This window comes from Zosterops lateralis, assembly GCF_965231275.1.
Source record: "Zosterops lateralis genome assembly, chromosome: Z".
Taxonomy (NCBI): domain Eukaryota; kingdom Metazoa; phylum Chordata; class Aves; order Passeriformes; family Zosteropidae; genus Zosterops; species Zosterops lateralis.
In genome coordinates, this window is record NC_139800.1 from 50,701,018 (window position 1) to 50,765,312 (window position 64,295).

The window sequence follows — 64,295 nt, forward strand, 5'->3', positions numbered from 1 at the left end:
GCGTTGCCAGCAGGAGGTTGCCCTGGTGCACGCGAGGCCTCAGTGTCCAGAGCAGCTCTTGGCGCGCTCGTTGCGGGAGGATCCTGTGTTGAGGAGCTCTCCAGCCACAGTCTCTGCCCTGAAAAGGGATTCTGTTGTTTGGTTTTTTTGCCTGCTGTTGCGTGAGTCTGAGGACTCGTGTAGGCATCCTTTTGTTTTCCCTGCAGTTGTAGGGTGTGCAGACACGCACAGGTGTCCTTTTGTTTTTTCACTTTTCCTTGCACAGTCGGGGGACTTGTGCAAGTGGTGGTTTTTTTTCCATTTTTGTTTTCCGGCCCACGGACTCGAGCGGCCCTGCTGAAACGATGGAGCGAGTCCGTAGAGCGGTCAGCAGGGCTTTTTCAGCGGTGTCATCCCGCAGAATTTTTAATGGCCTGAGACGTAAGTTGAAGGTTTTTCCTTGGGGCAGCACATTGAAACAAAAGTGCCAGAAAGATGCCGTGGGTTTGGTAAAGCTCCTGCCAACAGCTTCAGCAAAGAAGGGGGTGTCTCTTGATAAGCAGGGTTTGGACAACTTCCAAAATGCAGACTGGGAGAACTTTGGAGGAGCCCTGGTAAAAACTGTGCAGTTCTCTCCAGATCTGAGGGAAAGCAGCTTTTTTCTGCATTCCGTCCTTAAAGGATGTGCCCGTCTAACTGGACCCCCTTGGTGCGCTACAAGAGCGATTGGCTTTGCACTGAGGGGCAAACTGCCGAGCAGTTGGTGTGTGCTCCTGAAGGCTGGAGCTGGGCCTGTGCTGTGTCTGAAGAGAACTGCGAGCACTGAGAGGGATTTGGGGAAAGTTTTTGTGGGGAATTGTTTACAGCAACCACGTGGGACACGCTGCTTGCAATTTACGAAAAGAAAAAGGAAGTCCAGGAAAGAGAGGCGAAAAAAGCTGCTTTAGCTGCAGGGGGGACAGTGAGCTACAATGTAGGCACTGACTGCTGAAGAACGATTTGCATTTTCTCGGCCAGGTTTCTAGTTCCTTAGTGGCAAGGCCAAGCAAAAGGTAGGCACAGCCTAGGGTATTGGCCTGCAGTCTTGCTTGCTCTGCTAAAGAACTGTTTGCTGTGGGAGGGATGTTGTGAAAAGAAAATGCGCTCTGTTTGGGCAGCCTTGTTCCCTGGGATTCCTCAGCTCACACAGATTTATTTCTAACAGCACCTGGTTAATTTTCCCTTGCGCTTGGCAGGTCGTCTCAGAGGCAGAGGGAGTCAAGTCCACGATTCGGTGAGTGGGACGGGCCCCCTTGACACTGCTGGTGTTGGAGAATTGTGGAGCGAGCTGTGGCCTTGGCCCCTTGTAGTTGAGTGCCAGCCTGGCAGGCTGAAAGGAAGTGCACGTCAATGTCTGCACGAGCACTACCAAGAGGATTCCATCAGTTTCCTCCTTTTCCACTGAAGAGGTTTTAACTAATGAAAGTCAAGTTTTGCAGACAGGAGGCTGCATGCTGATTGTAGCCAGGCTGAAATACCTCCTTCAGAAGCAGTCGTATCCAAACATTAGTCTCATCAGTCCACTTGAATTGAATTTTAACGACTGAGGATCCCACTTGTCTCCAAATTTGTGACTTCCCCTTAGGACAGCTGGGGATAGAGCTCAGCAGAAATCAGGTTCTAAATGCCCTGTCCCTCACACTTCTGGTCTGTGTGCAGAGCACCATGCCAGCAGCAGAACCTTCTCCGGCTCGCTCTCTTCCTCCAGAGGCTAAAGGGGAGGCAAAGGACAACAAACCTCCACGTGTCGCCAGTGCAGGGCCTGAGCGTCCTGGAGCAGTAAGTGGCAGCTTTGCTTGGGTCAGTGCAAAGCTTTGCTGCGGTGCAGAGCTGCAAGTTTCTGATCAGGCAGCACTTGCCCTTTGTGGCTGAAGATGCTGAGGGCAGGAGTCCTGCCACGACCTGGCTCTTCAGCCCGTCCACATGCACTGGATTTTCCCATCCACTGGTGGGAAATGGGATCTGAACTTTCACAGGCAGGCATCATTTTGGTGCCATTCTGGCAGGCGCTGTGAACTTCCCTTGGTGTCAGATAAGCGGTAGCATGATGTCCTTTAGTGCTGCCGGTGTGCAAGTGAGCCCCTTTGTGCACAGTGTCTGTGCAGGCTGCCTGTTGTCAGGGCAGAGAGGCGGTCGGTCCCAAGGCGCAGTTCCCAGCCTCGTGGGCTACGGAGGAGCCACCGTTGCTTGCGGGGACCTGCCCCTCTCCACGCCCCATCTGGGTAGCTACAGTCACTGCTTCCACTAGAGCCTTAACCTTGACACATGGCCCCAGTTTGCTGAGAAGAACGCTGGGCAGCTCTGCGTGGCAGAGACAAGGTCTGTCTCTGAAGGTCTGGAATGCAGTTCCTATTGGCTGCTCTCTAAGGCCTGAAATCCTGAAGGGAAGCTAGTTGACCACAGCTAAGCAGGGAAATGTTCCCTGCTTCTGATCAGACACTTACAGGGCAAGCCAAGGGTTAGTTGGTTACTCGCATCAACACCCCCACACACCAGCTTTTGCCTTCAGGTGAGCTGTCTCCGCTTGCTGCTTCTTGCAGCTGTCAGGAGCCAACTTCCCTGCTGCTTACTGCTCGTTTGTGCTTTTTGCCTGCCCGTTCCCTGCAGGCCCCAGCGGGAGGGCTTCTTGCCAGTCAGGACTCCTCGGCCCAGGGAGGAGATGCAGAGCAGCAGCTGAGCATGGATAGAGAGTGCAGAGCCCGGGAGTTCAGGTGTGTGCTAAGCTTTCTCGCTTTCTCTGGGCAGGGGCAGGCATTGCTGGGCTTTAGGAGCTGCCCGTCCAGATGCCGTAGCTGACTCCAAATTCTTGGAGCCGAGGACTGGGCTTTCCTGGGGTCCCTGCCAGCCTAAACCGTGTTTGATTATTGGATTGGAAATCTGTACCCATCTGCTCCCCAAGCGATAGCTTGCAGGCTCTTGTTTCACTAGGGAATGCAAGAGTAGTTGTGAGACTGCTCATCTGGACTTTCCAAGCCCATCATAGCCAAAGACAAGTTTTGCAAGTCCGCTGTCCGCTCTATCAGAGAGGAGCAGAAGACCTGGCAGGCAGGAAGCTGTTAAGCTTTCTGGAAGTACCTGAGCTTTCTGGAAATGTTTTGTGGCTTCTGGAAGCTTGTTTTGCTTTCTCACTGGTATAGAGTATGGACTCTTCCACCTGCACGAATGACAGAGACGGGCTGGTCTAGGGAGGGAATTCCGGCATTCTCTTGAAGTGCAACTAGAGGGCTGTTGGAAGCCCCTGAGACTGCCCGATGTGGGACATTGCGTCCTGGTTTTGCAAGGAGACTGTTGCTATTAAAGGCTTGTTTGTCTGTCGTAGATGGAAGCAGTCGGCTGCGCTTGGGAGAAGGAGCCACTCCTCGCTAGAAACAGCGTTGCAAATGTCAACAGAGAGAGGAGAGGAATCGCAGCCTCCGAGGGCTCTGCTGAAGGAAGAGGTTCCTCTGGCAGTGCCAAAGGTACGCTCACCTTATTCCCAGGCAGCACCTGTGGGAGAGGGAAGTGCCCCTAGCAAGACCTGCCTGAACGCTGGTTCTGGCAGCAAGCTAAGACCGAGACTGTGCTGCTGCTGCTGTTGTTGTTGTTTTTGTTCCTCTTGAAAAATGGTGTCCCGCTTGCTTCCAGGTTTGCCGCCTGCAGCGGCCAGCCCGCAGGGGTCTGGAGAGGCTGCTCCAGGAGTTCTCTCGCCAAGGGCACACGCTGTCCCGGGTGTGCAGAGAGAAGGCGGCGCTGGCACAAGAGAAGGCTGCCCTGGCAGCCCAACTGGCAGCCGCGGAGGAGGACCTACGAGGCCTTTCAAAGCAGCTGGTAGAGGCCAGGTAAAGGCAGGGAGGAGACCCTGGGCGGGACATTATTGAAGGTCTGTAATTACAAAGGTGGTAAGCGTTACGTCAGGATTTATTGCCTCCTGTGTGTGCTCTCCAGATGTCTCTTAGGCAGAGAAGTGAAGAGACATGAGAAAAAAGGATGCTGTCACCTGAATGTTATGTTTCTGACAGCTGAAGCTCTCAAAGCTATTTTGGGCATCTGCTTGGGACCCTCTGCACACTCCTGTGACAAGTGCAACTTGGCACTGAATTGAGTATCAGGGAAACCGTGCAGACGTTTGCTGTAACCAGATATTTCCATCTGGTTTTAGTTTCTCCTTCAGTGCGCCTGAACATCAGTCTTTCCTTTCCAAGACGTTTGACACAGTATTTTCAGAAGTCAAGGCTTTTACGTGTGAATGTTGTGAGTAGGGCAGTGACGCTTTGGGTGAAAGCCGGAGGGTCGTGATGAAAATCCTGAGACCCTTCTGAGCTAACTCTGGTGAAGCGTGGTGCAGGACCTTGAGTTGCTTACAGACAGCAGCAGCAGCAGAAGCAGCGGCAGAAGGGAAAGGTCTCAACAGTGTCTGAGGATTCTTGCTGAGCACTGATGCTTGCTCACTTCTCCACTCACCTCTGTAACCTGTCAAAGTCCCTTTATCTGGTCCCTTTTCAAAGAGTGCCATAACACTTGGGCACTGCTGTTTGCCAAAATTAAAGGTAGCAAACTTTCTTGTTCAAGAACTTCCAGTAACTTAAATGGCAGGATACCTGTCCCTCCTCCAAGATAGTTCTCATTCAGATCAAAACCTGGTTCTGGTTTCCTACTCATGCTGCTAGCAGCCGGAGCTTTCATCTATCGTTCGGTGCCTTCCCTCAGTCCCTTGTACTTCCAGAGAGCGTCTGGAAAACAAAGTGCCTCTAGGGTACACTGCAGATGGCATTAAACATTGACAAGTCAGCCAGAAGAACACTGTGTTGTTGTGTCGCCCTGCAGAGTGACTTGGAAGGGCTGATGAGCTCAGGGCCGTGAGCAGAGGCTGGGCTTTTGCTCATTGGCAGAGACTTTGTGGGCACAGCCACCCGTGTGGGGTACGTCAGGGAACAGCAATTTGAGCTTTGGCTGCAGAGATCAAACTCAGCTGGGCCTTTCTGTGCCGGGCTAGGTCATGAGGAGAGGCTCCCCAGTCACCTGGAGGGTCTAGCTTTGCTATTTTCAGTGGTCAAACTAGTCTTGCTTTATCTGAGTTTCCACGCAAGCCATTTTTCTTACTCAGGTGTAGGGATCTGAAGGCACATCTTCCTGGAAAAAGTGCCCGTGGGTGCCAGGAACAATTTCTCTTCATCTTCACAACTTGTAGGTCAGAGAAGGAGAGCTTGCAAGGCAGCCTGCAGGAGGCTCAGCAGCGCGTGTCCGAGCTGGAGATCACCAGGAGCCGTCTGGAAGGCCAAGTTCGCACAGCCACGCAGGCCAAGGAAGTGATGCTCGGTGAGAGCCTCGTGTGCTTTGTTTCTGGCGATCGCCCTGCCTAGTGCAGTTGTGCTCTAAAGCCAGCTCTGTCTGCAGGGCTTTGGGGGCATGAAGGAGCTGGGGGCAGGTCCATCCTTGCCTGAAACTGAAAGGGTTTAAGGTCAGTAGAGTGCTCTGCCTGTGTAGTGTCTGACTGTTGCCGCTTGTCATGTTTGCAGAGCATGTGAGGGGCCTTCGTCGTGAGCTGCTGGCTGTAAGATCTCTCAGCACACAGCAGCGTGAAGAAATGGCCCAACAGCTCCGCCAGACAGAAGAGCAGTACATCAAGGCTCTCAGACTCTGGCAGTGTGCTCAGGAAGAGGAAAAAAGGAAGCTCCAGGAAAAATTTGTAAGAAACAATACGCGCCTGAAGTTTTTAGGCAAGCTTGGTGGGCTGGCTTAGCAGAACAGCAGCCTGAGTATGTGACACGGCTGCAAGCATCTGCTGTAGGCTACACGTTGCTGGGCCAGGCAGCAGAGGGCTTCAAGGGTTTGTACTTGAAGGCCTGCAAAGAGCCAGAGCACGGTGCTGGGACAGTACATGCAGCCACAGATTCAGGATGGGCATAAACCAAGTTCCCCGGGACGCTGGGTGGTTGCCACCCAAAGCGTGGCAGCAGAGGGGCAGGACCTTCCCCACTGGTGCCTGGTGCCATGCAGCAAGCAGACTGCTGCTGACCTTGCTGCCAACTGCAGTCCCAGCCAACGGGGTTCCTTGCATTCTGTGCTGCCACAGTGGACAGAGGTCTTCCCTTTGGGCTTGAAGCACCTGCCACAGGCCCCGTGTTGCTGGTATTTCAGCTGGTAGCCTGTCTTGTGACGAGGGCATTGGGGCGCTTGCCTCCTCCTCGTCGTGCAGCTCCCACCTGCAGCTTTTCCTTGATCAAAAGGCAGAGGAACTTTGAGAGGAGAGCCTCTGAGAACAGGCAGAAATCCTGAGGAGAGAGGGGCCAGGACACAGGCAGCCATCAGGAAGGAAGGTGGTATCTCCTTTCCTTCCACCTCCTGAGCCTCCTCCTAAGTTTCTGGTTAGGACAGGAGTGCTGGAGGGCACAAAGCCACTGCTGTGCACTCTTCAGGTGGGGGATTTTTGGAGGGATAAAGCTTCCAACTTTTTTTTCTTTGGAGAGCATAGCTGGGATTTTATGTGGATGTGTCTCTTCCCCTGATCAGGAGAGAGAGCTGGAACAACAGCATCTGGGTGCACAGGAGCAGCTGGAGCAGCAGGCAATCTTCCTGGCACAGGTACACAGGGAGCAGGAGAAAAGGCTGCTGGAGATGAAGCAGGAAGTTGCATCACCACAAGCATGCCGGCTGAATGGGACCAGATAGGAAGCAGAGGCCGTCAAGAGGCAAAGAGCGTTTGTGAAAAGAGAGTCTGTGTGTTGCAATGGATTCCTTTTCTGGGCACTGTCTGTCTGGGTGGGATTGTGTCTCAGCTGGTCCTTGGCAAACACGAGAACGAGAACAAAAGGCTTCTGGAAAGTGTGAGCACGTCAATCTTGGTTGTCACACAAGTGGTGTGTGGGAAGTTTGAAGCTGTCTTCTCTTCATCCGTGTGCAGCTCGAGCGTCAGAAGGCTGCTGTCCTAGGCAAGGTGCGCCGGCTGCAGGGAAAGCTAATCCAAAGCCGGCGGCAGATACAGCAGCTGAGGCAGGAGCTGAATGAGGAGCGGGAGAATGGGCAGGTGAGCCTGACGAGCCAGGAAGCAGAGGGAAGGGCAGGAAGGAGGACGTGCACTGTCAGTCTCAGGAAAGGGAAAGCAAAGGCTACTGCAGGCCGTGGAAGCACAGAGGCGGATGCTGGTAAGATTTTTCTTAACAAAATATCTAGGACAAGCTGCAGGAAGCTCAGAGGAAGATGAAGGCAATGGAGGAGAGGCACAAAGAAGAAATGGAAAGGATGCACCAGATGCAGCTGCAGTACAGGCTGGCTGAACAAAAGCAGGTGAGTGAAAGAGCAGTAGGCGCTGCAGTTGTGCAACAAGTGGTCTCCCCTCTTCTCACCTTTCCCCTGCAGAGCAGCAGGTGGATGGGGGCAATGCCTCTGACTGCCGTGCTCTGTGGTCTCCACGGCAGCTGGTCACAAGGGCACTTACTGGGCCGCTGAATCTGAGCTGCCGGCCTGGGCAGCAGGGCCAGTGCCTTGGCCGGCAGGCCGGCATTCCTCTGAATGTACTTCTGCTGGCCACAAAGTGCTCGCTTTGTTTTTTGAGGGGTTTGTTCAGGTGAACGTGGTGACCCACGCAGATTCTGAACAAGTTGTCCCTGTGCATGGTGAATGCAGTCCCCAGAAGAGGGTGAAATTTAAAGTTGCTCGTTCCCTTTCACAGTCTAATACGGCTGGCTGTGACAAGCTCTTGTCTCTGACTGCTTGTTTGGGTTTGACTTGAGGTGGAAGAGTTGACAGCTCAGCTTGCAGCCTAAGACAAGTGTTGTTCCTAAGGGCTTGCCTTTGAAACGGGCCATCGCTGCCAGCCACCTTTCTGACACAAACAAATTTCTTGTCCCAGATGGACGCAGGCTCTGCCGCCGCCGCCGCTGCAGCAGCATCAGCATCAGCATCCTCCAAAGAAGCCTCCACTCCGCAGCCGGAAAACCGGAGCACAAGCAGCTCGTCCTGCTCAAGACAGGAGACCGAGAACGTGTGCCTGGAGCTCCTGAGTACGTCCTGTGGATTTCCTGTGTGATGGGGCAGTGTGTTATAGTGTGTGTGCCTCAGCACGAGCTGTACCACATCTTCCTCCTCACTTTGGTGTCAGACAGACATTCTGGACTCCCTATAGAAGCCATTGTTGTGCTTGGAAGCAGCCAGGGAGCTCTTGGGGCATTCTGTTTGCCTATGAGGGCAGCTGGGAGTGGGTGGGCTTTGTCTCAGTTTCCTTGTGCAGTAAAGGCAAAAAGCGGGAATTGTTTCCCGAGCAGCAGCAGGCTGCCGCCTAGCAAATGACCCGGTGAACGTGTGTGTGCGCTAGTCTGGCCAAAGCGATCAGAACAGCTGGCCTCCTGGATTCCCTTTAGAGTCTACACATTTGGTTAGCCCAACACCCTTGAAAAGAACATCAGACACGTCTTGAAAAGACACATCTCTGTGGCACGGTCAGATAAAACTGCCCTGCAGGCAGTTCTCAGGAGGAAGCCTGCAGCCCCTCTGCTGCGTGTTCCTGCGGTACGGGGCACTTTGTCACGGCTGACGGCCAGCCAGTAAATGCTCTTGGAATCCTAAGCATTGGCCTCCATCCCTGCACGGATCATACTCGAGGAAAGCACACCAAGGCCTTGGTGACTCTGCAATACAACGAACTGAGTTGCTTCTTGCAAGGGCTGGCAATAGCCGGCGGTGCAATGCCGTCAGAGAACAACCAGCCAGGTACAGAACAGAGCCCAGCTTCTTCAGTGTCTGCCCTCAAGTGCTGGCACAACGGGTGGATTGACCTACTCCTCCGTGGGTCTGAACTCAAGGACAACCATGTTCCGTCTTGAGTGGTTCCAACAGCCTGTAATGGGGCCCGCTCTGGCTCTGGCCTCTTCACAGTGGTTTTCAGTGGCCATTTCTGGGCTTTGCCAAGCCTTTTTGTCATACCTGCCCTGCTGCTGATGGCTGCTGTGACTGCAGAGGCTGGAGCTTTCCTCAGCTGGGAGGTTTCAGCTGCCGCCCCGTTGCTGCAGCTTTGCCTGGACTCGTGAAAGGATCAGCATCTCATTTGGGCAGCTGAGTCTGTGTCACGGCAGCGCCTGAGGAGCGGCGCTGTCCTTGTTACCCGTCTCGGCCGTGCCCATTTGGGAAGACGGGGCGTGTGGGCGCTGTTCAAGAGGCCGAGTCCAGCGTTGGTGACTGCTGCACGCCAGGCTGAAGTCAAGGAGTTGTGGCTCTTCCCTAAACGGGAAACGGGCAAAGCCGTCTTCAGAACTTAGCCTGCTCGTGAAGGAAGAGGGCCCTAATTCTTACAGCCATTGCTTTTGGTGATAGCATCAGCTGCTGTTCTCTAAAAATGGCAAGGCACTCTTTAGGCAAACTGCTGAGAGATAGGTAAGGTGCCTTCCTCCCCTGGAATGCACTTTGCAATATTCTCTCCGCTCTGCATAAAGCGGCTGTGGATAAAACTTCACCCCAGATCCCAGGGTGCATTTCAACTTTGGAAGTAGGAAACCTTGTGTTGAATCTCACACGGGAGTGTTTATTCCCAAGAAAATGAACGGTGATGATTTTTCAGCCCTCCTTCCCCTTTTGTAGATGACAACCGCTCGCCTTGGTGCCTGTTCCTTTCTGATCTCTGTCTGCTCCGATTCTGTTTCTCCCCGGGTTTAGTTTCCTCTCAAGGTAACCCGGCAAAGGAGTGCGAAGAAGCAGACTCTGTGCAGGCCACGTGTGCTACAGAGCTGCCTGTCTTGCTGGGGCTGTTGTTGTTGTTGTTGTTGTTGTTGATGTTTACTGTTAGCCAAGCAACTGTAAATTGCTCAGAGCCCCAGAGAGTGGAGCTGAGATTCAGAGCTGCTGGGAGTCAGTATCTCTGTTTTGAAGTTTGCTTCTTGCATTTTGTTTCTTTCAAGGGAGAGTTGTGACCGTGGGACATCCAGAGCAGAAATACACTGGATGGAAAGCTATTGGCTGTGGGTGAGTGCAGCCACACTTACTTCTGCGGAACTACGGGCCAGGTATTTTGGTGGTGCAATATCAAGTGGGAAGTCAGGCAAGCTGCAAGCATCCTCAGACCCTGGCTTTAGATTGTCCCTGTCTCAGCACTGATCACAAGGCATCATCAAAGATGAGTGGATGCTGACAATGTCCGGCCAGCCTCAAGGAGCAGCACCTGGAAGCCCTCCTGTCCCTCAAACATGAGGCACCAGTTTGCTTCTTTTCCTAGAAGACATGGTTTTGTATGGGTCAAAGTAATACGACCACACTAATGAAGGAAGAAGAACCTGAAAGAGCAGCTTCCCACCTGATAGCTGTCAGATAACAGCTGTTTTCTTTCCAATATCTTGCTGAAAGCAATAGTCAGTGGTCTGGACCATAAGAAAGGCTGTGTGGTGTTCCCTGAGTTTGGCAGATAGAATCAAGAGAGCGGTGAGAAGGCCCAACACCACTGTGTGCTTCAATGCCTGGAAGGGCCTGCACACAGACACAGAAAGGAAAAGGTGAAGGAAACTCCCACATCCATCATCTAGTGTGTACATCTGAGATTTGTACCAGCCCTTTTTCTTTCTGTTGGGCACAGTTTTTCTCTTGGACGCGCTGCACGGCAGAGGGCCGCTGGGCTGCCGTGCCGTTGGCTGAAGAGTAGATGAACCCTGGTGTTTGAGAGATGCTTCAGGCAGCAGAGAGCTCCTGCCTGGGCTGCCTTTTGCTTCTCAGCACTTCTCAGAGCTTCTCTGTTCTCGCCGCTGTTCTGTTTCTAGGGGTTACGGAGCCGTTTATAAGGCCTTCGATGCTGCCACAGGACGAGCGGTAAGTGCCAACAGCCCATGCAGATTTTGCAGCTCTTGAGCGCTTTCCCTTGTGATGTGCTCCGCAGCCAGAGCTTTGGGATCTGCGCCTGTCTTTGCTGCAAAGGTTGTCCCACAGAAGCAGCCTGCCTAGAGGGAGGCAGCAAAATGCATCTTGGACAGACTTTGTCCTTCCTACGTAGCTGAATGAATGCAAGGATGGCAGTGGTGTCTTTCTGAGAAGGACACACTTGCCTTGAACCTTCAGGCTGAACATGCATAGATCAGCTGATGGCAACAGCCCTCATTCCTCTTAAGCCCCGGTTCAGACACAGATGGGTATTCCCATTGTTTACCATGACCTGGTTCGCTTTGATAATATAATGGCTCTTGGGGGCTGAAAGTTCAGAGTCCCGAATTCTCGTTTCTGGCTCTCAGCAAATACTACTCCGTCTTCCTGGGAGTTCCTTATCCACCTGCAGTGCCGTGCTCAGGAACTGCACTCGGATGGAGGTCTACGAGGTGTCCGAAAGCCCTAAACCCCACTTATAACCTGGGGTGTGTATCCCTAGTGCACCACAGAAAGGATTCTTCGTTTTCAAACCCACTCCAAGTGGTATAATTGCAAGTCTAAACCATGTTCAAGAACTTTCTGCAGAGAGGCAAAATCCAAGCGGAAGAAGCTGGGATGCACTAGGATTGTAACTTTGCTTGGAGTCGCCTTGGAGTTCTTTTTTTGGACAGCATTTTCTCCGTAATGTATGTGTGTATTTACCTTGGCGCACAATCAAGAATGGCAGCAGTTTCTGGAATGCTGGTCCAAGCCCCTAGAAATGCAAATGTATTTTCTGCAGTTTCAATCTCTTTTCACACAGCATTGCTTTTGGCTTGCAAAACGTGCGTAAATGATAATAATAGTGATGAACAAAGTCTATTTGAGAAGTCTGCGGATGCAGAGAGTGTTGTTAGTGCTTTGTGCCTGATGGTTTACAGTCCCTTCTTACCGAGGCATCCAGGCCCACGAGCGCACGAAGTAAGAGGCTCTTGTAATGGCTGCTCCTAACAGCTTTCAATGTCATTGCAGGTGGCAATAAAGCACCTTGATCTCCAGCAACAGGGCTGCAAGCAAGTCTTAAAAGAAGTGGTGGTCATGAGGAACTTTAAGAACACCAATATTGTCACCTACCTAGAAAGGTAAGTAGTTCTGGTATTTTTCTGGGCATGTTTGTTCGCATACTTGCAAGGCCAAGGTTTAAAAGCTCTTTCTTCGCTGGCAGGAAACTGATCTTTCTATTGACATCAACCCACTCCTCTACGATGCATGGGAGGAGATAGCATGTTGTCCCCATGAATGCTTTCTGGCATAAAGAGCTTGAAGATTGTTCTCAGAAACCTGGCTCTCTTACTAAGCCAGCAGCCTGTATGTTCACTCGCTGCATGTTCTTCTGCTGTTTTGGGGCATGGATTTTTGCGAGTGTCGGGGGAGGAGTGCTGAGAAAGCATCACAGCAATGATTTCCCTTGCGCTGTTCCCACCGTTTTCCATTGCTTTGCATGCCAAAAGACTAGGCTAGGAGACATGTCATTTGCCGGGTTTGAAATCGGTTTTCCTGTTTGGGACTGTCCTTTCTGCAAGGTTTTCCAAAGGGTGGCTGCCGCTCTGCACATCCACCTGCCCTGGGTAATCTGTTAAAACTGCGTCTCCTTGTTGCTGGAGTTAATGGTGCCATTTGTGTATGAAGATGATGAAGCAGCTGCTGGGATGTGTCTGCTTCCAGATTTGTCTTTGCCCTCATAAAACTGCCTTTTTCCCCTGCTTGCCACGTGAGCGATGTGCCTTCCCCATTCAGACGGCGCAGATTGCAAGCCCTGGATAGCCTAGGCGGAGCGTGTCTTCCTTTTCTTCCGTCTTCGTTTACCAGTGCCCTGGAAGCAAGACTCAGCTGTAGGCTTTTCTCCTGTGGGGCAATTTAGCTGTGCACGTTCAGCTCCACGCTCTTGTTTTCCTCTTCCAGCTACCTTGTCCGTGAGGCTGTCCTGCTGGTGTTGGAATACATGGACGGGGGCTCTTTAACTCATGTTTTCAAAAAGAAAAGGATGGCTGTAGGACAGATGGCAACCGTCTGTCGCGAGGTAAGGGATCCTGCTTGTGCTTGGGATGGTTTGGACAGGCTTGTCCTTTGAAAGCACGGCTAAGCGAGAGCTTCCATGTTCACAGCTTTCTTTCTGTGCTGCTCTTATGCTTCAGAGAAGAAAAGGCATCTGCACTGAAATGCCTACCAGTGGTCCCTGCCCTTACTCTAGTCTGTTCTCTACTCTCATCTGCTGCTGCCAAACCCTGTCTTTTTTTCATTTTTATTTTCTCTTCTGTGCTTTGCCTCTCCAAGCCTTTGCCTGGAACCTTTCTGCATTGCCTTCTCTGCCCGTAAGCACAAAGGTCACGGTGTCCAAGTTTGTTTTAAACCGACGGCAAAGCCAAAGAGAGACTCATGTCTCACAGGTCTCAGCTTCAAGGGATGGCATGGCGCCCACCACGGTGCTTGCTGCTGAAAACTGACAAATGAGCTACTTCCAAGTCTGCTGTCCAGGCAGCCATAGAGCCCTTGTCCTCCAGCCTCCTGCCCGACAGCGATCCCCTTGGTACCTGAGGGAGGGACTTCTCCTCTTTTGGAAAGCCCTGGTTTGTCCTTGGGATGGGGAGAGCGCATCTGCTGCAGCAGTGGTCATTCTGACTGGCTTTGCAGGGGACAGTCTCCTGCAACGACTGATGTTTCCCCCTCAGAAACAAATACGCCTGCCCTTGGAAGGATCCTGCTCTCCTGGGGTTGCAGCAGCAGCTGGTCCCCTTGCCAGCACTCACTGTTTCTGTACGAACTGTGAATATTCATGAGCGGTTTCCTTTTGCGCGTGATGAAATCCGATCGGGGTAACTTTTGGCCTCCTGTTTCTTTCTTCTTCTCTCAGTGTCTGCAAGGCCTGGCTTTCCTTCATGCCAACCAGGTGGTCCACAGAGACATCAAAAGTGACAACATCCTTCTGGGCCGGGATGGTGCCGTCAAGCTGGGTGAGTGTTCTTGGTCAGGCGCAGCGCCCCGGGGAGCCGGGCCGGGGCTGCTTTTGGGTGGCTGCCAGGTGCCCAGCAGTGGTGCTGGCGAGAGCGCACGGAGCGCTCCTGCAGGCTCAGAGCCCAGCGGTAAGGTGCTGAGTGGTCTAGGAGGGAACACGGTGTCAAGAGTAACTTTGGTTTGTGTGTGCTCCTTCCAAAGGGAGAGAGTTCACATGTAAACCTTCATGTGAATGAGGAAAAGCCAAGGTGTGGATTGTGGCAGGTTTGTTTAGTGGACAATTCCCAGTTTTCTTGGCGGCAGCCCTGAGGAAAGAGAGCACAGCTACTTTTCCAGCGAGGTTCAGCCCTGCATTCTGAGACTTCGAGTGAGGAACTCTTTTCCTTGGTTTCCTACTTGAGGCGGTGTTTGTTTTCTTCCTCAGCTGATTTTGGCCTCTGTGGTTGGCTCGGCCCTAAGGAGGGGAGACGGAGGTCGATGGTCGGGACCACTTGGTGGATGGCACCCGAGGTCGTGCGAAGACATCCGTACGGCCCCAAAGTGGACACCTGGTCCCTTGGCATTGTGGGAATAGAAATGGCCAAAGGAGAGCCTCCTTACTTTTGTGAAACAGAAGACACGGTAAGGTGCAAATATGCTCTGATACCAGAGTCCTTCTGATCCATCTCCATTGGACAAAATCCCATTCCCACAGATCAAATGAGTTCCCAGAAAGCCCACTCCTAAGAATGTCCCTGGGGCTCACATAAGGTGTCAAGGCAAGGCCTCTTGCAGGTTGGAATAGCTGGGGCTGCACTGGGGCCTTTTTTCTTTTGGGAGAGCAGGCTCATCTCTAACCATCTGCGAGGCAAGAAACGGCTACTGCAGACGGGAGCTTAAAATATGGGGTCTAGGCGAGCACTTAAGGAAATGGAAGAACCAGGAAGGGCCTCATGTTTCCTTTTCCTTCAGGCCATGTATCTGATAGCCACGCAAGGGGCACCAGATCTGTACAAGCTCGGGCTACCCTCCGGCTTGTGTGACTTTCTGGACTGGTGCCTGCAGATGGATGTGGACAGGCGAGGCTCTGCCAAGGAACTTCTGCAGGTACGATGCAAAGTGGCCGCAGGCCCAACAGCCCTTCCCTGTCAGGGTTTGCTCCTCGCCCAGACTCCAGGGCATCGGACGGACTCCCCTGTAGTAATCTCCCCGCCCTGGGTGCTTTCCCAATGAAAACCAAGTCGGATCCAAGACTGGTTGAGGTTAGAAAGGACCGGTGAAGGTCACCTAGTCCAAACCCCCTGCCACTGACAAGGCCGTCTTCAAGTAGATCAGGTTCCTCAGAGCCCCATCCAACCTGACCTTGAATGTTGCCAGGGGTGGGGCACCTCCCAGCTCTCTGGGCAGCCTGTGCCAGTGTTTCAGCAGTCCCCTGGAAAAGGGTTTCTGCCTTAGAGCCCGTCTGAATCAACTCTCTTTTAGCTTAAAACCGTTCCCGCTTGTCCTCTTGCAACTGGCCCTGCTAACAGACGTGTCCCCGTCTTTCTTCTAAGCCCCTTCAGATATTGAAAGGTGTCCTTGGGGCTTGCCCTTCTCCAGGCTAAACAAGCCCAAATCTCACAGCCAGTCCTCAGAGGAGAGCTCCCAACTTCAGGTCACTTCTGAGGTGCCCTTTTGCCCTCGGCTGGTGTATTCAGGTTTCCCTGGTAGCCGTGGAGCTGAAGTATTGCAGTGCTGGGGACGGAGGCCTGCAGCGCGGCTTGAAGAACAGTGAAAGCAGTCCCTGCCAAGCGGTTCTAGACTGGTCTGTGGGAAGGCCGGGGCTGTGGGGTGCTAACTGTGGGCCTCACAGGGGACCCAGCTTGTCCCTCCTGCCCCACACTTAGAGGTTTCTGCCAGCCAAACAGGGACAGCTGAGCAGGATTTGTGCCAGCCCCACGTGCTGCCTGGCCCGGTCAAGTAGATGAGAACCGCTGTGGCTTTGCTGCCAGGTTTTGTGGCAGACAGGCAGCTGGTGCCCAGGCCACTTCCTTGGCCGTCCCTGCTGCGAAGGAATAGGGCAGGCAGCACAGGAAGGACAGGGCATGCCAAGGAAGACACTGCTCCCACTGCAAGCCGGAGCTGAGCTCATCTGCGCTCTGCTGCTTGTGTCTGTGTGTTTCTGGGCACTAGAGGAATCCGGCTTGACCCTGTTAGAAGCACGATTTGGAAAAGAGCGGTTTCCTTTCTCCTTTGTCGCTTTACATTTGGTTTCTTTCTCCTCCCTTTGAACAGCATCCCTTTCTCAAGTTAGCGGAGCCCCTCGTCAGCCTCTTCTGACAGCCGGATTGCTGTCATCCCTGCACCAAAGTAATGCAGGCAACAGAGGAGGTGACAAGGACCACTGCAGCCCTTTGAGAAAAGAGCCTCTGAGAACAGGCAGAAATCCTGAGGAGAGAGAGGGCGAAACAGGCAGCCATCAGAGTGGGAAAGGAAGGCGGCATCTCCTTTTCTCCCACCTGCTGATCCTCCTCCTAAATTTGTGCTTAGGACAGCCTTGCTGGAGGGCGCAAAGTTGCTACAAATGCACACTTTTCAGGTGGGCCGTTGTTCAAGGCACAAAGCTTCTACTGTTTATTCCACTGTGGGAAGCCCAGAGGAGTGTCTCGGAAGGAGGGAGGCCCCACAGGAAGCCACCCGCAGAGCCAGGCTAGAGCTGTGGGCGAGGGCTGGCCGTCAGGCTGCTAAGGAGGTGCCTGAAGCTGCTGAGTGCATCCTGTGCATTCTTTGTCCGCTCGAGCAGTGTATTATAGTGTGTGCGCCTCAGCATGAGCTGTACCACGCCTTCCTCCTCACTTTGCTGTCAGACAGACATTTTCTGGACTCCCCGCAGAAGCCATTGTTGTGCTTGGAAGCTTGGAAGCAGCCAGGGAGCACTCTGGGGCTTTCTTTTTGCCTATGAGGGCACTGGGAGTGGGTGGGCTGGGAGTGGGTGAAGTCTCAGCTTCCCTGTGCGGTAAAGGCAAAAGCGGGAGCTGTTTCCCGAGCAGCAGCAGGCTGCCGCCTAGCAAATGACCCGGTGAACGTGTGTGTGCGCTAGTCTGGCCAAAGTGATCAGAACAGTTGGCTTCCTGGATTCCCTTTGGACTCCTGACTTGTCACCAGTCATGGGAGACAAAATGCTTCAGGGAAATCGACTGGCTGTGGGGCTGCTTTCATGCTGGTGTTGTCTTCAGTTTTACTTCTGCTATTCCTTTGACAGATCACATGGGCCCCCTCCATGACAATCTCCGCTCTAGCTGCTTTTCAAAGGAAAAGAAAGGAAACTTGCAGTGAAGCAATCGAGGAAGCAGAGGGGATGACCAGGAGCACTTCAGGATTTCTTTCTCCTTTGGCAGCTCAGAGCTGGACTCAGAATAAAAATCCTAGAAACCATAAGCCTCTTGGAAGATTCCCTTCCTTGTCACCCAGGGAATACGGCTCTGTGTTTATTTCTGAATTGTCCCATCTTTCTTTAAAGATGGAAAGTCTTTCCTGTGGGCCTTGGCATGGTTTGGAATCGGGAACCGTCTCCTTCCTTTATCAACTCCAACCTACAGTGCCTTTGGAATACCTCCCACTGGCCCTGTTTTGCCCGGCCGTGGACTTCTGGATGAGGAAGAAAGTGCAAATGCATTCCCAGGCAAAAGGCAATGAAGAGCAGCGCGGCCAAAACGTCCTGTGGAGATAGGGGCTTTCGGCCGTGCACACAGAGGCTTTTGGTTCCGTAGTGGTTTTGCTCCGCTAATTCAAGTCATTGCACCATTTATGTGGAGGTTTCATGCTTGCTGAATTTTGTTTGCCAGCTGGGAGATAGGATTTTTGTAGAAAAAGGCAAAGCAGGTTTTAACTTAAGTTAAACAGATAGATTTTATTAGCACACACTAAGAGAAGTAAGGGCAAAGGGAAAAAAAACAACCACAATTTAATTTTGAAACACACCCTTTGTCCCACTACAAACTCTTTATCTTCTACAAACAGTGTAAGGAGGCAAAACTCAGAACTCCAGGTCAGTACTACTTGTAAAATAGTCATTCATTTAGTCTTTGAGTGAGAGAAGTCTTTCCTGTCGTTTGGCAATTCTGTACAAGAGACAGAGTCTGAATGTGGCTTCTAACTTACACAAAAGCACCCTGCCCAGGAAACTCTGTACTTGTGGAACCCTTCATATTTATGTAGCTTTTTCCATGACCACGCATGTGGGTCGTAGATTCCCAGATTGGGGTGTTACCTTGTAAAAATGAGCAGTTTCAAAGGCAAAGGATTTTTCAACTCAGGGAACAGAGACGTTTTCTCACTTTGTCACTGGCAGAGGGCTTCTTCTCATTTTTCTCTGTTCAAATCTTCCCCGGGATCACCCAAATTACAACTTCTAATTCAATATTCACTCCCAGTAAATTACAGATACTTTTGCTCAAAGACTCTACAAATCATCTCCCCAATTCATATTGTCTACGATTTAAAGGAATGCTTTGGCATATTTATATTACAGTCTGTCCCTAAAAACTCCCAGGAGATTTTAGCTTAGGAGTCAGGCAACTTGTTGTTTTTCTTTCTTAAGAAGGCACTTTTGGTTTACTGACCTAGCTGTCTTTATATTGTCCTTTCACTGATCTTTAATTTGGCTTTTTTTTTTTTTTTTTTTTTTTTTTTCATCTCTGAGAAGGGTTAGAGTTTAAAAACGTCTCAATTTGTGTCAGGAAAAAGTTAAAGCTTGCCCAGGCCTGCGGTGGTCCCATGATCTTTGCCGGGCAGCAGCTGGAATTTTCAAAAGCCGCGGGAATAGAAGAAGAAACTCAGGCCGGCAGATCTCAGAGCAGCCCGGCTGATGGAAGGCTCGTGCCCGCACCCTTCGGTGTCATTCAGGGTGGGCCCAGCTTGGAGCTGGGAGCTCCCCTTCCTCTGCTGAGAAAAAGGCCCAGGCCCACGGCCAGGCCTCGGGCCAGCTCCTGTCCCCCACAGGGGGAGCGACAGAGTGTTTTACAGCTGCTAAAAAACCGGGCCGGGCCGGGCCCGGCTATATCCTCATCCCTTCCCCCGGCGCGGGAGTCCCCGGGCCAGGCGGGCCTCCTGTGAAACCCCAGGCCCGAGCAGCCCGGGCCGTCCCAGCCCCCCCAATGGAGAGAGCCGGGACCACCTTACCTCCTGTCAAGGCGAAGAGAAAAAGAGTGATCCCAGGCTTCCTTCTAGCTTTTTAAGGCTGTGTGACCCAGAAGTGTATACCTGCATGCAACTGGCTATTTTACTTGTCAATTCGCAAGAAATCACCAATTGCTCCTCGCCATCCGTGCTAAACCAACACAAGTTGTTACCCGGTTCAGCCGGCACGTCTCCTCTGTGACTGCTCCCGCTTTCCCAGGTGGCCACGGCTAATAGGTACGAGGCTCTGCAAGTGGAATCAAAGAAGGTAGGCACGTCTGCTGGCAGAACGGGAGAGCAGAGAGCAGAGAGCCTGCGAGGTCCCTGGCCAACGGGGCGAGGCCCCTGCTGGACCTGCTCGTTGTCAACAGACAAGGACTGGTGGGTGACACCACCCTTGGGGGCCTTCTGGGGCTCAGCAATCATGAAAAGTCCCTGTGCTTGACTGGCTTTGTCCCTCTTTCTGTGCCTTGTGTTGTCCCTTTGCTCTTCCCAGTGTCTACCCAGGGCTGCGTAGCTGGCACATCTCAAGTGCAGCAGAGCCTCATTTATCTGCCTTTGGAGGTGGCTGCCGAAGGCAGCCTTTTCCACCTGGAAGCTGCGTGTGGAGAGCAAGTTCCCCTCTGTGTTTGGTCCAGGAGGCCAGGGCCTGCCATCTGCACTCTCAGGTGGCATTGAGGCCTGCCACAGGCTGGTGTGACCCTACCGCAAGCAGCAGCAGACAGCGGCAGCTGGTTGTTTCCAAAGTCACACCCCTTCAGGGGCGGTGTGCCACGCGTGTCCTTTGTTCAGCCCTGGCCTAGACCAAGGGATCAGATGCAGGCACTGCTGCTGCCGCCGCCGCCGCTGAAGTCAGCGAGGATTTCATGGTTGGCTTCCATCCCAGCGGAACTGGCCTCTTACAAAGCCGAGTGCTGATGGTGCCCTGCCGATCTCTGGGCTGCATGGGTGTGAGGGAGTGGTCCCTCGCTGTTATTCTCCCTCAAGGAAAGCTGTACTGCCACGAGTGCTTCAACACAGCATACAGGGAATGCAATGCACGAGCCCCTTCCATGTCTGTCTGCTGAGAGTTTGGACCTTGGCAATTAAGTGGCACAAAATCAATTGCTTTTGGTCCCTCTGTGTCTCACTATGTTAAGTAATGCTGCTAAATCAGCCTGTAGCACAACAGTAGCGGGAAAAGACTCTCTGCTCTGCAGCTGTGGTAAGTTGCCATTGGTCTTGAGTGACGCCTTTTTACAAAGAAGGCAAAAACTTCTTAAAAATTGAGACAATAGGGAATTTTGGTTCCATGTGTTGGAACAGTTTGTGTTTCCTTCTTTTGCTAAGCTCACCATCCTGTAGCCTGTCCACCTGGTCTCTTCCTTGTAGCTCCCATTTCTGACGGGGCTTGTCCCTTTTGAATAAATGGTTTCCTAGCACCGCCATATTTTAAGTTCTCAGTTCCACATTCTCTTTAAACTATTTTTCTTGCTTTCTTTACATCCATTACAGCAAGTTCCTTGCAGCTCGCAGATGTGTCCAGAGAAGAAAAGTAGAAAATTGTTATGTGCTACATAATAAAAGAATATAAGAAGAATATTTTTAAGGAGACTTAATTGTCCTTCAGGTAAATTTACATTTAGACTTAAGCACTTGAAGTGCAGACAGTATTAAGAGCTATTGAGTTGATGAATGACTCTCTGATGCTTTAATTGTGTCATAATGGTCCAGGTAAAAATTTGCTACATAAGGACAGATGTACATCAAGTAGCAGAATAGTCATTTGTGTGTGCCTGTTAGAAATATATGAGAAAAGAACCTCTTTGTACCTTTGAAAAATTCTGTACAGAAAATGGAGCAGTTCCAGCAGATGTTGTTAGCCAGCTTTCCTTGGGTCTAGAAAACACCCTTGGAGGTACATTCTTATTTACTTCACTGACTGGTAAGAATGTAGTTCAACTGTAAATTGCAATGCCCATGCTTCAGAAACCACTGACCAAATAGTCTCTTTTGAAAAATGTGGTGGAATTTAGGTTTTTTGTTTGGTTGGTTTGCTTTGGGTTTTTTTAGCTGTCCTTTGTTCTAGTGAATCTGTGTGCTCTTTGTAGATGTGAAAGAAGAATTCAGACCCTAGGTTTTAAGGCAGAGTTGGTTTATTTCAGTTTCAGCTGAGTGCCACCAGAGTGGGACCCTGACCAAAAAAATGCCTGGGCCTTTATACCCTTACAGTCTGTGCACCCTTCGTCCTGTGCCCTGCATGAGCCTCTTAGTCCTATGGAGATTTATGGTCCAGGGTCTTCTAACACCTCATTGGATTATACATGTTCATGTGCCATTATCTTCCAGCTTGGGGCAGTCTTGGGGCCCTCTGGGGTCTCATCCCTTACCTGAAGATAATGAGTCTTTCTCTGTTTTCACCCCTGCTTAACCATTGTGGTAACAGAGTTAACTTAAAGTTTACCTATGCTAAGTTTCAGGCAGGGCCCTCCCATGTTAAAGTGAAAGCAAGTTACAATTAAACTTAAACCTACACAGATAATTTCTAATATTCTATGAGTAAACTTATTTTAATCCCCAACAAAAAACTCCTAGTTTACATCTAGCACCTGGTTTACAGTGCAAGTTCTGCCTATCTCAAGGCCACACAAGTAATCTCGGCACCCTTGTTTGTTGACTTGTTCCCTTTTAATAGGGCTCTTGGTGCTTCTATTTGGGTTAGTCTAGTGTATGTCATTAACGGTGCTCTATATTCTGCTGTAATACTCCCACCTTGTAACCAATCACATACCCATCCACAAAGTAAGAATCAGAAGGGGAAATCTTGCACTCTCTCAAGCATCTTTCTCCAAGCCTTAGGAGATGACCTGTTGCATCCAACTGGGAAGTCGTTGTGGTCTGATGGACAGTTATGAGCTGGTAAGTCAAGGGCAAGAGGGGAATGTATGGGCAAAATATGAAGTTGGCTAATATGTGAAATTTGGATAGGGTAAATCCACCAAATCCCTTGTACTTGGCTTGACACCAGGAGTTCAAGCCAATCCTGTCTCTATTTGTCTTACCTAAAGACTAGAGACCTCTCTGGCAGGTCAAATATCACTGTTTTGAAGCATTTGAGTATGATATTTTTAAGAGGCCATACACACTACAGACAGAATGAGAGGGTAAAATAAACAAAAGTAAGTAAGCCCTGCTTGTATATAGTAGGTAGTAATTTATAATTATGCAGTGAAATTATTAAATGAAATGCAAATTGAAAAAATGTCATGTATATCCAGGTGAGTTGTAAAAATGTGGTTTACAGTGTGTTGTATGCTCCTCAACACTACGCTTCATGAATCTTGCTGTATGGCTGACTCTGATGGCATTAAACACTTCAAAATACATGTATATTTTGCATATGGGCAAAAACTGACAGTCACACTAGGCAATAAAAGAGCAATAGCATGTGTTATATCTTATGAGTGTCAACAGAACTTTTGACTAGATTCTTTCTACTAGCTGACTTTTGCATTCAAACGGGAGTCTGTCTCAATTATCCTTGTTGAGCACACTGGGTTACAACTTCCATTGTTGCGCAGCAACTGCCCAGCTTTTTTTTTTTTCAAACACAATGAAATGTATATGGAATACTGCAGTAAGTTACCACTTTGATACGAGTAACTCTTGGAAAATATAAAAGAAACCTCTAAGATGGCAATACCTAATGCATTACAATATATATGTAGACATGGTATCTACATGACTAGGAAAAAAAGAAAACCCTGCTTATGAAAAAACAGATTTCATGACTTCAGTCTATACCTGCTTTGAACAGTATATACACTTCTATAGCCTGTGAAGGCAGAGGTTACTGTGTGATGTACACACACATAACTGTGGTAAAATAGTACTGCTGTATTATATATAGATGAGCTATATACAGTCCTACACAGCATATCACATTTTGGGCTCCAGCAGATTGAATTTTGGTTTTCTGTAATATATCATTGATGAATGAAGATTTGTCCTGTCCTAAGCAGCTTCTTCAGCGGAGCAATCAATTCCTGCATATGTAAATTTCTCGTATAGTGTAGTATTCACGTAGGTCTGGAAAGAAAATAAACAGAGAAGGTGTGATGCAAGGTGCATTACCTCAAGAGTCCTAAATAATATTGAAATTATGCATGGCCTAATAATTTATATAATTATAAGTATAAATACATATATATATTATAATATATATAGAAAATAAAGTTTTATTTTTACCTTCCTGTCTTCTAACATCCTGTTCAGTGACACCAGTATCTGAGCAAATGATGGTCTTTCATATGGTTTCTCTTTCCAGCACTGTCTCATTAGGTCATACCTTCAAAAATCCAACACCACCATTTGATAGTTTAGATATATTGGTTAAAATTAAAAATTTTTGATAATTTAAAAATTGTGCACATTCCACTTTTCTGAGGGAAGTGGATTTCTAGATAGATGAAGTTACATTTTCCGTAGTTGGTTGCTGTCTGAAAAGAACTTTCTTTTACTCTGCAATAATCAAAAAAGCTCTCTTTGAGCTAAAACATTTGCATGTTGTGTAAAGAACAGGATAACTGGCTGCAACAGAGAGCCTGGGAAAGTATTAATGACAAATTAACAGTGTATGCTGTGTACAAAAGGACTTGTGCACTTTTAATTTTTTAATGTAGTTTTTATATTTTGCAGACCTTTTTAATTTTTAATGTTTTTATATTTTCCAGTTAAACAATTTTGTTTGTTAGCTTTTTGTAGAAATCATCTATTTTCTATAGCTGAGGTTGTGTTATTCTGTTTCTTTTTGGGTTTTTTCTGAGGCAATACTCACACTTCATCATCACAGTTGAGAGGCTTTTCCAGTCGGTACCCTTGAGGGAGTTTTTCATATAGTTCTGCGCATGTCATTCCACAATATGGTGTTCCGCCTAAAGTTTAACCATTGTCATGAACAGAAGCAGGTTTTAATAAAAGAAATTTTAATTTCATAGTAGAAATGGAAAGGTATGACTGACATGGTAATGGCTAAATTAATCCAAAATTAGGGGATATTTTGCTACATTTTTATAGTTAATGCTTCCTTACTGCTTGATGCACAATATGGAGGAGAAAAATAAAACAAAGTGTCAATTTTCTGGTCTGTGGGGCTGGTCCAATTTTCTCTACAAGTCTTAGGGCTGGGATCTGATAGTATTCAAAGTGTTTTTTCAATAGCATTGATGTCAATGAGCAAGTCATTCCTTCATTAGCATCATAATAGTAATATCTGGTATGGAGGTGTTACTGTCAGCTGGTTTTGCCCATTTCTGCAGGTATTTGGTTGCTTAGACTCTTGATTTTCCACACTGCATCCATATCTAGTGCAAACCCATTTAGTAAGGAAAGCCAGGAACAAGTCAGAAATCCAGAGTCTGGTTGGCAATGTGCACCTCAGTCAAGTAGCATCTCTTGGCCAGCAGACCATGGGCACATCTCCAGGGCGAATCACAAGAGAGGTGTAAGACAATGATTTTGAGTGGTGCAAGGCTGTATCACAATCATGATGAGTAGACGTGTTTGCAGAAATGAACTCTAAATTTTATTTAAAGGTGAATGTTCAAAAATTTTCTTCATTAATATTTAGAGTAGGAGGTGATTACTCCCCCACTCTGCAATATCATTAAAATATAAGTCTCAATTTAAAATGCAAGAAAGCTGAGGAAAAGCTACCCACCAAACTCAAAGCATGCTGTATTAAGGCTATATATCATATAATATCCTGGAATTTATATTTAGGTATGGCATGGGGTTTACAGTGTAATGAAAACATGGTCATTATGGTCCTATCTCATTTAAAATGGTACCTGAATTGAAAATTTGACAATTGCATTTCCAAGCATAATGAACCTAAATAAAGTGTAGTAGAATGAAATATAAAGAAAATTGAAATCTACTGTGAAACAATATTTTTTTAAAAGACTGAGTGAACAGAACTGCCTTGGTGCATATTTTTTATTTGTGCAGTACAAAATTCAGATACTTACCTAAACTAACAATTTCCCATAAGAGGACACCATATGACCATCTGCAACAGAAGGATATTATGAAGTGCAAAAAGAAAAATGTAACAAGAATTAATATTTTTAAATGGTAGGTAGTTTTGCTAGTATTCAGTGAATACAGGGAAGTGTGATTTGTTTATCTGTATTTTTTACATAATTTTTGTATAATGATGGGGCTTGTAGAATCAGAAAGCAGGAAAATTAGCAAAATTAATTTTCTCTGAGTCAACCAAAGACCTTTATCAGATTGTGATCTTTCAGCAAATATTGTAATAACAGAATTGCTTTTCCAAATACAGTTTCTAGTTTCCTAAATAAAATACAAGTTTCCTCTGAGTTTCCCAAATATTCCTCAGGTGTCCAATTTTGGATAAGAAGTACAGCTAAAGTAGTGGGGCACATCCAAGTAGGTTGTGAACACAGGACTTGATCAGACCTGATGAAGAAATAAAAGTAACTTTTTTGTTAGGGTTTTATTTTTTGTTTCCATTGCTCACTCATGCTGACATGACTATTGAGTATTTTGAGTTGAGTGGATGTTGCATTCTAGCTGTCAAACTTTTCTTGATATGGAAAAATACTTGTTTGTTTTAAAAAATACCACTTGAACACATACTTACACGTCACTATTTGTGGTGTAAACACTGTAATTCAAAGATTCAATTGCCATCCATCGCACTGGAAGCCGTCCCTGGAAATTATTTAATGAAAGTTTATTTTTCGGTTCTTGGTATAGCAATATTGCAGTTTGTATGCTAACAATCATTCTGTGTTACCTTAATGAAAACTGACTTAATGCAAGTAAACTTTTTCAAGTAAATAAACTGACTAAACATGTGCAATTAAAAAAAAATCTTTATTTTGAGAGTGGTGAGATGCTGGAACAGATTGCCCAGAGAAATTGTGGATGTGGGAGTGTTCAAGGCCAAGTTGGATGGGGTTCTGAACAACCTGCTGTTGTGAAAGGTAGGTTTGGAACAAGATGGTCTTTAAGGTACCTTTCCAAATAAATCATTCCATGATCCTATGATTATATGATTTGCTTCCCAAAGGAACAGTTCACACGAAAGCTAATAAAAAAAATTTCCAAAGAATAATTTCAGCATCAAGGTGGAATGTAAATAATACTTCAGATGATGCCTGTGACCATCCTATTGCCTTGACAACACAGTACTATTGACAACACAGGTCTGTAGCTACATGATGTTTATTACATATCTGCCTCTTTCAGAGCTTCCAAAACATTAGCTCTGGACACATCCTGATGTACATCTGGTTACCTTCCTGCTAACTTTGGCCTTGTTCAATAGAATTACACCAACTTGACTCATCTATTTTACTGTCATCCACATTCATATAAATAATTTAAAAATACATTTTCTAATATAGACATTCGTATAGAATTTATTTACAACTAGATATATTTATGTATATATTAATAAACATGCATATTTTACATGGCAATTAATAAGATTTAAAGAATCAGTTTGCATTTTTGTTCATATGAAAACACAGATTAAGAAATAAGACAGCAAAAATAAGAAACAGACTGTATCAATTTGTTTTGGTCCTTACCATGGTCTTCTTAACATAAACTTCTTGACCTCTTGATAAGCCAAAGTCAGCTATTTTTGCAACATAATTTTCTCCAACCAAGATGTTTCTTGCTGCCAAATCTCGATGAATAAACTAAAATCATAATTATAGTCATAATCATCATGTAATAAAATAAGGAAATCACTATAATTTAGTTTTAAATGTATTACTTTACTGCTATATTGAAATTGCAAACATTTGGAATAAGAACATAAACCAAAGAATTTGGTAAAAGTACCAATGTCACTACCAAGAACATTTAAACTTTATCTGAAAATGAAAGTAGTTAACTACTATGTTGTTTTAAGTTTTAATGCCTCTTCTATGATTCCCCATGACATAGTGTTTCACAGGCTTAAATGGAGACAACAAAATAAATCTCATTCAGTGTGTCCTATAGAAGTTAAAGTTAAAAATTAATTTAATTAAAGGGCATATTCCCTGAAAAGTATTTGCCATTCTTTCAGTGGGTAGAGAGTTGAAGACTGACCTGTTTCTGGCTCAAGTAGTCCATCCCTCTGGCAACATCTGCTGCAAAATGCAGAAGTTGTTGAGATGAAAGTGTAGATGCAGTACTATTGGCAATAGCAAATGCTGGGTCTGTCTCTAGTACTCTGCTTTTCCGAAGGAAGTCCAGTAAATTTCCATGGGGGGCGTATTCAATAGCAAGATAAAGGTATCCTAACAGAATATCAGACAGTAGTGGTCAGTAATAGTCTTTGGAAATTTACACTACCTTGAGTGAAGAAAGGAAATAAACATAAAATAGACTGGAGGGAAATGTCAAAAAGGCTAATTTCTAGGAGTAGAGGGGAATTTAGAGCTAGCGTCAAACATCATTTCTGGAGTATTAATGTGGGCTTGTAGATTGAAACACAAGTTTATCTGACATTTTAACAAATGTTGTACACAGACCTGCTATCGTTTCTCTGGACAGTGTGGGCTATATTGTGAGAGGGGTTTTTTAAACTAGTTTTTAAAGTACATGGATTCAATAGTATCTTACCCCTATGTTCACATGCTCCCAAAAGATTTATGATGTTGGGATGATGACCAAGTTTACAAAGAACTTCAAGTTCTCCAGCAAAATCTCTGTGATCATCTTTTGAGGCATACTCTAAAAACCAAAAAAGTACACATTTATGTTTTACTTTGAACTGAATTTATAACTTTTTTTTTTTTTTTTTTTTTTTTCATTATGAAGACTCTAAGTTGTTTGGGCCACTACTGTTTCAACCTCAGTAGAAATAGAAAAACTGTAAGGTTGGTATTTACAGAAAAAGGTAGGAATTTTCAATCAGAGGAAAAAAAGTGAGAAACTAGTGTCTGTAAAAGCTATCTGCAGAGAAGGGAAGTATTTTAAAACACCCTGTCACTCTTCTTCTTACCTGAGAATGTAAAATGTTGTAACAGATCCTATGAAAAGTAGCTGCTTAAAAAATCCTCTATATGTGTATACTGTTGATTATTTCTGCCTGTATGCCGACCTTGGCTATCTTTAAATTAATCGTCACATTTAAATGTGTTTTTCAATTTGTCTAAATAATGATCTAGTGAATTGCAATAAAACATGTACATTCTTGCAGTATTGTACATATTGTAGCTCTCTCTGGAAGGTAGATGTCATACTCAATGAATAAAAAGAAATTAGTGATCTCCATGGTATGTGTATCTATAGATGCATAGATGCAGTTGTCCCTGAATAGCTAAAGTGAACAAGGTGAACAAATGCTGTGCCCCAAGACTAGCTCTCTGCTCCTATTTATCCAGTGCATCTTGCCTTGCAGATGAACCCACGTGAGACCCATACTGATCTATGAATTGTAAAATACACAACAGTTAATCGTATCAACCACTAAGGTGAAATGGAAACCAACTTTACCCAGCAGAAATACAGTCGTTAACAAATCTTGGCCTAGTGACACCTGATACAATTTAATTAGCAATTTTGAATATTTATTTTAGCTTTAGAAGAGAACTACTAAGCATTTTATATGACAGAGAAACCTTTGAAATATGCAATCAAAAAAATTCTTCAGTCACAGAATCCCTGGTCTTTACTACCTTTCATCCTTTTTATTGCAGCATCCATGCGTAAGCCATCTTTCTTGATGCGTGCTTTCAGGACTTGCCCAAAGTTACCTTCCCCAATCACATCTTGAAATTTTATGTCATTCCATTCAAGAACTGGATAAATAGTAGAATCCTGACTGTTTTTTGTTTTCCTGCTCAGTGTGAGAGTACCTGAGTTAAACTGCAGAGCTGGCTCTTCCCTCTGCAACAGAGTTAAGCAAATGACATTGTGATTTCTACTTCACTGAGCCATGCTCTGATTACATTTCCCAAATACCTATGCTCGCTCATCTACATACACACACACACATACACACACACAAAAACACACACACACAGAAACCGAGCTCAATCTATCTCTTACATACACAAGAGGGTGTACATTAGACAGTTACAGCTACTTCAACTGCAACAAGCAGTTCTGCCTAGATCCACAAAATTAATCAGGCTTCTAATTTGTGTGTAAGTACCTTTTAGACCTGGGCCTTCTGAACAGTTTTATAAACATTTTGAAGATGAAGTGCAAAAATAATGTGATGAAACTGATCTCAAAACCAGTTATAAGTCTCAGGCATGAGATTTATCTCATATTAGGGTTAGTTGAATCTTACGTTGGTCAGGCTCAGCAGGAAAGGTGAGACAAGAAGAAGCAGGGAATTAAAAAGTGAGAGAAAATTATCTTCCTCCATACTTAAGGAGACATCTCCTCAATTACACATTCTCCTGAAATAATGCCGTGGGAGAAGTTTTAGGACTAGAAGACAAAGCTATTCTGTGTGGTCTGCAGATCATATCATCGGGTGAGCCCACCACCTCTTGTTTATGAAACAACCCATTTAGATACATATGAAGGAGCTCTTTGGGCCAACTCCATTCTGCTCCACAGGTTCCCCACTGAAAGCTGAGAAAAGCAACAGAAAGCAGAATGATTAAGAGACTGCAGCAGGATACACATACATACATGTCTGTAGAGAGATATCTCCATGTGATGTTAAAATCTTCAGCAATTTCCTCACAGCCAAAACTATGATGTTGCTGTATATAGATCCCTGGTGTACTGTCCGCAGGTCGAAAATGGATGAGCATGTATCAGCAACAGATGCTCAAAAGCAACATTAAATATTTGGTAGTTTTCAAAATCAGGCATGACTTCATAGAGGCAAAATAAGCTCCTCTCTTCTGTCTGGCTTGGCACTTGTCATACACAAGTGTGACAAGGCAGAAGAGGGAGCACAGCAAATGGTCTGCAAAATTTTTTTAAGTCAAGTTTTCTACCTCCTAGCCTGTAAATGTGATGGCTTTAGCTTTGGGGTCAATACTAGAGGAGCTTTACAACAGTACTAATTGCACACACAAAGAGAAGACAGGGTTTGGGAAATCCAGGAAAAAGAAATTGGAAGAAAGAACAGGAAAAGATGAGCTGAAGTTAATAATCAAACTGACATAGGAAAGCTGGAAACTCACCACCACATTTTGGAAAGCCTGAGCCATTCGACGCTGGAAGTTGGCTCGCTTTAACTGCAGCATTATGAGAAAGGCCAGGAGAATTGTTACACAGGTCATCCCTGCAGAGCCAAGGATGGCAATAAGCAGCATTTTGCCTCCTTTTGATTCATATGGAGCTGTTAAGAAAGGACATAAAATTCATAATAATTTTCAGCTTATTCTGAATTTAGCAATACATCAGCAATGTGTAACTGAATACTACTGTCTTGCAAACTGTTTAAAGATCTAAGGATGCATCCCTTTGTTTTCCAAAAATGTCAGAAATGTTGCATGCACTGAATTTCATGAGGTATGAGCACCTGCATATTCTGTTGAATTCAGTCAGAGCAGAGATGAGGCTGCTCTGATGAGGCTTTCAGTGATATAATGGTCTTGCTATATGCAGCTCCTTTAATTTTTGAGTCACTGGGCCCTTTTTAGTGGATATACACAAATGGTGCATGTTTGTCACTTCATCAATACCATGCAGTGAACTAAGAATTAAATTTTGATGGTGCTGTGTGTCAAAATAAAGAGCAAAAGAAAACTCAGATTAAAAATATTAGTATTATGACAGTGTCTTAGCTAACTAGTTTTTGTAAACAGTCCTGGTTTGTGCAAATCCAGTGTGGTGGATTAACTAACCTTTAGTTTCTGGAAGAGTCTTCAGTTCAAACGATGTATTCGGGTTGCTCAAGCCAATGTTGTTCTGAGCATTAATCTGAACCTGGTACACAGTGTCTGGCTCGAGGCCCTTGAGATGATATTGAGTAATGCTGGTGTTCTTTATGATAATATCAATGTGGTTGTACTCAGCCTTGCCATAAATTTTGTAGCTGATGATGATGGAGGAGATGGAATGACCCTCAGCAGCTGTCCAAGAGATGACTGAGGATGTGTCTGTGGTGTTAGAAAACTTAATGTTGTTTGGTGCAGGAGGGATTCCTGAGGACAAACAGAAACACACAAGACATTGGCATCCACCTCTTTCTCCTTTCCACAGAGAACACATTTTCCTTGATGCTTTTACTGTGCTAAACAGAATTTGTTGATGAGCTATGATAACTGGATGCAAAAATTTTACGATCTTGGTGTCCTGTCATCCTTGTAGCAGTATTCCATGCTTCCAGCAGAGGTTGGAGTGACATTCAATATACTGTCTTGGATGAAGATAAACATCCTCTGAGATGTATGCAAGCACACCGTATTTGCTTTCAAATTAATGCAAAAAGGATTAATTTCCTTCTATACTGAATCATTATTCCCTTGTAATTCCCATGTCCTATACTTTCACTGCTTCAGAGAGCAATTACCTATCAGGCTGTTAGAGAAAGGAAATTGATAACAGCACTTCCAAAAATGTAATCAGAAAACCACCAGCAGGGGTGAGCGCTACACCTGTGGATGCAACTATGAATACTGAGTACCTTCTCCAGGAAAACAGTACCCTTATATGTTTCTCAGTGCAATTTGGTGTCGGAGCTCAGGAAAGTGGAGACAGCCATTCATACTTCCACTAACACATGTAGGATTTCAGTGAAGGCCTCCTTACATGACCTATAAGGAGGAAAAAGCCCACCTTTCCAGTGTGTGATAAGGGCAATGTCTCCCATCAGCCATTCAGATGGACAGCTGTTCAGATGGTACTTCATTCAGACACGGCATTTGTTGTGGTATTGTGAATGCACACTGCTTACACTCAGGGAATTCAAGGGTGGTCTTCAGTGTAGCACACTTAACTACTCTTTGCTCACAGGACTTTTACTTTGCATTGTATCTTCTCTTCTTTAAATGCTTACTATTTCTGTATTGTCATAGCTGAATTGAGTAACAAAAGAGCTTGGAGGAGTGAACTCTGATGGCTCATTCTCATTCTCATTCTGAGGAGGAAAAAAATGCTACTTGTGTCAGAAGCATGAGTCGCACTGAAATGAAGATGTGGATTTGCAAGCTTGTTTTTCTCCATTAAAAAAACCCCACATTAATAGCTCCTGACAATTTCCAGTAGAATTCCTTTGGATGTTGAGCTTTCCAAATAATAGCAATAACAACCACAAGTGATCGTCAGGAACTAAGCGTTACCAAAATAAAGGATTACATTTAATGTAGTCACCAAGTGACAATTAGTCTGATCACTGGGGATAACACGAAGAATTAAACAGAAGGATGTGAATCAGCACTTACTGTCACTGAAAGTCCATGCATACAGATAGTTGCTCCATTCTCCTTGGGACTTGGTGTTCACCCGTACCCTGCACATGTATTGCTGTCTAGGCTCAAGATCTTTAATGATCAAGGTGGAAATATTTCCTGGCACTTGAGTAATAACACTGCTCTCGTCACCGTTGTCATTCACGCTCTTCCTTTCCACTTCAACACGAATATCATCCTCTGTCCTCAGTGTTAAAGGATGCCATGACAAATTCAGTGATGTCATACTTTTTGGAAAGAGGGTGATACCTTCTGGTGGAGGAAGACCTTGGAAAAGCCACAGTGAAAGAGGGAACAACATTTCATGTCTGGTATCTAAGCTAATATAGGGTTTCCTTATTCCCAACCACTTGTCCCAGTTTGGGGTGACATAGAGTATTTCTCTCAGCCATCCCACATAATTTGGCAGAGGTTACATCTAAGAGGTGTTGATAGTCCCACAGTATCTTATCAACAGATGATGTGCCAATAAAATGGTGTCTTCAATGAGTTGGTGTTGCAGATGTACTTATTAGATGTGAGAAGCCAACAGTTGTTGTCTTGCTAGATTGGTCCTGGTGCAATCCTCGTTTATTCTGTATGTTTGTATTCAGTTTGTGATCTATCCTAAATGGACTAAAAGCTTTCCAGCTTGTTAAAATATCTTCATTTTTAAAGTAAATTGATCAAATTCTAAGAGGAAGGACTTCAAAAAAATGGTTCTTATCTCCAACTCTGTTGCATAGCCAGCCAAATATATATAAATAAAGTATATTAATTTTCCTTTCCCAGATCTTTCATCTCTAAATCATGGAAAATATTTTTTTTTAATATCCCTTTGCCTGAGATTCTTTTGAAAGAGTCTACAAAGTTTTCAAATGCAACCTTCTTTTCTCAAGTGAAAGCGTTATGGCAGAGATCAGGGAACAGACTGCAAAGAAAAAGAGTTGAAATACCCCATTTGTGAAAAGCCATGGTGATGCCTTACCAAGTGCAGCTGTTGTGAAGCTGGCCTGTGGTCCAGGGTGGCCTTCCCCACCTTCCCCTTGCCGACTCAGCTGAACACAGAACTGATACTCAGTTTTCGGTTCCAGATTGTCCAGTCTTTTAGTTGCACCTTTTACTGACAACAAAAGTTGAAATAAAGCAAAGCCATGGCTCATGTTGAAATATGTTATGGAAGAAAATGTTTGGAAAATACAAGGTAAGATACTCAGGCTCCTTTTTTTCTTGTTCTTGATTCAGTAGGATAAACTAATTAGAAATATAAAATAATTATTTTTAAGTTGAGCTCCAACCTAGTCCAAAGGTTGCTTCATCTGCCCTTCTTTCAGGAAAAAACAATACTGGTTGCTTAGTCAGTATTCTTTCTGTATACAGATTTTTGGATTATACTGATTTGGTAACAGCTGTTGTTAAAATTCCTGTAATTTTCCTGTAGTATTTTAGGCCACGCATAACATTTGAAAGCATATATGGAGGAGGCCATCGAACCCATAAGCAAGTTTCAGTTTGCCTATAGCATTACTGATAAATACTTTGGTAAGTTATTTATCTCACTAGGGCCACAATGAACACAAGACAAGATGGTAGATGCCCCAGCATGTCTCCATACTGTCCACTGCTTTTGAAAACCTTCTGTTTACATGGGAGTTTGAAACAGCTGGGCCCAATACTGAGTGCACTTAATCCTAAGGAAGGAGGGGAAAACCTTTTGTTCCTGACCTTTTTTTTTTTGACAACTGTTGGTGTAACACATCCACATGAACATTATGTGTAGTGATAAGCAGTCACACATCCAGTCACAAAAGGTTTAATTTCTATGCCTATGCATTGTAGAGTCTTTTAAGGCTAATCAAGAACAGAAACACATGACATTTCAATTGGTAGGTAAAGTTTGTCTTTAAGGGAATTAAAGAACATCCTCTTACCTTCCACAGACATCCAGGACTGATAACGTTTTGCTGGCTTGTACAAAAGTTTTGTTGACACAACAGGTCCATCTCCATTGTGTAACTCGGCATTGATGTCAATTATGAGAAAATTATGTCCTCTGTCTGTCAGCCTTGGGGCATACTGCGGCACAGGAGGAACTGAACAAGAATGCAAGTATTAAACTAACCTTTTAGCTCCTTATATCAGTAAGACTCTGGTTATTCCTAGATCTGTAGGAAAATGGAAGATGCTCTTCAAAACTCTCATAAAATAGATGGGGCTTTAAGCGCTAAACCTGACAGTCAAGATAATAAAAAAAACCCCTTGGGTGTTCTTCTAAACCTTATCATCACTCTTATTCCTTCAATATACATAACTAGTATGTTACTTATAATTGGTTTCTGCTCATATTCCAACTGTAAATATTTATTTAGGCATTTTCTGGCAGTGCAGAGAACAGAAAGTTCAGCCATGCTAGAGTATAAAGCTGTGCTTAAAATTAGAGAGACAAAGACACTTGAAGAAATGAATACTTTTACCTTTGACCGTAACTTGAAATGGTTTCTCTGCCATTCCTGCTACTGTCTGAACACTGCAAACCCAGGTTCCTGTATCACTGGGCAGGATTCGATTAACTCTAAACATGGCTTCAGAACGATTACTGGTAGAAATTTCATCAGGCTGAAATGACAAAAGATGTATAGGACCTGAAAAATTTGGAGTATCCCAATGATGCCTTCAGTTTAGTGATATCTATAAAAACCATCTATGATTGTCAACTCCATATTTTCATATGTGCTGAGAAGTTAATGGAGTATCCCAAAATACCAAAATTTCATATTATTATTAAAAGCCATAGTATGCATTAACTACAGATAAAGTCAATATAAACATTAGAAATAGCAGAAAGAAATTCATCAGGAGCCTACCCTTAGGACAGTTCCATCTTGCTTCAAGAGTTTGAATTCTTCAGATTTAGGAAGTGGCATCCCTGTTGCTATACAAAATGGCTTGAACTCGACACCAGAATTGAGTTCCACAGGATCTAGTAAGTTTACTATCTGAGGTGAAAGATCTGCTGAACCTACAGAAGATATATAGTATTGTGTCACCCTTTCAACAGACATTTAAAAAGACAAGATTAGGTGTGCAGGCAGTAGGTGTCTGATTCTGCCTTCTCTCATGTGGGCATATGCAAGAATCATGCTTTGAAACGTCAACATTTTTATATAATTTTACATATAACGTGAGAAAAAACAACCTCTGTGTTCACTCTTCTTTCTTTTTCTGATCCCTCTCCTCTCTTTCTTGTTGACATTTTAAGCAATAACAGTCTAGCCATGGGAAAATCATGCACACATTTTGTTCTGAAAGTACAGTACCTACTTGCTCTCTATTTTGTCTGTTTGTAAGACCTGACAGATCACAATGGTATAATTGAGCTGGTTGGATCATAGTCTTATTTCTCTATTTGTTTTTGTTCTTGAAAAGTTTCACAAATCAGCAGTGGATTTGTCACTTTATTTATCCAGGTAAAATAATAAATGCTGAGTACATCTTACAGAATACCTTGCCTGAATCCAATGAGATAAGGTATGTTCAGCTTTGTAAACTTAACTTTCTCTCAGAGAGACAGAGCAGTTTTAAACTCAGGTGTTGTCTTAGTGTCTCAGTCATCTCTTTCAGGTCATGAAGCTCACGGTATAGGAATGTATGCAGCCAACTATGAGTTAGGTAATGGTAAAATACCATGAGTTTATACAAAAAAATGGATGTGCAGCTTCTGTCAGGGATTGATGTTAAGATCAGTCAAGCCCTAGGGAGTAAATCTTGAAAATCTAATTATATCATCCTGATAAATGCAACATATAAGTCAGAGGCTTAAAAATACTGTATTGCAATGAGGCTGTACAGAAGTGACTGTGCCCCTAGAAAGTAGTGGTTGGAGCAAGAATACCACCCTGGAGTGGTAATACTGTACCGGCATTAAGATTGATTTTAGTTACACTGGGAACAATCATTTTACTACCTTACTTTACCTTTTTTTTCACATTGCAGACCATGCCATCCGAAGGAGCAGATGCAGCCCTTAAATCTGTCACATGTCCCTTGATTGTGGCAATTACATTTGAGTTTGCAATCTGAGCCATAAAACCCAGGTTTGCATTCTGCAAGTAGATACGTTGCAGTTAGTGCAAAGGTAGTAGAAAATGTCTTCCATTATTTTTCAGTCTCATTACAGAAAAAAAATTTGTAGATGACTGTAAAATATATAATCTATTACTCTCTGTTGGTTCCCTTCTGTATTTCCTGTGTGCAGAACATTAAGAATCCCCCCTTTTTTTTTTTTTTTTTTTTTTTTTTTTTTTTTTTTTTTTTAATATACCTTTATTGCATTCCAGTCCCATCCATCCTGTGGCACAAGAACAACCATATGGATCTGGTAGACAGAACATAAAGTTTCTGCAGCCATAATTTTCTTTACAGGTCTCTTCACATGTTTTGCCAAATGTGTTGGCTCCGCAAGCTGTTGAAGGGAGAGAGGGAAAGAATAACCCAACTGCATTGTCCATGAAAGAGCTAGCGCTTCTAATAATACTGCATTAGACAAGAGAAAACATGAATTTAAGTTAAAAATAGCACTTTGATCATTTAAATACTAGACATATTAACAAACACAGCAACTGAAGCCACAGCTGTTCTAATAGTCAAGTTCAGATAGCAGAAACAAACAATTTTCTCACTGTGAGGATCTGTCAGCTAAGCACCCTTGCCTCAGATCTGTGTGGGCACAGATTCAGCAATAAATTGTATTTATAAGCCTTTCTAATGTGAAATGGACAAGCAGTGCCATGAAACTCAAGTATTTTTCTTAGCAGTGAATGCATGCAAAACTGCTGATGTCAAGGTTTTGCTTCTATGATAAGAGCAGTGCTGGCGTGGTTCAGATGTCAACTATTCCAAAAGCTTAGCTCAAATAAAGGATACATATTTAGCAATGAACCCAAAAGATGCTTGGAGAAGTCAAAGCAATGTGATGCCAGCTCTAATTTTTCCAGAATCCAAACTACTTGCCACAGACACAGGTTTGAACAGACATACACTGTTGATGTCCCTACAGAGACAAAGCACCCTGTAAGCACATTATCAGCTTCTTCAGAAGCAGACAGAGAATCTCTAATGTATTTCCTAGTGCCAATATATCCTAAAGATGTCATGTACTACCATGCATTTAAGTTAGTGAGCAGCACTGAACCTACTCATTTCAAGGGAATCATAGGACAGTCCAGACTGGAAGTGACCTCAAAAGATCATCTAGTCCAACCTTTTGTGAGAAAAAGGAGCCTAGAAGATACTAGATACTATCTAAGTGCATATTGATCAGGAAGTGTTGGAAATATTCATCTTCCCTAGCAACATAATCTGTACTAGGAGAAGAGAGAGAGACATTGAATCACAACTGCAAGAACAGCCAGAACAGAATTCAGGGTTCATCTCACCCAACTCTGTCCTGTCTCTACCATCAGCTGTAAATGCTGTAGCTTTCAAGAGTAAAACCAGGTACTCCATATGATGCTTCCCTCAATAATATGCCAATTTCTTTTATTGAGAACAAATTAGGAAGCAATCACTAAAATATTATTTTCTTACCTTTCTCACATGTTTTTCCCATAAAACCTGGAGGACAGATGCATTCCCCAGTATCTTCATGACAAATGCCATTGTTTGTGCAGGAAGGGCAGTGGAAGCTACAGGAAGGACCCCATTTCTCAGCTTCACATCCTTTAACAGAGAAATATAATGACATATTTGTTGTCTTCTTATTCAGTAACCCTTCAAGTTATAATATTCCTTTTAGAGCAAACAGTAAAATGCATAAAAGTACAATTTATATGGAACCCCCATGCTCCAGCCAACTGGACCACTATAATCAGTAAGGTAGAAGTAGCTTCAAAATCCAAATTTGGGGCATTACATTTATTAATTCACAACTCCTGGAAGTATTGTGAGGATATTCATGAATGAAGTGTAAGTTACCATCATAAATATTTTCTTACAATGCTAGATATTTGAACAGCTATCTATTTTTTCACACTGATTTTATATTTCTGTCTAAATTAACAGAATATAATTTTCTTTCTATCTGATGGACACAGCAGCATGGGCAGCAAAGTACCTTTTGGAAAATATCTCAACTCATTATTTCATCCAGTAGGAAATGAACCTTAAGAGCTAACTAAAACTAAAGTAGTTTCTGAAGTTATAATAATGCATGCTAAAGATGATGAACCTTAGGATAAATGAGGTTTGGATATAACCCACCATAGAGAACAGGGAGACCCAGTGAAGAATTACCTCCTTCATTCATTCTTAATGTTTGAAAAGCTGAGATACTGACAAAAGAGCTAGCTGTCCTGGCTATAGCTAAGATGAGCTGAACTTAAATGCGGTGGGATGTTTTTTTTTTTTTTCTCTCAGCTGTTGACATCAATATCAGCTTGTACCAAAGACCCTTGAGTAAAACTTTATTCTGACATAATCTGATGGCAGCATATGTCCAGAAAGATTTTTGCCCTTATTTGGGCACAATACATTTAATTTCAGATTCATTTTGACTTTTAATTGTTTATCATCACCACACATTAATAGAACTTACGTCTTACAATCAGCCTTGTGTAAGCAGAAGTAAAAAGGTTTCCTCCTATGTATCTGGCAGAGTAAACCCCTGCATCCTGTAGTTGAACTTGAGGATAGGAGACTTCCAGTTCTCCTGGCACTTCATGCCTGGGAACAGAGTGGATGAAGGAGCCTGAGGAAGGAGCACACAGATATCACAAACAGATGTCATTCACCCTCTAAATAAAGAAATGAGCTCGCATTGATTACTGAAGGACAGTTGGGACAAGCTAAGCAGCAGAATTAGCGTATTAATTATGAACTTTCTGACAACTCTAGCTGTATTGGTTTTCCATAACTGGAGAGGTGCAAGTAAAAAGGAAGATCGATCTTGAGGAGATTTAATAGTTAAACAGGGCAAACAGTTGCACACTCAGCTTTGCTAAGAGCTTAGTCGTTAAAAGTGTTAATTTTGTTTTTGGTCTTTTTTGAAGTAAGCGATAATAATCCATAAGGATTTTAGGGTGGCTGGAGCTGAAGAGCAAATGTCAACCAGGTCCAATTTAGTCTGACTAGCAAAAGATTTATTTAGAAGACCAAGGCAGGAAGAACTCAGCATAGCTTTATCTTTCCTTCCTAGATTTAACACATTTCTGTCTCTTCTAGGTTTTCTCATCAAAGAGCTTATTTATTTTATTCTAAGTTTGCTGTGTTTGGTCATCTATGTTTGCCAAATAAGGCAATAGTGTTTAGTCTTTTTCCCTCCCTCAACATATCCAATATGTTGATCTGACCTGTTTCCCTTCCATCAAAATTTGAACCTTTGAACATTGGTTGCTGTCAAAGAGAAGCTGTATTCACTGAACTTCAGGACCCCCAGGAGTCTTTCCACTACAGTCTGTTAGAGCAAGGCTGCTGCAGTAGGTTAATGCCAGGTCCAGCTAGTTCTCACTAAAATATTTGTGCACATGCTCATCCACACTGTACAAACAAAATCATCCACCAATATACCCACACAGCACAACTGTTATTTTATTACTATTGCATGTCCATATCTGACTCATTAAAATAGCTTGAGTTGGAAGGAACCTGAAAGATCATCTAGTTTCGAACCCCCAGCCATGGGCGCGGACGCCTTGCACTAGATCAGGTTGCCCAGGGCCCCATCCAACCTGGCCTTGAACACTTCCAGGGATGGAGTAACTAATACTTCTACAGATAGCCTTTTTCAGCAATTTGCTACAATCACATACAAGAATTTCTTTCTTGTACCTGATCTAAACACACTGTTTTCCAGATTAAAGCCATTCCCCATTGTCCTGTCACTGTCAAAAGTCCCTCTCTAGGTTTCCTTCTGCTCCCATTGGGTACTGAAAGGCTGCTGTAGATGTCTCCCTCTGGACTTCTGGCTGCAAATCCCAACTTGTTCACATTAACAATGCAGACATCCTGATCCTGTTGCGATTCACAAGCTTGAATGGCTGAATGACCATTACCAATGGTAATCTCATGAATCAAATTGTCCTCATCTTCCCTATTTCCTTACAGTCACACTGAAAATGCAGTAATTTTTTCCCCTTTTTTTCACTTTCCTTAAATTATTTAGAATGTAAACAGTGTCAGGCAGGATCTCTGCTGTCTGTGACCATACATACTATCAATTTGACTGTTGTCTAATTTCAGGCAGCCTAGAAATGTAAAATTTTGCTGAAGATCATAACCAAAACAGCAGAAAGACTGTGGGTCACTTTAGTCCATGACAGAAAATGACAACCATTCTCTATGAAAACAGGGCCAAATTAAAAGAACAAATAATGAAAGGGATTTGCTTTGAAAGTGTGGGGCATTTTCTACCTATCTTTCGAGTTACAAGCTGCATAACAAACTTGATGGCAAACCATTAAGAAAGCCTGATACAGAGGGCTCAATTCTTATGGCTTGTTTTCCAAGATGTTATGCCAATGTCTTAAATCCACCCTGTTTAGCAGAACCATTTCATTGTCTAGACAGCCATTGTGAGATTCTGTAAGGGGGAAGTAGAACTTGAAACAATTGAAGTGAAAGACTGCAACAGCTAAATGTAGTAGGAGAAGCCTTTTCTCTTCTTTTCCAGCTGCTATATCAGGACTTCTCAGAAATGTTGTTTCAACATCAACCTCAGCTGAAAAACTTGACCTACAATCCAGAGGCAATCTGGATAGTAGGTATGCAGATGGTATTGCAGCTAAGGTACCATGATGTATCATGGTGACAGGAGATCACAAAATTTTCCTAGAGACCCTGAAATGACAAGTGATGGCAAGCTTGCCTGCTGTACCCTGAAATAGCTGTATCTCTGAAATGTAAAGAAACAGGTATTTGTGAAAGGGTGCTTTGCCTATTGCTTCTTTAAAAGACACCTTTTACCTATTTAACTCTTCCAGCCTGTTGAAGTGCTCCAGTAACTGGGGTTGAGACTGACTCACTACATGAGTTCTTCAGCAGCGTGTTTACACTTCCTTACTGTATCCTGCTCTATTTACTCCCTGTTTCCTGGTGGCCCACTGTAAGCTAGACTGTCAAGGATGGAGCAGAACACATGTGCTTCCCATGATCATAATTTGTTATGGTTTAACATTCTGATTAGGAAGGCACTGTGAGTTTTAGTGACCTCCATTTTTGAACATTTCTACAGGAGGTAGATACAGCCTGCGCATATTTCTAAGCGTCAAGCAGGAGCAACACACAGCTGAACAGTGATTACGTGTGATTTAGGTGCCATGCTAGATAGAAGAGTTGGTGTTACAAAATTTACAACCTGACTAATTCTTGTAGTTGAATGAAATAAGGATTAGATTTTATTTACATTTTTTTCTTTCTAACAGCAGAATACTAGCGATTAATTTCTTAGCCTGAAGGGCATCATAAAAGATAAATGGCCTCAAAAAGCCGTTTGAAGAATGAAAAGTATGACTTGAAAAGCTGTAGAAATGCAATGAAAGATACACTAACTGGGCCTTCACAGTGGCCCAGAAAGAAAAACAAACAAACAACCTAAAACCAACCAGGCAAATATATGAAGAGATGTAGAAGGAAATCAAGAATTAAAACAAAAAACAAAGCATAGATATAAACAGAGGATTGGGAATTTTGGTGGAAGAGATCCAGGTCATATCAACATACTGGAAATGGCAATTCACCCCTTTAGGAAACATTAAATGTATAAGGAATGATGTTGGCTACAACTGCATAGCATGGGCATCAGCAGCAATAACTTTAAAATACTTACTTGGTATTCAGCTAAAACAATGATAGCAGAAAGAGAAAAGACAAGAAAGATTTATTACCATTCTTGTAAATCACTGCATCTTCCTCTTTTGATGCCATTCTGATGAAGGAGATGTTCACGTGCTCTCCCTTATTTGCTGTAACAGTTAATGCCACTGGGTGGAATGAAGCTGAAAACAGAAGTATATGATGAATAGCAGTTACTGTCTTTATCTGATCTCTGGCCTGATAGCTGAGAATGGTTTACAGCATGAACTTCGCTCAGATTTTGACACCTCAATTTCTTTAGAGCATAAAGTGATTCTTTACCATCAGCAGCCTCAGCTTATGTTTTGGTAAAGACACAGAGAACTTACCTATACCCTGAAACAACAGACTGCCACTAGAACCTGAGGCATGAAAAAAAGAAATTTGCTTCTGGCTCAGTAACTGGAAATAGTTTCTAATTCGGAACTCCAAATGGCCGTAAACTACTTTCCTAAGTTTCTTTACTCCTTGAGACATATTTAAAGCAGCCTGGGAAAAGTACTGGAAGTTGTATTTTAGGGAACAAGCTGTCACTGGCAAACAAATACCTAGGGTGATTTCAGTTCTCTTCTACTTAAGCTTTGTAATGCAGAACTGTTGAGCTAGTTCAGGAGACCATAATCGTGCAGGACTGGGGGGAGATGAGGTAGGATGGAGTAGATCTGTGTTTGTGTTAGTTCACCAGATTCTGGAAATACAGAGAATGTTGGATTGAATTAAGAACTTTCTTTTTCTTGCAAAAGAAAAAAAAAATCATATTTACAGACTGTGGTACTTTTACTAAAATATGCTCACCCGAAAATATGGCTTAGTGAAAATAAAAATTCTGTGTGAAAGACTGGTGTAGACCAGCCAGTTTTCCAGCAGGGAAATTGAAATTAATTTTCCTGCTTAAACAGTAAGGTACATTTATATATTTGTTTGTTGATGTTGATTTAAACAACAGAGAAAGTAGTGGATAGCAGGATTTTCCCAACATTTCTGCCTATTCCATATCAGTACTAGTGGAAAAATGTCATCAGAAGATAATCAGGGAAGGGACAGAAAAACCTCAATAAATAGCTCTTTCTGAAATGAGTGAAATGGTAATTTTAATTACCACATTACTTTGAAACAAGTTAGAAGTTAAGGATGCTTTCTTTCATTTACTTGGAAAATTCAAAGGGAAACTTGTGAAGTGTTTTGAGGACAAATTCAGGTTTTCAGACCATTTTTAGCTCTGAGAGTTTATGCCGTACTGTCATTTATATGTTATACAAGAAAAAAAAACAAAACAACAACTTCAAAAATTAGCCAAATTAATATCCTAACTATTAAGCCCCTTACCTGACAGAGAATTTGATACCTCTGTACTTTCAGAGCACTCGGGGGAGTAATGTATAGACTTAAATCAATCCCTTTGCTCTTTCTAGATTTGAAGTTTTTTAGCCTTAAGGATTGCTGCTATGCAAGTTCTTCCATGTGAGTCTATCCATCCTTGTTTTTCCTTCTGCTGCCACCTGCCTTCCTAGCAAGGTGAGTGAGACTTTTTGACATAAAACCCACCTGAGTTTCAGCTGAAAGGAATCCTTGAAGAGCCATTCATACTCCTAGACAGCTCTGCATTTTCAGAGGTTCCATTTCCATTAAAGTTACAATTATTTCACAACAAATATTTTTTTAGGAACATATATACAGGTTAATATAACCTGTTAGACAACTTATTTATTAAAAAAATTCCTTTTATCTAGACTCATGCCTCCTTTTTTGGTTAATTTTTACAAAACTGTTGATAAAATATCCTTTGGTTTGTACCAACAGTTGGAGAAACAGAATTTGGACCTTGTGGCTGGTTAAAATTTGGTGGGAAAGAAATACAAAGAAATAGGATCAGAAAGCAGAGAAAAAAAATTACGAAATAACTTTCTGTCATATTTTATATGTAATAGAGCTGTAAAAAAATGAGCAGATAGATGCTATATCAAATTTTGTATGAGGCTGATATTCTGTCACTTCCTCCACAACATTATTTTGCAAAATCTGAGGGAGCACATAAGGATAATATTCTTGCAATAAAAGAAAGAACTTTTTGATATTTTGATATTTTCATTATAAAATAGAATTTTAGGTTAAAAATCGAAATTTTATATTACATGATGTAAAATTAAAGAAGGAAAATCTGAGCAAGAATGAAGACTTTTTTTTTTATCAATCCAAGCCAACTTCTCTCCTAGGATATTATTTCCTTGAAAATTTTGACATTTTAATGTTTTATTTATGGTTGGAAACAAGATAACTATTGAAAATTCACTATTCTTTGCAGGATGGAACTTCCATCCCCTGTGTAGTTCTAGTGTTATGCTCTGAGACTCTACCACATGTTTTCATTCCTTTGTAAGTTATATACAATTGATTTCAGCAGGAGTCTTCCTGCTTCTCATTAAGTACATGCATTTGTCATTTTACCTAAACAGTGGTATCTACACTTACATCTTAGAGAAATAGAGAATTCTAATAGAAAATAATGAAATAAGTTTTCACTAGAGACAGGCAACAAAAACTGAAAGCAATTCAAACTTACTGTCAGGTCCCAAGTTAGAAATTATTTATTAGTAACAAACTCATAGTGAAAATCAATATCTATTTTAAAAAAATTCAAGAGCTTTTGCAAAAAAATAATTGTTAGCTACAAGTGTACCCCCCTACTAAGGGGTTTAATTGCAGTGCTTTTTGGACCAAATTTAGTGAGACAATACTAATTGTTTTAACAAGATATTAAACTTTTGTATTCCCATCTACTTTTTTTTGCACATTAGGGTAAACCACAAGACTTTTCTACAGGGTATTGTTGCAATGGAAAGGAATGTACACTCCCTGTTGGACTCAGTTCCAACATATTTTTAGATTGTGACTTGTATTACATGATTTCGCATCTCAAGTGTGCCATTTCCTTATAGAGATATAACAAACTGAGCTGCAGGAAAAGTGCCATAATGGTTTACTGCTAGCATTTCCATTTTTGTCCCTTTGACAGCTCTATAGTTGAGTTTCTGTGGGGAAAACTCAATCATATATATGAAAATAAACATTTATTGTGTAGAGTAATTGAATAAATTGTATTTGACTAGAAAGTGAATACTCTGTGGTGTTTTATTCTAGAGATGTATATGTATACAGAATAAAGATCGCTCCCCATAAGAAGATAAAACATAAACTGTTCCCTCTCATTACATATATATTACATGTGTAACTAAAATGTTTCAGTATAAAAATTTTCAGGAGAATGGAGAACTTTAGAGAGATGGAGAATGGGTTTGTTACTTTCAGAATAGCAGATGGTAAAATAAATCAGGAAAATTAGCCTGTTACATTTCCATGCTACACAGCAAAATTCTTCACTGTTCATATTTGATAATAAATATATAATCAGAGAGATGGCAGTTCCCACTAAGTCAGTGGGGCTACCCAAATGGTTAATGCTTAGTGAGTGTTTCACAAGCTTCTTGCCAGGAACCATGGCTGGATTTCCGGAAGTGCTGCTTCTTCCCCTGACGTTGGTGTCTCTAATGGAAAACTGCACAGTTACACTCAATTTTTGATGTTGAAAAACATATTCTGCCTTTAAAAATTATGAAAGCAACAACAGTAAAGTGGAAAAAGGTCATTTTTCCAGATACATATGCTTTGCCAGACTTCACAATCTTTCCTTAAACTCTTTCTCCTCTTTCTGTGCACTTTAATAGCTATGAGGATTTCTGACGCACCTCTCTCTTGCCTATTTTCTGATTAGATCATATGCTTTCACTGAGGACTTGCTAGTTTGAATTTTATTAGTGAAAACTTTTGCAGAGAAAATCTGAGAAAAGGATTCAAACCCAGAAGTTAATCCAAGAAACCTGCCAACTGCTGGTATGAATGCTACCTCTGTTTAGAACAATATCTGTCATGTAAGAAACCTTCAAAATTTGATTACTTAAAATTCTCTGCTCCTAGGCTCACAGATACCAAATGGAAAGAACTGATGGATTCAGAAGACATTCTTCCACCCATGCATGTTGCTCTACAACAGAACAGCTAGAAATGTGCTCAGCTTGCTGGCAGACTGTCACAGGCAGGGTCACATTGATGTTCCATGGACTATTATCTTATCTCCTCCTCACTGCAGCCTCCTCTGAAACAATGGAGCTGTCAGCCTGCATCTGCAGAGCTTTCTTGGTGGCCAATCCAATCCTTCAAAGACCTCATGTGGCCACAGAAAACATAAGCCAAAGAAAAATGTACTTGTCTTACTCAGCTTCCTTCCAACCTACCCATGTTCAAACATGTTCAAAGAAATAATAATAGGCACTAGCTGCAGCTCTAACAAATGAAAATATCTCCTTTTATAAATTTATTATGTTATTCCAGGAGATAACAACAACAAAAACTTCTCTTACTAAAATATTAAAGAAAGGTTAAAATTGTCAACTGTCTTTCCAGACCAGCTGCCATAACACAAAACATTAGCAGTACAGTAAAATCTATTTAAAATCAACTTCAGTTTTGAAAATGTGATTTGCTGCAGAAAATTACTCAAAATTTCTTGTGCTTTTCTGTAATTGATGGTGATCTCTGCTTTGGAAATTGTCCTCTGGAAGTCTAAAAAACGGGAAATTTTGAATATATGGAAATGCAATTTAATGGACTTTAGAAATTTCACCTTAGAAATTTCCAACTATATCCTTGCTTTTACTACTGTGCATAGCCTAAAACCAAAATCAAATGAATAGGGGAATCTGTAGTGGACTTTTGTGAATAACCTCAGATTTTGGAAATACCTGGATTTCTCTGGATTTCCTTTCCAGTCCTGAGAGGGGTCCTTTTTTTTTTTTTTTTTTTTTTTTTTTTTTTTTTTTTTTTTTTTAAACACTGACACAGACTATGCAGATCCAGTGTTGCTGATCTGTAGTTTTACTCAAACTTAGGCAAGGAAATTATTTTCTAGGCTTATGTTGCCCATTTACTTAAGAAAGATAGAATAGTGATGTTAGGCTACTTACATCTCAGACCTGTCAAACTTGTAAAATGGAAGCCTGTTTGAAATCAAGTGTCTGGCATGTGAGAAACTCAGTGCAGGGGTTGTCATGTATGTTATTCCATGGAGCCAGTGAGGCCACCTTAATTGCTGACTGACTTTGTGTTCCTGGCAGTAGCCAGATGCAGACAGAATACTTACAGATGTCTGACTAACTTCCACAAGGAAATGATTAGCATCTACTACCAACCAGTTTCTCTGCACTGTAGGAAAAAAAAAAAAAAGGCCTTGAACCAAGTCTCTTTTTATTGACTCAGAACTGCCTTGCCTCATCTGGGGCCGTGTTTGTGCCCACTTGTGTCAAACCAGGGGTAGCTGCCAGTCTGCCAGCAGTGCCATGGCAAATTCAGATCTGACCACTATACTGTACCTCCCAGTGGCATCTTCATGGTATGTATCCTTGTCACCTCATCCTTGAGTTTCCCTTCACAGTAATATGCTCCAATAGTTTCACTGGCTTGTTCCCTCTTCCACACCACTGTTTTGGCTGCTGCTCTCTTGGAATCTTCATTAACTTCCAGTGGTTCTCGATGCTGGTTTGCATCCTGGTCCCGGCCTATCGTGATAGACTCCCGGGAACGCCATTTGGAAGTGACACATATAAGTGATGTCTCGGAGTTGCCCACCAGAGGGAAGGAATTTATCAGTATGAGGTCCAATGCCGCTTCTACTTTGCCTAAAAAAAAAACCAGCATCAAATGAAAAAAAATTACTGCAGAATTTGGTGGAGCCAATCAAATCACCAGGTAAGTGGCTGGGGTTGTGCACAGCTTTCGTGCAAAATCAGATGAACATGGATTAAGTATTCTGCCACAATGACTTGAGGATTTATTTTTTATGATACAAACAGATAGAATTTTCTGTTCTCAGAAAAGGCAGTAAGTCTTGCAAACATGTTGGATTTCTTTCAAGAGCTGTTTTAGAAGCCCAAGGGAAACCATAGGCTGCCAGAGCAGATAGATAGACATGCACATAAATGCCTCAAGTATGGTGCTTTTCTGGTAATGGAATTGGTGGATGATAAGGTTGTCACTTCAACAATGTTTCCTCAATCGCCTTTACATGGATTTAGTACATATGAACTGATGTAAAGCAGTTATAACTTTCAGTTATGGGAAATGGTAGAACTCTGAACACTTGGGGTATTTTTATGCAGCTGTTTCATGAAGCTGGACTAATGATTTCATGGTCAACACATTAAATATTTGAAGCTGTAACAGACACTGGCAAGACCCACGGCACAAAGCAACTTATGCAAAAGCAACGGGCAAGTTGTCACCACTAGTTAAGTGAGATCAGGTTTAACTCACTCAAAATTGCTTATTTTGATCAAGAGGATTGACAGAAACATAGAGGTGAAAATTTCTTTGAAAATGAGAGATACAAGCCTAATTAAAATGTCCTCTAGCAGAATACCACAGTTTTAGTTGTTCAACTGTGCATAGTTGGAGGGAAATTCAGCTCTCCTATAATGAACAATTGGCAAATAATAGGCGTTTCCCTTTATTTTTTAAGTTCAGGGTAAGGAGAAGGGAAACACCAACATTTTTTCCAGCTGAAACAGGAAGAATTATTGATTTCTTTTATTCATCACATGTATTTTCCTGATTTGGATACAAGTGTATTTTGTATTCACATAGAGAGACCTAACATTTAGTGCCAGTCAGCTTCCAAATGTTTTCTGATGGGAAGGAAGGGGTATAGTATGAGATAAGGAAGGTGAAAAGGTCTTAGTGCTGCAAGATTGCAGTCTTTGCGTGTGTCTCTGCAGTGCTCTGTGCCAAGGGAGGAGGTCCTCTTCTGCTTTCAATGCAAGCAACCACTCTGGGGACTGAAGTATCTTGACAGCACATTGACACTCACCACACCCAGCCAGTCTTCCACAGCCACCACCCTTTCATGTGCCAGCCCAGATAACTTGCACTTACATAATGGAGAAATGAAACCTTCTGGAAAGGTTGCTATAAACATTAAAGTAAATATTGCATAATCGTGCAGGTCAGCAAAGTCAGTTCATCCTGCTGTACATTGCAAACGTTAATCCTTTGAAGGCGTATGTGATAGAAATGAGGTCAACTCACTCACACATTCATTTTATGGCGCATTTGTCTCAAGCCTCTTAGTTTTATATGAGGAATATTTGTGCTTTTATTATGGATCTGATGCATCAGCCAAAGGCAGATACAGCTCAAGAATCACACCTGCACTGAGAGCAGCTTCAGTTTAGATCAGCAAGGATCACATGCCAGGTAGAAGTAGATATTCTTAAAATCACAAACTGCAAGATCCTGGTTTCTGCAAACTTCTGTGAAACTCAGAATCAAATCTGGATTCAAATTCTTACTTGACATGACTTTCTGCATTGATATCAGGCCCAGTGTCAGAGAATAGAAGTGAAATATTTTGATATTTCTGCCTGGCATCCACAAGGTACAGAGCTACTACTACCTTTCCAATACAGAGGTGTGGGCCTAAGGGGTTGGTGTCCTTCAGAGGACAGCTGGTTGTCCAGGGCTCCAGTTCCATTTTCCCTGGGATTTCTCTGTCCCTCTGACTTCCACCAAAGACTGAAAGGTGAAAATAACACCTCCTTCCTCCCCTGCATCTCAAACTTCTAATACTCTGAGAAAAAGCAGTAGGAGAAGTCTGAGTTTTGAGGACCAGATTTCATGCTGCCTTTGATCCATATGCAAAGCAACAGTCTACCAGATTTGGGGCATTTACTGTGTATTTTGTTCCTTGTAGTAATAAAATTCTTGCAATAAAGGTGTGTAACATGCAGACATACTGCTTTCTTAAAATTGAGAATATTCTCGGTGAATCAAAATCTAGCCACCAGTGAATGGATAGTGTTCTGATTTGTCTATAAATAGGTGACTTTTTGCCATATTAAATATTGCAGAGTAGCCCAGACACCTCAACGAGGCAGATGGAACACAGATAGAGTTTCTTCCCAGAGAAACATTAAAAAAAAAAAAAAAAAATTCTGCCTCTAAAAGGAATTTACAGCTATGTGTAAGTATGGAATTATACCTCAAGCATGCTTTGCAGCTAAGATTTCACAGCTGGAATATACTGCAAGCAGAAATTAAAATGGTGAAAGTTTTGCACCAAGAAAAGCTATGCTTTAGATATAATTTGAAAAAGGAAAAAAAGGCATTTTTGCAATCTAAGGCCTTGGAAGTGATAGTAGTGTTTTCTTTGACTCCACTGGGTGGAGATTCCTACAGCATCTCTTTATAGTAATGCAATTTCAATTAAACCAACTGTTCTTGCTAGAAAAGAGCTTACCTAATTTGGCAAAATTTAGGTAAATCATACCCTAGATGTTAATGAAGGCTTTGAGTATATAAGAACTAAATAAGGACAAAAGAATTTAGCTCTGAGAAAAGCACAAAGAATAGAGACAGGAAGCATCCTATCTCAGCAGCAGGGACAATCCTCTGCCCTGCTTTGCTCCTTTCACTCGTGCCCTGCTCCTTGAAGAACAGACTCTATCAGGAAGGCAATTTACTGTGTGTACAAATAGATTTTGAGAAGGGAAAGCACTTGCAGAAGGCAAATGCTGTAAATGGGAAATACCATACAAGGAAGACCCATTGCCAAGTATTTATACATCACTCACAGTGATGCAGCGCATTGTGTCTTTCCAGCACAGTGAAAATGGCATCCTCTAAAGAAGTTTAAATAACAGCACACTGACTGTAGCTCAGACAGCAAAATGAATGGAGGGAAACACTTGCAGGTCCTCTTGGCCCATTCCAAATTACAAGATTGTCCTTTCTCTTGCTGGGTGTATCTTTCACAATTTTTCTATTACAGATTTCTGCTGCCCAGAGAGCTAATAGTATCCTGTGCTGCATCCAAAGAAGTGCAGCCAGCAGGGCAGGAGAGGGGATTTTGCCCATCTTCTCTGGTGAGACCCCACCTGGAACCCTGCATCCAGCTCTGGGGTCCCAGCACAGGAAGGGCATGGACTTGTAGAAACAGGTCTAGAAGAGGCTACGCAGATGATAGAGTGCTGGACCACTTCTCATATGAGGAAAGGCTGTGAAGAGTTGGGACTGTTTAGCATGGAGAAGACATGACTCCAGGGAGACCTTATAGCACCTTCCAGTTCCTAAAGGGGCTACAAGAAAGTCGGAGAGGGATTTTTATCAATGGCTTGAAACAACAGCAGGGTCAATTTAGATTAGATATAAGGACGGATTTTTTTTACAGTGAAGGAGGTGAACCACTGCAACAGGTTACCCTGTGTTGTAGATGCTTCATACCTGGAAGCGTTCAAGGCCAGCCAGGCTGGATAAAGCAGCCTGGCTTAAACATTGGTGAGATTGGCATAGCAGTGAGATTGACACTAGATGACCTTAAAAAGGTCCCTTCCAACTCAAGTTATTTTATTATTCTGTGATATTCACCTGAGGAATTTGTACTAAACAGAGAATAAGTTTGCCATGCTGTGTCTGTAGTCCCTGTGTGTTCTTATTCCTTACCAAAATGCCATTCCTACAGGCAGAGTCATCATGTTTTCTGTGCTGCATTGCATCAGCAAAACTCTGCTAGGATCCACTGAAAGAAACAGTACTGAGAAATTCCCTGACATCCCAGAAATCCCAGACATAGTTCGAATCAAAGAGCAAGCAAGTCTCTGATAAAGATTAAAATATCACTGCTCTGGATCATTATTGGTGCTAGACACTAGGATTCATGAGTAAATGTGGCAATCTTGAGCTGAGATAGTTTAATGCCATAGATGAGTACACACAGCAACTCTTAGGAGAAAAGTGTTGATTTGTCCTTTCCTCTGACTGTCTCTGCCCATATACTTCCAGATTTCCACTGTTAACCCTTGTCTTGTCTCCAGGAAAACATGAGAAAATTCTAGGCATTTTCTACCCAGTGTGAGGCCTTTTCAAAGTTGTCTGTTATTTGGAAAAAATGTTCAACATAATGGTTTATGCTCCTCTTCCACACCAAGAAGCCAGAGTTGTCAACTCTATCACAGGATAACCATACCTCACTGTCCTTCAGTGATATTTGCAAGGGATATTGAGAATTCGAAGTTCTGAGGAAAGCTTTAGTTGTTAATACTGATTGGTAGTGGAAGCAAAGAAATTGTTTAGATGTTACACACCTAAAGATGTATTTATTTCCTTATATTTGTAGAGCTTTATTACTGATTGCTTCAAATGACTATGAGGAGGAAGTCCTCTTCCTGGCATTTGCAGTGTAACAGAGGAAGGTGAAAATCTGTTGTAAGAGGTAAGCAGAAAGATGAATACTTTAAAAGTACTAATTATTTAAGAGAAAATGAAAGGGCAGAAAATTCCAGTAAATTCTACTCTATTTTTCACCAGGTGAAGCAGAGAATAGATGTAATACATAATGCTTATGTAGTTCTTTTACTTAGACTGTTATTGCTTGGTACAAAAATTATTCCTGCTATTAAGCATCTAGGAACAGGAATATAAAACACATAAATACTATATTGGAAGGGAAAAAGTAGAATCTTTACTTAGTTTTGGTGTTATGCTGAAAGTGAAACAATCAGTTGTATATGACACTCACTGCAGAATTTAAAAATAATTTAGAGACTGGTGAAAACATATGTCCCAAACTTTTAAGGCATCAACCCTTCTTCCTGCAAGTTTCATAAAATATAACAATGAGCAGTCCCTCTGCTTGAAATAATGTTTTGATTTAGAACAAACCTAACTTGCTAAATAGCCTAAACCTCAGCATTTCTCATTGTGTCTTGTTTTGTAGTTATAACTTCAGTTGTAGTCCCTCCAGTTTTTTTTTTGTTTTGTTTTGGGTTGGTTTTTTTTTTTTTTTTTTTTTTTTTTTTTTTTTTTTTTGGTATAAAACAATGTACCAGATTAAAAAAAAATCTATTTAGAAATACAAATGGCAACCATACAAGCAATTTTGCTGAGGAAGTATAGCATTGGTTAATTCTTGGGGAAGTACTGAATAAAATAAACAATGACTTTTAAAAAATTAATAAATTAGCCAGTGTGGAAGATAATCAGGCTGGAAATGATGCAAATTAAATATGAAGAAATAGATAAAATAGAAACAAAATCAACATGTCTCCTTTTAAAAAAAAAAAAAAAAATTACTCCTTACTTAATACTAAAGCTAGTCAGAAACTAACCCAAAATATTAACTGTTTAGGCATACTTTTCATAAGGAGAGTACAACATACACCAAACCAGAATCTGGCAAATTGTTTTTTTTTCTCCTGGGCTCTCAAGACGTATATTATTTTTGGTTAATTCTCTAAAAAGGTAAATAATCTGGGGGGCTTTGAAACCATGTATTCATTTGATGGGCTCAGAGATCTTTAAGTGTCCTGGAAATTTTATCTGGAATGCAAATATAGCAGCAGCTCAGGTAATTTTTCCCAGTGAGTCAGATTCTTTTCTGACAGCTTATTCCTCCACAGGAAAACAAGACTGAAGTTATTATTGTCCAAAGAAAGTAAGATTCTCTGCCACACAACAGGAACAACAGGGATGAAAAAAAGATATAAATGCTCCTGGAAAACATCTGATAAATGAGCTAACTTTTTTTTTTTTTTTTTTTTTTTTTTTAATGTAAAGAATCTTCTTGTTGTACTTTACATGATGCTACCGTGCAGCTGTGGGATGCTTCACCATTCCAATACCAAGACCACTTGCCCTTAGAAATAGGGCACTATTCATGGGAGGAAGGTATAGTAAGAAATTAATAAAACATGAAAAATTACTGACAGGCTATCACTATGCTATTTAGCAGTAGTGGAAAGACCAGAGCACATGTGTGAAAAACAAAACAGTTTTTCAAAGCTATGAGGCCTATCTTGGTATCTGCTTATCTGCCTTTGGGTACCTCTGGTGCAGTTGAAGGAAATGCCACTGCCTCCTTGTTTTCTCTGTATGTCAGTTATTTCACAACCTGTCAAAACAATCTTTTAAGATGAAAAAGCCGGAAGAGAAACAGTGCTGCAGCTTGGTTGGGGTTTCCAGGGGGGAAATCATGCCTAAATATTACGTGTGTATATATATATATATATATATATATATATATATATATATATATAAATGTTTTGGGTTTTTTTTTTCAAATTTTTGTGTGTGTGTGTGTTCTGAGTAACTAAAACACAAAAAGAAACCAAAACATGGTTGTCATGATTTCTCCTTAGGCCTGGTTGACCACAAATGAGTAAAATGGAAAATAACATATCAGCAGCAATGGCTGTTTGAATAACTAGCTGACAGTATGCCAGGTAACTTTAAAAATGCTGAAAGAGGGTGAAGAATGTGGGAAAACTCCAGCAGGACAGGCTTGTAGTTCAGGTGCATCTGGTTGGATTTGCAGCTAGCAAAATATGGATATCATATAATCCAGAGTGTATGTGCACATCAAAATAAAGATCTCCATAACAAAGCTGGCCCTTGTCAGTTGCATTATGAAGTTTGTATTTGTACTGCAAGTGTTTACTGTTTGTTGTATGTGGGCATGTGCCAAGCAGAAGTAGGTAAAATAACACAGGTAAACAATGTCAATGCATACAATCATCATAATGGCTGTTTGTGAGCACTGACTGCTGGGAGAACACATTCTAATCTGCTCTTGACTGTACATAAGGGCACCCTCACTTTGCCACTTACTGATTTTTCAGTAAGTAGCTGGAAGATGTTTCTGGTGCTAAGCACATTTTGTGACTAAAGAGGGCAAGACCCCTGACCAGTGGCTTGTCTGCAATGAACAGCCAGGAAATAACACAAGGGAAAATCATCAGCACAATCAGAAGTGCAGTTGGAACTGCATTGTCAAGAAAGGCTTGTTATACTCCAAAGGAGAAATTAACTAAGCCCCTTCATTAGTCACACTGACAGTGCAAAAAAACAAAAACAAAAAAAAAACCAAAAACCCAGCCTTGAAGTAAAAAGTTTTCATTTCTGAAAAGAAATGAAATTGTTAATGTATCTTTCAAAAATCCTTCCAAACTTAGTAAATGCCTTATATCTTTACATCCTAAAGAGGTTAATAGTTCCAAGTGATGAATTACAAAATGTATTTTGATAGCTTTTTAACTTCTTTAAGATATGACCCTTGTTTAACAGTTGAACAGTTATCATATCTGTAATATAAACAATCAGCATTTTAAACTCCATATAAGAAATTTTCTATTTTAGACATGGGTTGTTCTTTGCTGAGTGCCTCCACTGAAACCACAGTGGAACAGCATCCTAAATATGATCTATCAGCACAGAATATAGACTGTCTTTGGAGGGCAGTTCTTTGCTGCAGATTTTCCAAGATTTTCATCCCTCCACTCCCAGAAAGATCTTACAGAGGGACCTGCTCATGGAACTAAATCAGTTTCACACAAAGTGCATCCATTTTTGATTCATTGTTCCTGCGCCAACCCAAAACTTTTCATACCACCATGACTTATTGGTCTTCCAAGAGAGCTGAACAGGGTTTTTTGTTTGTTTAAGAGATGGGTCTAGGGCAAACATGCTTGTGTATGTGGCTGATAGAGAGCCAGCTTCCAGCCCAAGTAATTCTCACTGTGAGCACATGAAGGACCAACTGCATCTCCCCTGCCCTAGAGACAGATGCTGAGTGACAGTCAGTATCTATGACTTCTGTTCTTCCTCTTGTACAGTAAAGCCTTCCAGATAAAAATCTTGTGGGTGTCAGACAATCTGTGTGCAATACAGATTCAATACAACTTCAGTTTTCCCTTGAATGAAAATTCAGCAAAAAAGTAATCTGCCCATCTTAATTATGACTAAGTATGAAAACCATATAATACATGTGTGTTCATGTATCTATATATGAAAATTGTATCTAAAACAATAGCATACGTTAACATTTACAAATGTAGTGTGGTTTCATTTCACTCTTTCAGAGCTGATTCCTTTGGGCCTGATGTAATCTCTTTTCACTCCTGACTGCTCCCAGCTGTTGAAATGACCTTTGGGAACACAAGCTTTCTAAGAGATACTCTGCACCTGAGTGGGTGTGAACCAGGCACAGTATAGCAGGCAGATGCAATTTCAGGGTCTCACAAATCAAATACACTTCAGGAACAAAAGGAGAATTTGTTTAAAATTTCTCTAATTCACATTAGTAATTTGATAATTTAGGTGTCAGAAAGGTTGTGCATCATTTGTCTGGTTATGTGACAAATACCTGATATATTAAAACCTCACAGTTACAGTTATGAAATACTGAGATTAAAAGGTCAGAAGTGGTTTTCTTCCATTTCTTTGTGAAAGGTTCAAAACTACAGAACTCAGCCATATGACACACTGAAGTTCAGGTGCCACTTTGATTTGACAACAGCCTATTTGAAGATGCTCACAAAGGCCTAGTGCCTTTAATTATGGGAAGAATGACATTCCTATTCACTGTCACAGGCTTGGATTAGCCACTGGGTAATACAGGTTTTCTTTTGGTTTAAGTTAAGCCTCAAAAGAGAAATAAAAGTATTGAAACAGAATTGTTAGAACTTTCCAATCCAACTAGAATTTTTGACTTGTCATTTTGAAAGTTTACAGCATTATAGAGGTGCTCGTGTGTCTGGTAATGCATGTTAAAAGCTGTTCAACTTTCCAAATATGAAAATGAGTCACATAATGATAACTTAGATTTAGATAATAATGATAAACTTAGATTTAGATAATAATGATTATTAGATTTTTTTCATAACACATACTGATCCCAAAGAAAATGGAGCAATCAACATAGGTGATAGAGAGCTATTGAATGCTACTGCACTGGTTTGCTCCACTGTTACCTATTCTAAAAAGGGTAATATAATCTTTTGGGTCTTTTACCATATATGAGTCCAATAGCTAAATTAGAAAAAAAAAATCCCATGTTTTTAGAAAGCCACTGGATCTAAGATTATTGAGAGAGCAAAAATGTAGCACAGAAAATTCTATCTTGGAGAATGGAGACATTTGACGATATATTTGTTTCCAATTTGTTGACAATAGAAATAGTCAAAGAAATGTTCTTGAAGCTAATTGTAATTGTTGCTGGTTTTCACTAATCCTCTACTGATGGTGATCACCTTGCTAAAATAAGGCTCACACTTGAACATTTCAGAGAGTTAGCTCACTGTGAGAAACTGCAAGCATATTTCTAGACCATATGAGGATACCTGAGGATGCCAGAGGCATTTCTGAGGCAAAATGTAAGTTTTGACACTCATTCCTTGCCTTTAGAGGAGTTAGTAAATCTGCAGCTCTTCTTTGGTCAGAACTCAACAGACTGAACCTAGCCACAAGCTTGGTATTTGGATCCATACTTCAGGATAGATGTCAGCATAATTTTGCTAGTCGAAAATGTCAGGGACATAAACAACCAAAAGAAAAAACATACAGTGATACCTAGTCTAGTTTGAAGAATCCCAGCAGGATTAAATTCAACTCCTTATCAGTTTAATTGAACATTTTCTACGGAATGTACAGAGTGCAAAAGTGAGCATTTGTGTATACTTTGACTGCTACCTTCCAAACTGGATCATTAGCTCTAGCTGCTATTAAAAAAAAAAAAAAAGACATCAAATCAAAGGCCATTTGTCCTAATGAGAGCCAAGTCAGTGGTTTTCACCTTGGGAAAGGGTGGAGTGGAGTTTGTGCCTACCCAGCAACACACCCAGAGAAGCCCACAAACATCAGGGACGAGGTTAAGCCAGTTCAGTGTCTGTGCTGAGTGTAGACCCTCCCCTGTTCATGGAATGTCATTCCTGCTTTCCTGAACTCCGCCTGCAGTATCTAGAGGAAAGCAGGCTCGCATTGTCTTCCACTGCTCGCCCCAGGAAACATGATATCATTCTCAAACAAAAGCGGGAAAGCTGACAGATCTATTGAGATGGGTGTGACTACAGCACACACCTCGCTGGTTAGCCCCTGTGGAAAATGTGGTGACTGGCAGCTCATCGGTGCTGGACTGTCTGTGCTCTCCATACTTTTGTAGCTAATCTCTGCAAATTACTTGCTTGTCCTGTACTTGTGACTTAATGAACATCGTTGCTCTCTGTGTCAAATAGGTATATGATACCATGCAGAAAAACAGAAGGGACAGGAAAAAAGTCATAATAACTGGACTTTCTTTTCTTCTCCATCCATAGTGCTTACAGCACCAAATATTTCCAAAAATTGTAAAGCTGGAACTGGTCTGAGGACTAAATAGGTTGAATCCATGTGCAGGTAAACAATCAAGAAACTGAAGCCACAGAAGAGGAATTGGTAATAACAATATGCAGCCTATTACAGCAATTGCTAGATAAGAATATTTCCAGACATGATTTCAACAGATTAATTTTTTTTTTTTGGCTGCATTAACCTCTAGCCTTTTATAGATGCCAAAAGTAACATCTCAATCTCGCAATTTTATTGTTAACAGCTGTTAGCATGCTGCTGATCAAGAAGATCTGTGCAAAGCAATTGTGAAGAAAGTTGCATGGAAATGAGGACTTCTGCCTTTTCTTGCTGCTTTCTGGTTTTCATTGCAGGACAATTTGCAGTTCTACAGCACATTACGTTTTTACTGTGAGGTGGACTGGAACAAGCTATATATATCTCAATACAATGGTAAAGGGTGAGTTAAGAATCTAAGGTTATCAGATTACTTGTATTTTTCTTTTACAGATTTTTACAGAAGAAACTGACCAGAAAATCAAAATGAGGATTGTAAAAGTGATACTCCAATGTGGAGCAACTTTGAATCTGATGGCAGGAGCACAGTCTTCCTCAGGGCATGTGATAGGTTCAGCAATGTGTCTCTCACATTAATGCTGAAATTACTGTAAACTAAATTTGAATTGGTATAATATTTCTGTATACCTTTCTACAGATATCTCTCATGATAACTTCTGACTTGCTGAACTAATGACATTTGCTAATAATTATATAACAATATTTGGAGTGTTTTTAATTGATCTTGTATTTTTCCTCTTTCTTTTTTCACTGACTTTCATCAAAATTCCACTTGTGGAATCTTGTCTAAAATCAGGTACTGGAATTGCTACACATATTAAGCATACAGCTAGTTCATAAAGTCAGTCACAGAAGAAATTGACATTTAATCTGTATTTAAAATGAAAAGGCACCAATAGTTTCAAAGTTATCAGATGTATGGAAAAATTAGTACCATAAGACAGAAAAAAAAAACCCCTTCTGCATCATGTGTCAAGAAACAACTTCAATGCTAAAAAACTGTAGCAGTGGATCCTATATGTAGTTAAATCACCCCCAGTTGCCTGGCCCCAGACCTGCCCTCACTCACTGTAAGAGCTCTGCACAGAGAAGTGGACTCACTGAAACAAACATAAGTACTTAAATCAGTAAAGGTAAACTCTGGAGTGAAGGGTAGACAGTCAAAGGGTAGGTGCATAGCATGTGAAAGACAAAGAAAGGCATGACAGGTCCACTACAGCTATTAAAGCCGAAGTTTACCTGAAATCAACAGGCTGAATCCATAGAGAACTAGGTGTGCTAGAGGGTCCATGCTTTCCAAAGTAGATCCATCCAGTTCTTCCAGTTGCTCATGGAGTATCCTTTCCCCGGGGTAGACGTTTAGCAGTTACTCTTGTCCTGCATGGTACGCTGTTTACAAGTCACAGGCAAGAAATCAGAGCACTGGCGCAGGCTGGAACAGTCTCATTGCTGTCTGAGTACAGGGAGTTTAAGTTCCTTTTTCCTGTTTCCTTTGTAGATTAGGATGGGAAAAGCAGGATCTTAAAGGCATTTTTGTATCAGCAGGACTGCAGAGTAGTGCAAATCCCGTCCATCCAGCAATACATCAAAACAATTATCTGGAGCTGCTGGAGAGGCAGGGGACTGCTGTTGTTCACAGTCAGCAGAATAGGAACAATGATGGCATCCTCCAGTAGGCGGGAGAGTGCAAGTAAAACATCCTCCACCTAGGTACAGTAGATGGAAAGTGTTATTATCTTCGTCTTCAAGTCCAGATCTGCTAACTTCTCAGGGTGCTATTGTGTTTTCCCGTATTTATTTAATCCACATGTAAAGTGCTGGCTGTAATGCATTTCTGGACACAATAATGAACATATGATGTAAACAGTAACAAAGCAAACAGCTGAACTCAGTATAGACCAAAACCATCTACAATCCAGTAAACTACTCCCTTAGTTCATGTGTTTTACTGGAAACAATTTTTCTTTACATTTGACAATTGGAAACAGACTGAAAACTTGTTGCAATAATAAATCTCACACAGAGTTATTATGACTTTGCTGGGATTAAAATGCCCGCATCACTCAGGGAGGTCTTCAAACTAGGAAGCCAAAACAAAACACAAGAAAAAAAATACAAAGAAAAAGCGGGGAAAAAATAAAAAAAAAAGGGGAAAGGCAGCACTCAAATATATAAATAGAATTCAAAATAAAGAGCAATCTTATTTACCACTTGACTAAACATGATCCATGGCAATGTTCAAAGAAATAAAGAATAGCATCTATAATTCAGCAAAAAATGAAGTACTCTACTTAGTTCTGTTTCTATTTGGAAAGCTTCTAAGTGTCACAGTTTAAATATTGCTCCCACTGAAGTAAAAATTAATCACATGATTAATTAATTAACTTTTCCACTGCAGAATTTAAAGGATTTTAGTATTCTGACTTCCTGTCACTGAACATTAAGTGGCTGCTAGGTATACCTTTCATATTTTCATCCATATATTTCACGAGACTAGAATGTAAGTACTTTTTAAGGCAGATCATACCTTTGTAGTCCTGCCAAGATACCAGCAGCCAGAATTACTTTTATGGAAGTACAGAAAAAGGAAGGTTCAGCATACTTTTGGAAACGGGGTATGGGTTTAATCTACTTTGATTAATTTCCTTTTAGCCTTTGCTTGTAGTGTAGATTTCACAGGGGAAGTCCTTCACACCTAAGATATATTGCCACACGGAGAGAAGGGTTACAACCACGGCAAACGGAAAGGCAGCAGCCCAGAGTTCCTTATATGTGTCCCTCCTGTCCCTCCATATAACTGAAAGCCAAACCAAGTAGAAATTTATACTGAAAATACTCTTTGAGTGCAAAAACACAATATGGGGTACAAACACAATTGAATTTCCTTTTTTACACTTAAGGGAGGCAGAATGTAAGATATTTATGTGGTTTAGTTTCAGACTAAAAAAAAACCACATACATTTTGTCCATTTTAGATTTTGGAGAATATCTAGTCTTTTTCTACTCTTAGATGTGAAGCAGCAGTGATTACCCCTTTCCAGTTGCACCTTAGCTTTTATAAGCCTGCAACTAGAGATCCCTCCAATATCAGAACACTTAATGTATTAGCAGATACTAAGTATTATCATATTTCCTATCTAGTGGATAACTCTGTTTTGTTGTTCATTTAACCTGTTTATAAGTTGGCCAATCCTCAATTATTTTTTAATGTCTTTTGATTTGTTGAGGAATGGGAAGCAGGGAGGAAGGAGAGAGGAATTAAGGAAATGCAGTCAAGGTTGTGGTTCTTCAGATTGCTATCGTAAGCTTAGAGGGGCTTTTAAAGTTTTCACTTAAATCTCACTTTCCTGCTATAAAGTGATCACTGAGGAGAAATGCATTGTGTCTCCATTTGAAATACACCTAAATACAAAGCAAAGTTTCTGATTTTGCAGTATGAAAAATGCAAATTCTTCTTTTTCAAAGAACCAACTTGTGCTTACTGATCATTTCATCTACCAGGATGACAAGGTAGTTATTTATCTCCAGGACAGAATGGACAGCCTGAACATGCAGCATTCCACAAATATGAGAAGGCTGCTGAAGCCAGAAGAGAGAAGATACATACTAATCCAAGCCAGAATCTGTTTAGGATACCAGCATCAGCAGGACTGTGTGTTTGATTTCTGTTTCATTACAAAATTTCATTTTCAAAGAAATAAAGAATAGCATCTATAATTCAGCAAAAAATGAAGTACTCTACTTAGTTCTGTTTCTATTTGGAAAGCTTCTAAGTGTCACAGTTTAAATATTGCTCCCACTGAAGTAAAAATTAATCACATGATTAATTAATTAACTTTTCCACTGCAGAATTTAAAGGATTTTAGTATTCTGACTTACTGTCACTGAACATTAAGTGGCTGCTAGGTATACCTTTCATATTTTCATCCATATATTTCACGAGACTAGAATGTAAGTACTTTTTAAGGCAGATCATACCAATTTTGTGCCCTGTGAAATAAAAATTATATGATCTGATCACCCTCTGATTAGTGAGTGACACAGAAGTGCAGTAGAAATGTCTGTTCCCACCACCAAACTAGTCCTTAGCTAATGGGGATACTGAGTCTCAGCCTGCATTCACTATTAATGACCTGAAGAATTCCAAATAGCCTTTGGCAAAACCAGGTTGCCAGTAAAAGAAACTGAGCTAAAAGTAAGGATGGTACAAGGAATAAAATATGGTACTGAGTTACTCTAACTTTTATTGCTTGTGGGCTCTTGACTACCAGGCTATCCAACGAGCATCCTTGCCACATGCTCAGGTAGGTATGTGGCTGTGTTGTGGCTCCATAGGCCACACCATTTTCTTTTCTAAAGGTACTTGGAAAGACTCCAAAAGTTTCAAAAGAGTTCCCCTCAGAAACATCCGTTTTGTTGGTTGTTGATTGCTGGTTCACACATATTCACATCTTAACCCCCAACACAATAGCATGCACTAATTTAAATTAGTTGCAGCAGGGAAACAAATTTTCTTCCAATGTGTAAATATAACCCTAGCATTAAACATGGCTTTTCATAACTCTTTTTGCTGAAGGCTAATTTTATGATATGTCAAGGGTCCTGAACTCCTGACACCATGCTTTCCGTCTTAGATAAGCAGCATACTTGTCTCAAGGACAACCCATTCATACATGCTGTACCACATGGAAATATGTGAAGGGGAAAAAGAAACAATGCCATTGCACTTCTTTAGTCAGGTAGATGTGTTAGCAGAAAATCACATATCCTCTTGCAGTGTCTGGTTGTATTATATTTTTTGGAACCAAGCCATTACTTTGGCCTTGATGTGATGTTAATATGTGTTAGTAGGAGGCAGTAAAGGAACTTTAGGAATTATTACTCATCACAATCAGCTAATGCGAAACAAAGGTTCACAAATGATGGGGTTCTTTCTTCAAACAGATCCTGCTCTCCTCTGCAACAAGGCCTATGCCACTGAGGCCAGCCGTAGCCCCTAAGCCATCTATCTGGGAGCACCTGGAAGTGAGAGGTAGCAGCCAGGAGGCCAGGGAGAGGACATGTACATCTGCAGGTGTAAGCACTCAGGACGAGCACTGCCCCCACCACTTTAGTGGCAGCGGTAAATGGAGGGAGGTAAAGGATTCTGAGGTACATGTCATGCAAATGTGGATAGGACAGTGTGGAGGAATGCTGCTATTGAAATGGGTGGTTTAAAGGTGAGGTAGAAGATAATAGTGTTTTTTGCTGCACCTCATTCTGAGGAAGTAGAGTTTCTTTATGCTTTTTCTAGTGCCTCTCCCATATATGCATACTTAGAAGGCAATTCAGCATTGTAAGCATAGGTATGATCCATTTCTTTTGTTCAGCATTTTTATTTTCTTTTCTAAACAGGATTTCTTTCAGAGAACATAGCCTGGAAAATGGCTGAGTACTGATTAGTCTACAGAACAGCCTTAGCCAAAGTGAGCTGTTTCTTTCCTGTCTTCCTTGATGCTGAAATAAAAGGGTTTTTACCAAATGGAACTAAACTTATTAACTATACAGAGCTTCTGTATCAGTAAAGTCATTGTGAAGGACATTAGGTCATTTGTCTAACATCTATGCTCTGAAAACTTATACTTTGTGAGCCACGTGTATTCCTCTGAAAAATGCTTCATGTATGTTTTAGAATGGTCTGCCTGTTGTCAGCAGAAAGACAAAAAGAATTACTTCTCTGTTCTGTTACTTTCATTGTAATTTTTTACAATATATTTTGAAGGACAAATGAGTGTGTATTTATGTTTAATGATAACAATTGTATATCCAAATATCTTTAAGATATTGATATTAAATCTCCCC

The 64,295-nt window shown here is 42.1% G+C and overlaps 1 protein-coding gene across 3 annotated transcripts; it reads right to left on the minus strand.

The window, feature by feature from the left end:
• Positions 1-22,488: 22,488 nt before the first annotated feature.
• TEK (TEK receptor tyrosine kinase) lies at positions 22,489-60,086 on the minus strand. Of its 3 annotated transcripts, XM_083883005.1 has the most exons (23): positions 59,694-60,086; positions 47,600-47,905; positions 42,209-42,319; positions 38,923-39,075; positions 37,917-38,048; positions 36,652-36,792; positions 36,305-36,433; positions 35,195-35,349; positions 34,805-34,946; positions 34,262-34,423; positions 33,319-33,453; positions 32,325-32,618; positions 30,786-31,085; positions 30,120-30,277; positions 28,647-28,857; positions 27,589-27,699; positions 27,073-27,263; positions 26,562-26,675; positions 25,607-25,677; positions 24,969-25,009; positions 23,777-23,873; positions 23,188-23,287; positions 22,489-23,028 (listed from the first exon to the last, which is right to left on the minus strand). In XM_083883005.1, exons 1-23 carry the CDS (start codon positions 59,743-59,745, stop codon positions 22,954-22,956), a joined length of 3,381 nt encoding a protein of 1,126 aa, XP_083739131.1. In that variant the 5' UTR covers positions 59,746-60,086; the 3' UTR covers positions 22,489-22,953. The 3 variants fall into 3 exon arrangements, with proteins under 3 accessions (XP_083739131.1, XP_083739132.1, XP_083739133.1); XM_083883006.1 differs by lacking the exon at positions 32,325-32,618; XM_083883007.1 differs by lacking the exons at positions 30,786-31,085; positions 32,325-32,618.
• Between the last annotated feature and the right edge of the window lie 4,209 nt (positions 60,087-64,295).

What these genes read in the sequence shown, in the direction of transcription:
- TEK (XM_083883005.1), bottom strand. Translation starts at nt 59,745, where the DNA reads ATGGACCCTCTAGCACACCTAGTTCTCTATGGATTCAGCCTGTTGATT. An exon ending in GGGACTGGAATGCAATAAAG is followed by an intron (nt 36,434 to 36,651) that starts GTATATTAAAAA and finishes ATCTACTTGCAG; the next exon opens with AATGCAAACCTGGGTTTTAT. An exon ending in TGCAATAAAAAGGATGAAAG is followed by an intron (nt 27,700 to 28,646) that starts GTAGTAAAGACC and finishes TTTGGTTTTTAG; the next exon opens with AGTATGCCTCAAAAGATGAT.